The sequence below is a fragment of the Vigna radiata genome, chromosome 10 (genome assembly GCF_000741045.1).
Source record: "Vigna radiata var. radiata cultivar VC1973A chromosome 10, Vradiata_ver6, whole genome shotgun sequence".
NCBI classification, from domain to species: domain Eukaryota; kingdom Viridiplantae; phylum Streptophyta; class Magnoliopsida; order Fabales; family Fabaceae; genus Vigna; species Vigna radiata.
Genome location: NC_028360.1, coordinates 11140584 through 11212672, shown reverse-complemented (window position 1 = coordinate 11212672; position 72089 = coordinate 11140584). Strand labels below are relative to the sequence as shown.

Here is a 72089-nt window from a genome sequence, read left to right as displayed (position 1 = left end):
AGCTACAGTGGGAACAGGGGACAATAACTGATGTCTCTGTATTCTAATTTTTTCCTGTTACTCCAACAAAAGTACACATCAGAGTCCACATCTCGTTGACACGCTTCCATTCGGACCCTTCTCTATTCATTATTGTTTTGTACCGAAAACATGTTTTAATCTCAGTGTTGACAAAATATAAAGGTTGTTGTTGAACACGATCTTAATTATAATCACACACTTGTTCTAACTATTCGGAAACCGAAGCTTTTTTGTTTTGGAACAGACGTTTGAATTCATAGTTTTAGAGAAATAGCTACCAGCTGTACACAAAGGGGAAAAAGTGTTTAATTAAATGAATTATATGATGGAAAGAGAGGAAGAATCCGAATTGCAGTATACAAGTATTTGGATAGAGCCTACTAAGAAACATAGTATCCTGTCATACTAAGTTCAGTCGCTGACCATGTAAGGCCTCCTAATTAACATGTAAGACAAAAATAGGATTGGCAGCTTGACGATGTTTTCCTGGAATGGGTGAAGGAAATTCCATTAAGTGGGAATGTTTCTTGAGCCATAGGAGGAATGGAGCTACTGGGCCTTGGAGACAAGAAGGTCAATAACACGACTGACTCATGCCCCGTATAAACCTCTTAATGTTAAAAGGAAGAAGATTTCATTTGATATTATTTTTTTTTTTTTTACTTTTTGTTGTTATTAGATATATTATCTTTATATTTTTTTTTTATCTTTTATCTTTAATTAGTTTGTTATTATTTATTATTTGTATTTTGAACTTAATCTATATTTCTTTTATTATAAATAGAGGATCTATGTGTATATTCAACACATGAAAAATTAATCTCATACATAATTTTCACTATATTCAACATGATATCAAAGTCTCGTTCCAATCCAGGGACCTGTGGATTATGTTATTAACTCGATGTCAAAAATGCATTCCTAAAGGATGTTTCTAAGAAAAAAATTATATGGAGCAACTTTTAAGATTTGTTGCTCAAGAAAGTCTTCTGGGTTGATATGTCATCTTCAAAAATCCTTATATGACCTAAAACAATCTCTTAGGGTCTGGTTTGGAAAATTGAGTAATGTTGTTTAACAATTTGGTATGACTCAGTGTGAGACAGATCATTCAGTCTTTTACTATCACTCGAGTGTTGGATGTGTTTACTTGATATTATATGTTGATGACATTGTTCTTATAGGTAGTGATAATTATGACATCTCTAAGATGAAACAACATCTTTGCAACCATTTTCAGACCAAAGATCTTGACAAACTTAGATATTTCTTGGGTATTGAGGTAACACAGTCCAACAATGATATTGTTATATCTCAAATGAAATATGCATTGGATATGTTGGAGGAAACTATTTTGATGAATTCAAAACCTGTTACTCGTCGTGACATTTCCTTTGTACTTAGTGTGATAAGCCAATTCCTTAATTCTCTGTGTGAAAATCATTGGAATGCAATTATTCGTATATTAAAATACATTAAAGGATCTCCTAGAAGAGAGATGTTATATGGTTCTAATAACCATACAATATTAGTGATTTGTTATTTTAATGTTGATTGGGCAGTATCTCCTTCTGATAGGTCTAAAATTTGGGTACTGTCTCTCCATTGGTGGTAACTTGATCTCTTAGAAAAGCAAAAATCAAAGTATTAGGACAATATTTAGTGCATAAGTATAATATAAAGCTATGACCTCAATCACTTGTTTGGCTTAAACAATTACTCAGAGAGTTACAATTAAGGACCAAACACATTGAATTTCATTCAAGAGAAGATTGTTTGGAAAAGACTGAGTTTGTTAGTTCAAGTGACCAATTAATAAATATTTTTCAGTAAATCTTTAGGGAAGCTAAGAATTGATTGTATTTGTAATAAATTTGGTACATATGATTTGTATGTACCACCTTGAGAAAGAATGTTAGACATATTATTTTTATCTTTTATCTTTAGTTAATTTATTATTATTATTTTTTTATTTTGAGCTTAGCTCACATTTCTTCTATTATAAGTAGAGAACCCTATCCACATATTACATAGGAGAAATTAATCCCATAGATAGTTTTCCCTGTATTCATAAACTTTTTTCTATTTTTAAAAAGTACAAATTGTTTGATATTGTCCTTATATTTTATTTTCTTCCTTTTTAAAAAATATAAAAATTTACTTTTTTTTATGATTATTTTACTTTTATAATAATATCAAATGAATGTAAATGTACGTTACTATCCCATTACTCAATTAAAAAATTCTTAGCTAAATTTTGTTAAATGCGTTTCGATATCAATGGTTTGTTGAAATTGTTTTACGGTTGAACTTCAGTTAATAAATTTTACAATTCCTAAATTTTAAGTATAAGATAAGGATTTATGAATTATTTTATAGTAAAACTAAAAATTATTATGTTTGCCTTAGGCCTAATATTTTTTATACAAGGGGTAAAAGTAGGATTGGTATATAAGAAGTTAGTGTGCAATTATTTCCTTTAAATTAATGAGTGGCTGTGCATTTCTTTAAAACGTTAAAACATGTAGGCTTTGCATGTTCATTGTTTTAAAAAATAATATGTTTTCTAAAATTTGTTTTTTTACAGAATACATTTATAGTATTTGTTTACGATCTACAGAGTGTGGTCACGTTTCTGTTTCTAAAGAAAAAAACTACATTCGAAAATTTTAACTTATAACTTGTAAGCGATTTTTTCTTGCATCTGTTACATACATTGATGTTGTATCCTACTTTCTTTCTTTGTTACAGAAGATAATTCTTTACCTCCTGTAAAGTTCCCAAGCCAAGAATTCAATCAACACAAAACGTAAATCTGCAACTACAAAACTTCCCAAGAACTGAAGTTGTAAGCAAAGGAGTTGAAGGTGTTCTTATCGTGTTTCACCAACGAGCTTATTTTCTTGGTTTACTTGACCTTGAATGATTCTATTCTAACTACAAGTAAAGCTTAATCAACAAATTCGTTACTTCTTGAGAGACAGACACGGTACGATGAATAAGAAAAGGGAGTTAAGGAGATAGATACTACATAAAGAAACTTTGAGACGCAGTTGCAGAACAGAAGCATCAGCAGAGCAGAATCGTCCAAGAAAAAGGAACAGGTTTCACATAATTCAGCTATCGCCATAGGTAGCACAGAAAATTAAGATTTGTTTAAGTATTTTTATCAGTGGCATAGCAACAGCTTAAGTTAAGCCTCACGAACAGAAGTCTACCAAAAACAACATTCCCGAGAAGTCATTGAGATAAATGGCATAGAAATTTACGCATTTGGTAACAGAAATCTCTTTGCATTCACAAATTACATGCTAATTTTGCCAATCACAAGCAAGCAGCTGGTGTATAAAGCAATAATATCTGCCTCTGCACAGAAGAATGCCTGGGTGGTTCAGTTTACAATATACTATCATTGGCAATCTGTAATCAATAAGGCTCTCGCATGCCAAACTCCTACTTGACAATTCCAACTCCGTACGAGTTGAGTTAGCTGGATTGGATTCCTATTTGAACCGAAAATCTTTGCCAATTACTAGATCTTTCCCAGTTTGGGTGGCTGCTGAAAAAAGTTGTTGCATCAGATACCAGTATGATGCACAAACCTTCAAAATAACACAACACTACAAAACAATACAGCAGATATAGTTCAAACTTTACCTTCTTAAAATTCATTTTCGAAGAACTACTTCCTGATGCTCTATCAGCGGGTTTCAATATCTCAAAGGAACATACAAGAGAATCATCAACGCTTAACAATGCACCAGCATTGTCAAATTCTCCACCATAATTCGGAGCAGAAAATATCGTGACTAATCTTCTTTTAGCAAAGAATTCATATCCATCCTCCACAACCTATCGAAAAAAAATTAGACCTTGATCAGAAGAATCTGGAATAAGTAACACAAATAAGACAAAGATTGAAATAAAGGAGCAAGGATGAATGCCTGTAACAGCTGGACACAGCTTGATCTAGATACAATATGCATGCCAAATAAGGTAAGTGTACTTAGGCATTAGTCACTTATGAATAAAAAAGATCACTAAATTAGGTGTTTTCCAATAAATTTTCTGTCAATGAGAGAGTATGTTGAAAATGTGTTCTTAGTATACTTTTCATTAGCAGAAGGTAAGAGCCAACAATAAACCAGAATTAGGCTTATAAGAACAACAGAAATTTGTACTCACAACTTCAATTGTATAACTAGTTCAGTCTGCTGATATGAAGTAAGAGGTGGTTTACCTGATGCCCTCTGCAAACAAGATCAAGGTCATTTTTATCCAAAAACTCCATAAGTACATCAGGTCCAAAGGTACATGAAACGCCTCGGTCACTATCCGCCCAACCCTCAATGCTGGCATCAGGATCAGACCAAAGCAGATCACAAAGGAGACCACTATCTGGAATTTCAGTAGGCCTTTGAATCTCTCTTATCAGATCTAAATTTTCTAATTCTGGAGAGAGTCCCCCATGCATACAAAGTATTTTCTCATCAATGAGAGCAGCCACCGGCAAACAGTTAAAGCAGTCGGTGAATATCTTCCATAACCGTACATTGAACCTCCTTTTACATTCATCATAAAAACCATATATACGGTTAATCTTTGCTTCTTCATGGTTTCCCCTCAAGAGAAAAATTTTGTCTGGATATCTTATTTTGTAGGCCAAAAGCAAACAAATAGTCTCCAAACTTTGCTTCCCTCTGTCCACATAATCTCCCAGAAACAAGTAGTTTGCCGCAGGAGGGAAGCCACCATATTCAAAAAGCCTCAGTAAGTCCTGGTACTGACCATGTATATCACCTACATGAGCAACAGGGGATTCAGAAAATTCCACAATTGCTTACCTATTACCGGATTTCACCTCTCTTAAGAATAAAGTCCTTATTGATTAAGAAAATTTAGGTCCAGAACTGTAACAAAATTAAATAAATACGAATGTAACTGCGATAAAATTTGAAGTTAAATACAATTCCAACCATTGATTTCTTAATTAATGCTTATTGCTAGACTAATATACTCTTATCATTTTAGAAGAACCAAATCCGTTTTCCACACCAGACTGCAAAAGATGGATCTTTAAAGGATTATTTTCTCCCAAAGTATCGGAGATACAGGGAAGGAAGTATTCGGAAGAAATGCATCAAATGTTAAGACATGACATTCGAGCGAAAGTAATACAAAATACAGCTGCAGTGAACAATTCCGAGCAAATATCTCTTTCTTCCTGTCAATTTTCATTTAATAATTCGTCGAACAAACACAGAAAACATCATTGTATCATTAATTATCGTCCTTGACAGACAGACAGACAGACATGTTCAAAATCCGAAAATCCAAAGATCCATTTTTTTTTTTCAAAATTGGAGGAATTTTCCTTCACCTTCCAAACAAAATCAGACAACTCCTGCAGATTGTTAATACATGTAGTAAATAAAACCAAAAAAAAAAAATGGTGGTTTGGAAGGAAATGAAATCTCCATAAGATTTGGCAGACAGAGGAGATGCTGAAGGGAAAAAGGTTAGAAATTTGAAGAGGAATGGAAAAGGGTGGCTAACCGCCGATGCGGATGGGGGCACGGAGCTCGAGAAGAATTGGCTGAGAGAGGAAGATTTGTCGGGCATTGACGCAGAGTTGACGGATCTCGGACTCAGAGAGCTGAACCTGTTTGCCTCCTTTCCCTTCGAGAAGCCTCCGAATGACGTCATCCAAGACGGCCTTGTCCATCATCCCCTCCATTGTTGTCATCATCATCTTCCCTCTTCCCTCTTCCTATCACAACACAACACAACACAAGAACCCTCTTTTGGATGGATTGTCGAGCCAAAGACGGGAGAGGAAGATGATAAATAAAGAAAATTTAGCTGTGGGATGGGAATTTTCGATATATGGACAAGATCGCCCAACCGAAAAACACACACAAACAAACACAAACACCCTTTTCAGCTTTTATATCATCTTCTTCTTCCTTTAAATCAACGATCTCTCGTCAATTCATCACAAGATCGATGGATGGATTCCTTTTATTCCCCTAAACATTAATTAATTAATTATTATTTTGGGATATTCAACTCAACTCCCAAGGTGAGGTGGCTGGGTTCAACTATAATATTTGCAAATTTTGGGTTTTGGTCTAAAAATCTACTCTTTATTCGGTTGAAACCTTCAACGCAGGGGACCAAATGGCGCGTAAGAATATCATCCGCTGGTCAACTCTCCCTCTTCCACGTGTCTCTCTTTCGTTGGTTGTCTCCGTGTTGGTCAAATATCGGAATCGCCGTTCGCCATTCGCCAGCTCCTATGTTCCAACCTTCTCTTTGGACTTCGCCGCAATCCCCTCTACACGCCATCCGCACATTGCTCTAATCCTTTTTCTCTTTCTATTATTACATAATAATAACAATAATTTGCATCATAATAATATTAATAATACGGAATTATTAAACAATTTTTATAAAAATCCCAGTAATGGTGGTTTTATGAGTTTTCTTACATGGTTTTTTCATAAAAAAATGTATTTTGATAAATTTTAATTATTCTTGTTTTGCAAATACAAAATATTATTTCTTTCCTTCATAACTACTCTAGTACGGGACTTCTAGAGTGATTATCACTAAATATTTATTTTTAATTTTACAAGGTTTTCTTGATAATAAAAAAAAGTGCATTTTAAATATTATAATTAAGCATTCATTTCCATTTTGTAAACATTTCCTAACATGGTATCCAACCAACAAGATGTTCATGATGATTATCACCATATCTTAATTAACAAACATATGTCTTATTCGTAGGTCTTATTTTTTCTTCAAATGGATAAGTTTGTCATCGTCTTTCTCAACTTCACCAGGGAAGCTGTTAGGTTTTATTCTTTTACTAAACCTATGTTTTCTTAAAACTCGTGAGCCCCTGAACACACGAGTCAGCCATATCCATTTTCTTTGTCACAACTATCCAAAAGGCAAAAAAATAACAAATAAAAAAGGAAAATAATATTTTAACACCTTTTTTACACTATTTTGAGACTGCACATATGTCAAAATGTGGTTGAACGATTTCAAATTAAAAAAATAAACTTTAGTTTTTCTCTTTCAAATATATTCCTACCTCAACTTTTTTAATTTGAAATTGTCCAATCACATTTTGACACATGTGCAATGTCAAAATGGTATCAAAAAATGTATTAAAACATCATTTTCCAATAAAAAATATAAAAAAATACGAGTTTGATCATTTTGCCATATAATACAACTTATATCGTTCACCAAGGAACAATAATTTAAAGTAATTATTTACTTAGAAAGTAATCTTTACACAAAACTTTTATTTTAAAAAAATGTTATAATCGAAATAAGTTATTTTAAGGTACGATTCGAAATCAGTTTAAGTTCCAATTTTCAACTTCTCATGTTCCAGTTTAGGCGAAATTTATTAAAATAGAAAAAAAGAGAGATAAATATGATGTGAAAAAGTATAATTTCACAGTTTTAAATTAAAAATCGATAAATAAAGTGAAAAGTAGATTCGATATCTAGTTTTGGGCCTTTGTTTGCCTCTTAAGCCACCAAGCCCAAACCAGAATCACCAGGCCCATATCCATTAGTAAAAACCCTAGCATACATAACTTCATTGTAGACTCCCTGCTAAGTCTGAGACATTACGATTCACAGGTGTGTGCTGTTCCAACATCCAAAGCGGCAATGGTATGCTGTTTTCTTCCTCGTCTCTGTTTTGTTCCTATGAACGTGGCTGTAATCAGTGTTAAGGTTATATTCAACAACGTTTTATGCATTTATATTTGCCTATGGTACGCAGGGGATCGATCTTAAGGCTGGGGGTAAGAGCAAGAAGACCAAAAGAACAGCACCCAAGTCCAACGACATATACCTCAAACTACTTGTCAAGGTTTCTCTCTCTTCGATATTACCATCCGATGTTTTTTATGAATATGATCTCCTAGATCCGATGTTTGTTTTCGTTTTTCACGACGATGATGATAAATGTGAATCCCAGCTCATTATGAGACCCTTCTCCATTTGAAAGGTCTGGGAATATGCCTTTTCCACATTTGTCTGAGCCTCTGCACACTTTTCTCTCATTCTTTGAAGTATTTCAATTCGAATGTTGAATGGTGTCATCAATGAAAGGTCCCTTGTGCACACACCTATTTTAAATAGTTTAGCGTCTCATTGTTTGTACTGCTGTCAAAGCTTCAATTTTTTCCCTACGTGGAGGTAGTCTAATTTTTGTGTACGATATTGTCATTGCACGTCCACGCATTTTAGGTTCCCAATGATGCTTTCTATTTTACCATGCTAATGCTGATATAATTTGATTATTACTTCTATTGTACTGAGGGAACTAATTTTTTCTTATCATTGTTTGAAGTATGTTAAGATTGTTCTAGCCTTATTACTAGGATAAGAAGCAATGATTTCTTTGCTATGAATAATTTTGCATTCAAATAAGAAGCTGTTTATGTTTACTACTTATGCATGGAGAGATTCTGATTAAATGTTACTTTGGCAGCTGTATCGATTCCTTGTTCGGAGAACTGGCAGCAATTTCAATGCTGTGATACTCAAGCGCTTGTTCATGAGTAAGGTGAACAAGCCTCCAATTTCGTTGTCGAGGTTGATTAAGTATACAAAAGGGAAGGTATGTATCTGTATCTCATACTTTTGCATCTTTTTGTACTGGTGTAGTTGTTTCTCATATCGGTTAATTAATATCTGTATCTTTAATGTTTTATTTTCTTGGAATGTAGGAAGATAAAATTGCTGTTATAGTGGGGACTGTAACTGATGATATCAGAGTATATGAAGTTCCGCCATTGAAAATTACAGCACTCAGGTTTACAGAGAGGGCACGTGCAAGAATAGAGAAGGCAGGTGGTGAATGCTTGACATTTGATCAACTTGCCCTTAGGGCTCCTTTGGGACAGAATACGGTATGTTGGCTTTTGTTGTTTTTTGAGTGAATTTCTATATCTTACCACTTTAGTTGTGTTAATTAAAATACTATTTGGTTCTTGCGAACACATTGTGTTGAACAGAATTTCTATAGCTTATTGTTTATACTCTTTAGTGTTGTCTGTGGTTGCCAGTGTTGAGTTTAATTGCATGAATTATATCCAATGGAAAATCATACATGTATGTACTTGAATGCAGGTCCTTTTAAGAGGCCCAAAGAATGCTCGGGAAGCTGTGAAACATTTTGGTCCTGCTCCTGGTGTGCCACACAGCCATACCAAACCCTATGTTCGGTCTAAGGGAAGAAAGTTTGAGAAGGCAAGAGGAAGAAGGAACAGCAGAGGATTTAGAGTTTAAGAAGATAGCTTTCTATTTTTTAATAGTGTTCTGAAATTCAACTTTTTGTTATAGGCTCTGGTGACTGTTTTTCTCATATTTGTCTTATAAGAATTCANTTATGGACATCGTTCTTGGCCCCATATTTTGCATTAACGTGTATTTACCCATTTGATGAATTGAAAACCCAGTCATTTCTCGTGACCTTTTTGATCCTTCGCTAGGGTGGGCTACCCTTTTTAATGGTGCACCCCTCTGCCACAATCGTTTTCTCAAAACAATTTATTTGTAGATTTTGCAAGCTAGCTATTAATGGAAAATTGTTTTGACATAAAACGAGTGAACACCGTAAATCGTTTAAGGAAGTGTTTTATGATGCCTTTGTTTTGTCAATTGTGGTAGGTGTTTATTTTGATCCATGTGTACCGTCTTGTTGTTTTGTTTTTAGGCGTTTGAATTATATATATATATATATATATATATATATATATATATATATATCCTAATTAGAAATTTATATAGAGAAATCTATAAATAAAAGTTATATGGTAATTGGAACTTTTATAACGTATTTATTATAATATTAATTAATCTAAATATCTTTAACAAATACATTGAATTAGTTGGAGATTCAATTACCGGTAAAGGTAGGAGATACAGAGGAAAGAGAACGAGATCATTCAATAGGAGAATGGCGATAAAGGCCTTATGCCATACGATCAATATGTTGCCATTTGTTGACCAATGAGATCCCTTTACCCAATAATTAGAGGATGTCATTGTTTAACAAGTATGATAGATCTATAAAACCTAAACGAGCATATCTAGATTTTCATGAAGGAAAAACTTCTTTTAACAATACTTTTTTAACAACTTTTTGACAACGCATATGTGGCACCTTATGATTGGTCCGTTTTAAATATTTTTTAAACATAAATTCAAATAGACCAATAAAATGATGACACGTGTCCCGTTATAAAAAAAGTTGTCAAAAAGTGTTGTCAAAATATCATTGTCCTTTCATGAATTAGATGACACTATATTCTCCAAGTGATACCAGTCGGTGTCGAGTTTTCTCCACCTCTTTAAAAGGGAAAGCCTTGGTTTTGTTCTTTAAGTTGCCAACTAACTCCATAAATAGCTTTGCGACCATCTGCTCAGTTTGCAACAAACTTAACCTAGATGTTGCCATACACTATCCGATTATGACGCATCCTTTGCAGTGACATTTTTCCATAAGGAAAATTTTGGCTGAAAAGGTTTTAAAGAGGCGACCAAATTAACAAAATCAAAAGTTGTCCAAGCACTTGTATCAATCTATATTCTCGAACAATGCTTCTTGAATTGGTCGGTTAAGGACGAGTTTACTCGTTGAACCTTTGTCACATCTATTAACTAATTGACCAAGGAAGAGTTCTACCCGAATCCTTACCGATGGAGCATACACAAACAATTGAGGAAGTGTTCTACCCGAACCCCTACCGTCCAAAGAAACAATCAGTTAAGGAAGAATTCTAAAAGAATTCCCAACATGCATTAGAAGATTATAGAGGGTCATTTAGAAGTCAAATTTGTCGTCATGAATAGGGATGCAGATCGTCTTAGCTCAGAGGAGATTGTTTGGTGACGATTTGAATCAACTAATTACCTAGTTAATCTAAATAGGTCAGTAATAAAGTTTAATAGAATTAGAGTGTGATTAGGCCGACCCTAACAAAAAGTCCATAAAGAAACCTATAAATACAGATCAAAGATATAGTTTTGAAACTTCAATTATTACAATATTAATTGTTGAACCGATTGAATCCGAACTAACTTAAGCATCAAAGTATTTTTAACCAGTATACTCGATCGGTTGGAGATTGTACTATCCAAGCAAGTAGAAAAATAGCTTAAGAGTGGTAGAAAGATTGTTTTAAGAAGACACTCGACCTCATATAGTTTGCCTGCAAAATCAGTTCCATCTTGTTTAAAAGATAGTTTTCTAGTTTTTTCATTTTATAATCAATGGGACTTGACCTTGTTTATGATCAAGAATTCTTATTACAATCACTACTATTATGCACGTACGAGTAATTCACATATACCCTCTTCAAGAACTACAGTCCACATAGCACAACAAAGGGATATGCGAAGATACATTAGATGAACTGCAGAATTTTCAAAAGGCCAAGCACAACCCTTTGCTTTCAAATGTAAGAAAAGAATTAGCTTTTCTTAAGATAAACATATATATAATCAGGAAAAATTTGCGATGATTTTGTTTACGCTGAATCTCTCTGGTATGGTCACACACTACAACATTCTTTACTTCAAAATACATTTTCTTATTTATGCAATATGTCCTGCATAATTAAAAGTAACCCAAGTTCCTCAGTACTAAATTGTCATAAAATAAAAACAAAACAACTTCAACAATTTTGATGCCGTTTTGTGATCATATTAGAATTTCTTGATAAACTCGTATATGTAATTACCGATTTCTTCTGCCGATTCTTGATTGTTGAAGTGAGCTACATCTTTCTGCACAATCACTTCTTCTAAATTTGGCACATCATGTTTGAAACCTCCACCGTGGATATACTCCTTCGTGTTGCCAGAGGTGTACACCATGTCCAACTCACCTGTGATGAACTTTACCGGCACCTGGACTTTTGCTCCACTCCATGGTGCTGTCAGCTCCCAATTTCTGTAAGCAACAATACAGTTCAATAATTACTTGTGTTCTGGTAAATTTTAACCCAAAAGAAAACCATAGATTAATTACAAGTTCAAATTTCTGTAATAGTTCAAGGGTCCTGTGAAGCCTGTTTTCTCAAATTTGGATACGTAATAGGCAAGATCATCTTCCGTGAGCCAAGAGGGTAAGGAATTCGGCATATCTGGATTGAACCCAGTTCCATACTCTCCCTTGGGAAATATCGGAGGACCAGGTTTTCTAGTTGTCAGAATGTTTTTCAACACATACTCAGTTCCAACTTCAGCCATCTGAGCCTCTATTTCGCCTGGTTTCTGTCACGAGTTTTCAATACAATAATTACCATCAGATCTAACACTACTCCACTAAATTCTCCTTTCACTTCACATCGATAAAAGAAAAAGAGCTTAAAAGTAAAATGAAAAACAGTGTTGGGAAAAACATGAATGAGTATATACCTGAAATCTGCAGATGTAGTAGTCGTCTCCGTACATAGCACGCATGCCATCGACGGTTCTGAAGTTGGGGTATCTGCGAAGAAAGGGACACTGAGGCAGACATAGGCCTTCACTCTGTCGGGGCGAAACACGCAGAGGTACCAACCTATGAGGGCTCCCCAGTCATGAGCCACAAGGAAGACTTGCTGGACACCCAGAGAGTCTATAAGCGAAACCAAATCACCCACTATGTGAAAGCATGTGTAGCTGGTGATTGAAGCTGGTGCCTCTGTGTCACCGTAGCCACGGAGGTCTGGTGCTACAGCGCGGTATCCTTTGGCGCTGATAGACAGAATCTGGTGGCGCCATGAGTACCAGAGTTCAGGGAAGCCATGGAGGAACAACACCACAGGACCCTCTCCTTTCTCTGCTACATGCATTTTTATGCCATTCACTTCCACCGTTCTGTGTGCAATGCCCTCCATATCTCTGATCTTCTTGCTGCGAGAGTGAGTTTGATGCTAACTCAATCTGAAAAGGAGTTTGAGTTGTTTTAAGTGGTAAGTCATGTCATGTCTGTGGTTTCCATGTTATCATCCAATCATAATTAGCACTGTGTATGTCCTTTAATTTGGATTTTTTTTGGAAAGGACAATGATATTTTAACACTATTTTTTGACACTATTTTGATACTGCACACATGTCAAGATGTGATTGGACGATTTCAAATTAAAAAAGTTGAAGCAGGGGTATATTTGGAAGAGAAAAATCAAAGTTTGTTTTTTAATTTGAAATCGCCCAATCACATTTTGACACGTGTGCAGTGTCAAAATGGTGTCAAAAAATGGTGTTAAAATTTTATTTTCCAAGGACAATGATATTTTAACACCATTTTTTGACACTATTTTGACACTGCACACGTGTCAAGATGTGATTGGACGATTTCAAATTAAAAAAGTTGAAGCAGGGGTATATTTGGAAGAGAAAAATCAAAGTTTGTTTTTTAATTTGAAATCGCCCAATCACATTTTGACACGTGCGCAGTGTCAAAAAAGGTTATGGTCGTTTTTGTGTTCCTGCGTCTACTATATTGAGAAGGATTTGAGTTATATTTATCAAGTAATTAGTAAAATGATGTTATAATTTATTTTTTATATTATCATTAGGAGATAAGGAAAAATAAAATATTATGTGTTTTGTTTTGTCTCTATGTGGTGGTGGTTGTATATTGACTTTAAGGTGATTATAGTTTTAGAAATGAATTAACTTTTTGAGCCAATAATGCTGTTATCAATTGTTTGTAATTGTCTTAATATTACCTTAACATCTTGTTTAAAATTATTAAGCTTTTAATGTGATTTATTACAATATTTATTATTTTATATTTTTCATTTACTTCTCCAATTGTAATTAATAATACTAACTTAATTTGAATTAAATTATATATTATTGTTGACAGGTTTAATTTAAAATTCTATTTTGAATATTTAAAATAGTCAAAATAGTTGTTAAGAAAAAGATTTAATAAATTAAGTTGTATTTTATCATATTCTATTTTTTTTTATGTAAAATCATAAATAAATTAGGGATGATTAATAAACTCATTTTCACCAAGTTAAAATTAAACTCAAATTTATATTTCTGAAAAAAAATTAATTTATACTTTTATACATCTAAATCTGAATAATTTAATTTTAATATTTGTTTTTAAATTCATATCTTTAAAAATAAAATTTGAAGATATATAATTTGGTTTATTTGAATTTAAAATTAGATTATTTTTTCAAGTTCATTCTTCATGAAGAAAATTGTTGCTTTTTTTTTTTATAATTAAATTATCATAATCGTATATCTTTAATTAATAAATTTGAATATAAAAAATCAGTAAATTACGTATAATTAATATGAGATACATAAAGTGTAACGGCTATTTAGGATAACAACTTCTGCTTCAGCTATTTGACACTATGATGTGGCACCATCCGATTGGTTGATATTTTTCTTTTAAAAAAAATACAAAATTACTTCAAAACTTAGGATCAGATTTGAAAATCTGATTTCCGGTTTTGAAAATCTGAGTAAAATAGTTGGGTTTTGTACAATAAATATCGATAAATTTGTTTTTAACACAATAAAAAAGCTGCACTATCTTAATATAAAATAATTATAATTAATTTATAAACGAGAGTTTAAATTAATTTTTAATATTAATTATTAAAGTTTTAATTGTTTATTATTATATTCTAAATCATTATATGATTAATAATAAAAATTAATAATATTAAATAACTTAAATCTTGATAAATAATGTCAGAGATCAATTTACAAATTAATAATAAATTTTTATTAATAATATAGACTATTTTAGATCTAACTATTTTTAGTTTATAATACAATTTAACTAATATAATAATTAATTAGTTTTAGTTTTTAAATTAGTTGTTATATTGTAATGTATGATCATACTATTATAAAATGAAATCAACCGGATGAGATCATCAAGAAGGGACGATTGGTCGAATAGGTTGATGTCTGTCAACACTAGGGATAAAATGGTTCGGGTTGGGTATGAATAGTGTCTATCCGTAATCCGACCCGACAAAAAAAAATTCATCCGCTACCCGCACGGATACTCACTTAAAACATATCCGCGGATATTTTAAAACTCGTGGATATTCGCGGATACCCACAAATATTTAAAAAAATATATTTTTATAAATTATTAAAATAAAATTAAAATAGAATTACAAAAAATATATAAAATATAATATAAATTAAATTAAATATGAATTAAAATTTAATTTTTGTTTTGGTTGAATTGGTGCGATGGTCAGTCGTCCTTTTGTGCTTTGTTCTCTTTTGATCTTCAATCTTTCTTGAGAATGTCATCCACTTCGATGGGTTGTTGATGTGCAGAAAACACTCCGACGCTCCAGATATAAAAAGGTCTAAATTTCACTACGATAGAAGAGGAAGATTATACGTAGACATCAATTGTATATTTATAGAGCATGTGGCAGGCAAGCCCATTGATTAACCATTAGTACAATATATTTTTAGGCAAGACAATCAAATCCAATAATCAATAATTAATAATGTATATTTTATGAAGATATATTTTTATAAATTATTAAAATCTGACCTATTAATTAGTGCAATATATTTTTAGGCAATCAAAGCCAATAATCAATAATATTTTGTAAAGAGTAAGACAACTGACTTATTAATACCGGTTAATTGTCCATAAATGACAATTAATTTCGATCAGTATAAAATTTAACCTTGTAAAATATAAATTAATGTTAATTTTAATTAAAATTAACTTAATAAAAGAAAAATTAAATTTTTATTTTTATTTTTTGCGGGTAGCGGATATTCGCGAGTATGAATAGTATAATACCCGCACTCAACCTGTTTATAAACGGGTATTAAAATACCCTCTATCTGCGGGTTTTGGATAGTAAATATCCGCGGGTATCAACTATCCGTCACGGATTTTATCCGCAGATATCCGTGAGCGTGAATTTTTTTAACATCCCTAGTCACCACGTATTATACCATCCAGATAAGTAGCATACTAACCACACGATCATGAAAAATAGGAGACGAACGAAGGACTTCCAGCAATAACTATCCTTAAACATCACTTCTAATCAATATTAAACTTTACTTAATAAGTAATGAACTATGATTGAACAATAATTAAAATTTCACTAATCTAAAACCCATTTCCAAACATATTAATGAAATCAAAGATAAGAAGATAAGTTATTACATTTATTACAAATTTAAAATTTGCCATCACTCTCAATCCATCACAAACTTAAGCCTAATACTGCTTTTGACCTATATACTTAAATGGCTTGGAAGAGAAGAAAAACGTTGACTAAAAAGTTCAGAAAGACCTAAAGAGAGTGTTTTGTGAAGATCCTTAAACCATAGAGTCGAAACATATATAAATAGTTGAGATATAAAGTGGAAACCACAGTTCCTTGTAGACTATGTCAAAATTTTAGGAATATCCTAAAAATCATGCCGGCATAGAATAACAAATTGCTGATACAGGTAGCACCAACAGAGACATGATGGAACAGAATTGAAAAGTCGATTTTTCATTGCATCTTGGTGATGGGAACCTATCAGTGTAAGCTTAAGTTGGTGAGTCTGAGAATTGAAAAGAGGATATAAAGAGTTTTGCCATTATTATATTCAAACACTAAAATCATATTTAATAATTAAAAATAGCTTTTCTTATGTATGCATTATCTCCTGCATAATTAAAAATAACCTTCGCTCCTCAGTACGTAAAGTCATTAAATAAAAACACAGCACCTTCAACAATATTCTACTTTGAAGCCATTTTTGGATGAGATCAAAATTTCTTGATAAACTCGTAAATGTAATTACTGATTTCCTCTGCTGCTTCTTGATTGTTGAAGTGAGCTACATCTTTCTGCACAATCACTTCTTCTAAATTTGGCACATCTTGTTTGAAACCTCCACCGTGGATATACTCCTTCATGTTCAGTGAGGTGTATACCATGTCTAACTCACCTGTGATGAACTTCACCGGCACTTGGACTTTCACTCCAATCCACGGTGCTGTCAGCTCCCAATTTCTGTAAACAGATACAGTTAATTAATTAATTCTCTTTCTAATCATTAGATCCTAATCATGTTTTCCAAAACTTATCCCCAAAAAAATAAACATTGATTTAGAATATACTGTGGCAAACAATTATCCTACGAGTTCCCATTTCTGTAATAGTTCAAAGGTCCTGTGAAGCCCGTTTTCTCATATTTGGAAACATAATAGGCAAGATCATCTTCTGAGAGCCAAGAGGGTAAGGAGTCAGTCATATCTGGATTGAACCCAGTTCCATACTCTCCCTTGGGAAATATCGGAGGACCAGGTTTTCGAGTCGTCAGAATGTTTTTCAACACATACTCAGTCCCAACTTCAGCCATTTGAGCCTCCATTTCGCCTGGTTTCTGTCACAAGTTTTCAATAGAATTAGTTACTGCGATGCATCTGCCATTAATCTGCACAACCTCCTTCCTTAGTTTCACAGAAAAAAAAAAAAGAAAACTGATTTAATCATTTTCTTGTTTAAACAAGGAAAATGAGAGAGAATTTAGTAACCTGGAATCTGCAGACATAGTAGTCATCTCCGTATACGGCTCGCATGGCATCAACGGGCTTCACTTTTGGGTTTCTAGGCCAGAGAGGCACACTGAGGCAAACATAAGCCTTGACTCTGTGGGGCTGAAACATGCAGAGGTACCAGCCTATGAGGGCTCCCCAGTCATGAGCCACAAGGAAGACTTGGTCAACACCCAGAAGGTCTATAAGGGCAACGATGTCACCCACTATGTGCAAGCAGGTGTAGCTGCTGATTGAAGCTGGTGCCTCAGTGTCACCGTAGCCCCGTAGATCTGGGGCAACAGCGTGATACCCTCGAGAGCTAAGAGTCAGAATCTGGTGACGCCATGAGTACCAGAGTTCAGGAAAGCCATGGAGGAACAACACCACAGGACCCTCTCCTTTCTCTGCAATATGCATTTTTATGCCATTTACTTCCACTGTTCTGTGTACTACGCCTTCCATCTCTTCTCTTCTTGCTTCGAGTGCCAGTTTGATGATAACTCGATCTGAAAATGTGTTTTTGTTTCAAAGTATAAGTTCCCATTGTGTTTTCGATTTTATCACCCAAACACAAGAATTCATTGTACTGTGTCTCTTTTTATTTGGATTCTTTCATGAACAGTAGTTTAAGACAGGCTGTTTCTATTTTAGTTTATTAAATGAAGAAAATTGGGTAATATTTATAAAGTGATTAGTTTAGTGATTTTATTATCTCTTTTATGTATTACTATTATTATTATTTTTATCTTATAAATAAATATATTTTAATTGATGGTGTATAGAGTATAAGAAATAATTTTAATATAAATTAAAAAAAATGTTTTATTTGTGCATTTTTTGAAAAAATAATTAATAAATACATTAAAATCAATTAATATAGACTTGTTAGCGGAAGAGATTTTATAGAAATAGATAATAGTAAACGCGGGAGATGAAATATGAGATAAGTTAAAAATTCCTTAAACCTTTTTAGTTGTCTTAATTTTTATGGGTTTTTTTTCAGTATTCTTATTTTATTAGAATTCTCAATTTAGTCTTAAAAAATGTTAATTTGAGTCAATTGGACTTCTGTCCTTAAATTGGTTTTAAGAGATTAAGTTTTTTATGAGGTGAGATGTTGACGTGACAAGTTTTTGTCACATCATTCTTGGCACGTCAGCGTCATCTTCCCCAATCGCAGAAACCCTAACAGGGATTTCAAAATGGGATTTAGGGTGGCTGTGTGATTTGGTGATATGGAGCCCTGTGTGTGAAGGAATCTCAGATGGAAGAGGAACTCGCGTCTTAGGGTGGTGTGCGATTTAGTGATAGTGACACTGGAGCGCTTCTGCGTCGTGACGGAGGGGTGGTTGTTCGTTGCGGGTTGCGTTTCTGGATGAGGGGAGAACTCGCGGTGGAGGTTGAACGTCGTAGAGGGGATTGCGATTAGGGTTATTGGCATCTGGATTGCGAGAGGATTGATTTTTTGCAGGTTCCTGGATCGTGGTGGTGCGTGAACACTCACAGTGGCTGGTTGAACGTTTGTTGGCTTGATGGTGTTTGAACGACGGTGTGGGAGGTTGTGCGATTTTGGATTTCTTAGCTGATTGATTTTCTGACTCGCAATGGAATATGGTTTCACGGTGGTGAAATTGTTTCAAAGAAGAAACAATGGTGGAAGGAGATGGAGGCGCGGTCCGCAGATGGCATGAATCACGACCATGAATCTGGGTTCTCTCTAGTTGTTGAAGGTGGTGGCGGATGATGGGTTTCTACATTGTGCAACGGCAAAATTGAGGCACGACGAGATGATGGATGCGCGAAGAGTTGGCGGTGCAGCGAAGGCGCTACTGGCGTTCTCATGGTGGCTTCACGGTTGCAGTGCAACAAGGTGGTGACAGCAAGACTAAAGGCTTCACAACGGCTTCATGGCGGCGACATTAGGGTTTGCTCACGACGACTAGGGTTTCACTCTTGAGAGAAATTAGGGTTTCTGCAGTTGGAGAAGATGATGTTGGTGTGGCAGGAGTGATGTGGCAAAAACTGGCAACGTCAACGTTCCAGCTCATCAAAAACTTAATCTCGTTAAATCAATTTAACGGTAGAGACCCAATTGATTCAAATTAGCATTTTTTTAGGACTAAACTGGGGATTCTAATAAAATCAGAGAAAAACCCACAAAAATAAGAACAACTAAAGGGGTTTAACTTTAAAAATTCTAAATTAGTTGCAACATAATTATTTTTATTAAAAAATTAATTAACTTTTATATTTTAATATTTTATTTAATAAATTACAATGTGTTTTGTGAATTTTTATGATGGTTTTATATTGACATTAATGGTTATATGTTTTCTTTAAAAGGGCATTAATGATTGAGATAATATTATGCTATATATGTGTTTTATATACATGTTTAGTTTTCAATTGTATTAAATTGTGGATATATTAAGATTATGAATTTTATTATAATGAATAAAACACTTTTTTATTTATTATTTGACTTTCTTAATTATTCTTGGTTAAAATTAAATTTTGGATTTGTATTAATTATTCATGAAACAAATTGAAATAAAATTTTCAGTAAATTAATATTTATTGATGGATTTTGAAATTCAAAATTATTGACCTATATTTTCATCGCTAATTAATATAGTAAAATTTGTCGATAAATTATAATTTATATTATTATTGAATATTTTAATTGATAAAATTATATTAATGTTATAAATGGCAGAGAAGGAGGTAAAAAGAAAAATTAATCAAATAATAAAAAAACATAGACATACTTATCACACGTTTAGAGGGCAAATATGCAGAAATTGATTTGAAACGTGCATAAAAGGCCCAATTGAAACCTAAACTCTTGGATAATGTGTGATCTAGATAATGTGGGATTGTATGTCTTTTACAATACTAAAATATTAACAATAATTTCTCATATATTACAAAAAAATGCAAGAAAAGAAAGAAAGAAAAAGACAAAATTACAAGTCTTATACAGCAAGTTATATGAAACAATCCTAGACTTAAAAACTTAATGTATAATGGAATTAGTATATATAGCAAGTTATATAAACCGAAAACATTTAATGTGTGTTAATGGTTAATATATCATAATACACTCCCTAATTCTTCTTGTTATAGATGTGTTGGGCTTATTAGGTCATGTGCGTACCTAATATTCATGAGTACTTTAGAGTTTATGTCAAGATCATTAAGTAATTCCATTTAACACTCATATAAGTGATTTCATCAAGTATAGGTTGTAAATCATACATCATTGTAAATGATATGAGAAATCATTAAAAGCTTTGTTAGAAGTTAAAATTTTTTATACCAGAGACAATTTTAACTACAAAGTTTAACCTCTCAATGATGCAATATTACAACAATTTTTGATCTTACAACAATTATTTCCTTGATTGATCTCCATGACTAGCCTTAAGGATGAATACATAACCACTAATATAAAGTCTTGTCTCATTTGAATCATAGATCTAATTACCATTATATCCTTATAGTATAATGAGAAATCTATTATATTCAACTACATAATCACCCAAGTATTTCATGGATTTGACAAATGCACTCTAATAATCCTCACTAGGTTGAGTACTCAATCTACTTAATGCATAAGTAATGCCTTATCTAAAAGGCTTTGTTAAATGTAATAAATTTTCTTTGAAATTTATCAATATATTATTTTCATATAGTAATATATTATTTTCCTTTCTAACTCTTAAACTTACATTTGTTTCACTCATATTTTTTATTTCAAATTTATATTTCATAAATAATCTTTCTCTTGAAGTTGTTGATGTATGTAACAAAAGTAATATGTCATCAATATATAAACACATTATAGCACATTAACCATTTTCAAATTTAGAATAGTATGGTTAGTATAAAAATAATCAGAATGTAAAACATTATCAGGCTTTTCATGCATGTTTCAATCCCAATAATTGTTTTTGAAGAATTTTATATTACTTAAGTATTGTGTTAATTTATGCAATGAAAGATCATTTCTTAAGAATTTTATTTTAAATATGTTTGGATTTAAATAATTTTAAACAATATATTGTGGCTACTTTACCCCTGCCTTTGATAATTTAGGAAGTGCCTTAGTATATAAATCGTTGAGATATAAAGTGGACCTATGTATTTTTTTACAATACAAAAAAATTTCACAGCACAGTTCCTTGTAAACTATGTCAAAATTTTAGGAGTATCCTAAAAATCATGCCGGCATAGCATAACAAATTACTGATACAGGTAGCACCAACAGAGGCATGATGGAAACAGAATTGAAAAGTCGATTTTACATTGCATCTTGGTGATGGAAACCTATACATCAGTGTAATCTTAAATTGGTGAGTCTAAGAATTGAAAAGAGGATATAAAGAGTTTTGCCATTATTATATTTAAAGGTGATTGGTCCAAATGAGACAATGACATCAATCATAAGTGTCATTAAATGACACAATGACACTACCATGAACCAATTACATAATGACACGTATAATGATATTCAAATGTTGTCAAAAAATGTTGTCTAAGTATCTTTATCCTATATTTAAACACTAAAATCATATTTATTAATTAGAGATAATTTTTCTTATGTATGCATTATCTCCTGCATAATTAAAAATAACCATCGCTCCTCAGTACATAAAGTCATTAAATAAAAACACAGCAGCTTCAACAATCTATTCTGCTTTGAAGCCATTTTTGGATGAGATCAAAACTTCTTGATAAACTCGTAAACGTAATTACTGATTTCCTCTGCTGCTTCTTGATTGTTGAAGTGAGCTACATCTTTCTGCACAATCACTTCTTCCAAATTAGGCACATCTTGTTTGAAACCTCCACCGTGGATATACTCCTTTATGTTCAGTGAGGTGTATACCATGTCCAACTCACCTGTGATGAACTTCACCGGCACTTCCACTTTCACTCCAATCCACGGTGCTGTCAGCTCCCAATTTCTGTAAACAGATACATACAGTTAATTAATTAATTCTCTTTCTAATCATTGGATCCTAATCATGTTTTCCAAAACTTATCCCAAAAAAAAGTAAACATTGATTTAGAATATACTGTGGTAGACAATTATCCTACGAGTTCGCATTTCTGTAATAGTTTAAGGGTCCTGTGAAGCCCGTTTTCTCATATTTGGAAACATAATAGGCAAGATCATCTTCTGAGAGCCAAGAGGGTAAGGAGTCAGTCATATCTGGATTGAACCCAGTTCCATACTNTCCCTTNGGAANNATNGGAGGACCAGGTTTNCGAGTNGTNAGAATGTTTTTCANCACATACTCAGTCCCAACTTCAGCCATCTGAGCCTCCATTTCGTCTGGTTTCTGTCACAATATTTAAATACAATTAGTTACTGCGATGCATCTGCTCTGCACAACCTCCTTCCTTAGTTTCACAGAAAAAAAAAAAAAGAAAACTGATTTAATCATTTTCTTGTTTAAACAAGGAAAATGAGAGAGAATTTAGTAACCTGGAATCTGCAGACATAGTAGTCATCTCCGTATANGGCTCGCATGGCATCAAGGGGCTTCACTTTTGGGTTTCTACGCCGGAAAGGCACACTGAGGCAAACATAAGCCTTGACTCTGTGGGGGCGAAACATGCAAAGGTACCAACCTATGATGGCTCCCCAGTCATGAGCCACAAGGAAGACTTGGTCAACACCGAGAAGGTCTATAAGGGCAACGATGTCACCCACTATGTGCAAGCAGGTGTAGCTGCTGATTGAAGCTGGTGCCTCTGTGTCACCGTAGCCCCGTAGATCTGGGGCAATAGCGTGATATCCTCTAGAGCTAAGAGTCAGAATCTGGTGACGCCATGAGTACCAGAGTTCAGGAAACCCATGGAGGAACAACACCACAGGACCATCCCCTTTCTCTGCAATATGCATTTTTATGCCATTTACTTCCACTGTTCTGTGTGCTACGCCTTCCATCTCTTCTCTTCTTGCTTCGAGTGCGAGTTTGATGCTAAATCGATTTGAAAAGGTGTTCTTGTTTCAAGGACAAGATCCGATTGTGTTTTCGATTTTCTCACCCAAACACAAGAATTCTTTGTTATTTGGATTCTTTCATCAACAGTAGTTTAAGACAGGCTCTGTCTGTTTCTATTTTAGTTTATTACATGAAGAAAATTGGGTTATATTTATAAAGTTATTAGTAAAGTGATTTTATTATTTCTTTTATACATTACTATTATTAATATTATTATTTTTTATGTTTATCTTATAAATAATATATTTTAATTGATGGTGTATAGAGTATAAGAAAAAAATTTAATAGAAATTCAAAAAAATGGTTTTATTTGTCCTGTTTTTGAAAACTAATTAATAAATATATTAAATACAATTATACTATATATGCAAATATATAATAAAGTATATATAGCTTACACTTATCTAACTTGTGAGTGGAAGAAATTTCGTTAGATAGACAGGTAAACTGGTGAGATGAAATATGATATAGTTAAAATTTTTTAATTAGTTGCATCATAATTTTTTTTAAAATTAATTAATTTTTATATTTCAGTATTATATTTAATAAATTATAATTTGTTTTGTGTATTTTTATAATGGTTGTGTATTAACATTAATGGTTGGATTAAATATGTTTTTTTTCTTTTCTATCATATGATTTTGGTTTTAGTTTTTTTTTCTTAGACTTTTATTCATTTTCATCATTTTTCTTCTGAAAAGTTCAAGATTTCGTCTTCTATAACTAACACAGTTAATTTTTAGTTAACAGTGTGTCATATCTTCAAGATTCATGTACAATTAAGTGATAAACGTGTAATTGAACATAGAAAATGAAAGTAGTTATAACTTGTCACCGTTCAAGGTCAAAACTGAAACCTTTATCAACCAAATCTCATGTTACTTCAATGTCTACTATAGTCAAATCAAACCCAAAGCGGGTAATGATGTTCAAGAACAAGTTCATTAGTGTTGATAAATTGTATAATGTGAAGAGGGAGTTCGAGTTCCCTAACATTTTTTGGTTGATTAATTTTTCAGTATCCACAATATTTAAGGTTAACTGGGTCTCTTTGGGAGTGGAAATCATTTCTTGAATTGGTATTGAAATCCCGAATTTGCAAAATTTGTTATTGAAAGCAGGGTCGAGGAAGAGAGTGAACAATTGGAGATTAGAGTTAGACTTAATTTCAAAGTGGAGTTCAATTGTTAGAGAGTTCTTTCTTGACCTTGAATCATGCTCGGTTTCCCAATGCTAATCAAAATGTACAAGCAAACAAGATTAAACTTTTTGCTTCAATCTGTCAACAATCTCCACGATCCCTTCACTTTTTGTGTTGCAACTACCAAGTAAAGAATCATGTTAATATGCAAAACCAAGTGCTATGATCAAATTAAATATAGTTTGTTTTAAGCCTAACACATGTTTCGATGAAGGTTTAATGCTAATACGTTGGACATGTGATTAATGACAATGATCAACGTTTTAATTATGCTTAATAAAGGGACACGTAGTAATAAGAATGTATGAGAGAATTTATTAGTTAGCTATACATGTGTCTTGAAGATGATCAGAACAAAAATTGACAGTGTTAATCATGAAAAAACTAAAATTAAAATTGCATGATAGTTTAGAGTAGAGCCGTCAAAATGGGTCACAACCCGCGAGCCAACCCGGCCCGTCACGGGTTCGGGCCGGGTTGGGTTTGAAAAATACAACCCACTTATGTGCGGGTCAGATTTCAACCCAGCTCATTTAGACCCGGCTCATGCGGGTTGAACCCGTGGTGAGCCGGGTTGGCCCACCAACCCACCTACCTAATTTTATTTTATTATTTTATTATTTTATTTTTGAAACCCTAAAAAATAAAATACTATCTTCACTCATTGTGTATACCAAAAAAGTAACATCTGCTCTTACAAATCACTCTCATGGTACTTCTCTCATTTGACGGTGCTCTCACCTTCACTTCACTGAAATTCCTCAAGGAGCAGGTAAAACACCCTTCCTTTTTTCTTCTCTTTTCTCCACATTTTTGTTTTCTCACTTCTCTTTCTTTTTTTTTTGTAATGATAAAACTAGGGGTTTGCGAATTTGTTTTTTGTTTTGGGGGATTTGAAGACATGAATTGATTTTTTTCATGTTCTGACATGCTTGTATCAGATTTTGTTCATTTTATTTAAACAATTTGAGTATACATTATTTGAACAAACTCTTTTTGATATTTTTGAATTTGGAAATTTATGTTACAGATTAAACTATTAATTTTTTGTTGATGTTATTGAGTACTGATTCTTTTTTTTTACTAATATTTTTTTATTGATTGTCGGAATTGGTCTTTAACATAATTTTTTAGGAATGAAATTTGTTTAAATTTAAATTATAGAAAGTTTGTATTTTTTTTTATTTAAAAAAAAAATATAATTAAATAGGATAGTAAGCCAACCCGTTTACCCACCAACCCGTGGTGGGTCGGGCCGAGTTCAAGTTTTTCTGGCTCGCTAATAAATGAGCCGGGTTGGGTTGACTCGCTAAGTGACCAACCCGTGGTGGGCCGGGCCGAGTTGAGCCGGGTTACCCGTTTTGACAGCTCTAGTTTAGAGACTAAAAACATATCCTTAATGGTTATATGTTTCTTTAAAAATAATTAATGGTTGAGATGATAATTATGTTCTATATATGTTATATATATGTATGTTTTGTTTTCAATTGTATTAAATTACGTGGATATATTAAGATTATGATTTTTTTCTAATGAATAAAACACTTTTTTATTTATTATTTGAGAGAGACTCAACAAATTATTATATTCATGGTTAAAAATAAATTTTGTATTTGTACTAACACTACAATAATTTTATAATTATTGATGAAACAAATTGAAATTAATTTTTGAGTAAACTAATATTTACTTATGGATTTTGGGATTTAAATTATTGACCTATATTTATATTGATAATTAATGTAAGAAAAATTTATTGATAAATTATAATTTGTATTATCATTAAATATTTTTATCGATAATGCATGTTGATCTCTTTCATTGATAATTTGTGATTTTATTATTGAAGATATTTTTGTTGATAAATTCATTTGTAAAATGAATAACTAATTTCTTGCCGAGTTTAATGATTTTTTTTATTAAGAGAAGGTGGATGAGAAGAGAAATAAGAGGAGGAAAAAGAAAAAAAAAAAAAAAAAGAAGGAAAGAAGGAAGAGATCGATGTAGTGAGAAAGGTTGTGGCAATTACATGATAGTATGACAGCATATGGTAATCAAAATTGGAAAAGGGGAGAAAAAAAAATAAAAAGATAGGAAAAAAGGAGGACATGATGAGAAAGAGAAAGAAAAAAAAGAAAAAAAGAAGAGTAAAAAGAAGAGTAAAAAGAAGAGGAAACAGACTCAATTAAGATATTAATTGACAAATTTTATCCATGATCAAAATTTATTAATAATATTTACTTATGAATACGACATAATTTGTAATCACTGATTGATTTCACATGAATATAATTTATTGATAACTATTTTATCAATAAAATTTTACTATTATAAATGAAAAAAATAAAAAAATCAAATTACTTGAAATTTCTGAAACTGACACCCGCAATTAATTCTACGTTATATTCATTAATCAAGTTAGGGATTTGTATTTTCTTGTCATCAAACTCATTATTTTGTTAACTATTATTTTGACATGACACATGACATTGTTTGTTTTGTCTAAGCAAATGAAGTTATTTAGAAAAATTTAGAATATTGTGATAGAAAAATAATTCATGAACATCTATGTTTTATTACAGAACCGAGATTTGTAAAAGAAATAAATATACAAAATATAATAAGTAGAAATAACTATATATAAGTATGAGATTCATAATACATTTCTCATCTACAACATTAACTAAACAAATTAATACATTTTTCACGAATATTGTAATTAAAAATTAAAATTGACACCTTATCACTTAAAACTTTTATTTATGCGTTAATATTATATTAACGTTTAGAGCTAATTAATTAAACAGTTGAGCGAACAACCCACCACACATCTTATTCTTCACTACAAATTATATGAGCTGACTTAAATAAACCCACAACCTGAAATTTCTCACACACATTTGAAGGCAGTAAATAAGAAAAAAAAAAACTAAAGAATAGAAAAGTCAACTTAAAATATCCTTTAAACTAACAAACATATCAATAGTTTATAGAAACTCAAAATAGTAAACAAAATTACTTTTTTCTCATTCGAATTTTTACAACATTACCGCTCTGTTCGTTTTAAGGGAATTTCCTGTTCACAGTGATAATCGTGGATAGATTTATGAAAATTTTGTGTTCGTTTAAGCTGATTTGCGAGGAAACAAATCCGCTGATTTATGAGATATTTGTATTTTATCCATCTCGCTATTTTGAACAGATTTGCGCTGATTTATATTGAAATGTCGTATCTGCCCTCTCATCTAAGATAATTTTTGTTTTATGATTTTTATGTGATTATTGCATGTTGGAGCCATGTGGATGAGATAAAGACGAAAAAGAGGGTTCATGGCTGATGAAGAAGGCGTTTGCTATTGAGGAGGTTGATGAATGAAAATGAAGAAAGCTTGAAGCATGGGTTGAAGAAGAGTTCAGTTGTTCTTCGTGACCGTGTATTTGATTCCAAAAATGGGCGTATCCGGTTACAGTGGTTAGAAGAAATTTCAAATCACGTTATATTCGATTGCACAAATCGTGTATCCGGTTTCACAAATCACGATTCCAGTTTTTAGAAAGAATTCCACCCAACGTTGAGAAGCCGAAACTCTTTTGCCATTGAAACCGAAACATTCCTTCCTCGGCTTCCTTCACTCAGTGCATCATTAGCTGCTCCGACGGCGGCTGCAACACTGGCCGCAGCCATCTGAATGTCACGAGCAACAGATGAAGCAGGAAGGGGAAGAGAAGAGGCAGAGTCAGGGAAGTTGAGTTCGGCATCCTTCCCCTTAAGAGCAAGCCTGCCACATCATAGGCAAGAACCTCCATTTCAGGGGTGGCAAATGTCCCTAACCAAATCCTGTTAGGTTTTTTAGGCTCACGGATTTCAAAAACCCATTTTCCACTGCTCCTACGCCTCTGCAGTACACAGGGTGGCGCCCTCCGTTACCGTTAGAGGCTCCGGTGCTTGATGCAGCATATGTGTGGTACCATTACTGGAACGCATGGTGGTGATATGAAGTAAAATGGTTGGAGAAATTGGTGTGCTGTAAGGGATATCTCATGTGAAAGTGGAAGAACTTGGATGGTGGCAATTAAAGGGAGCCATTTATTGGGATTAGAATTGCAATATTATAATTAAAAATAAATGTTACAATATTACAATTAAAAATATTATAAAATTCATTTTATTATAATATATTTTCTTTTACAATATTAAAATTAATTTTAATAATAATTTTTAATTTTTACTCTTTATAAATATTTTTATAATTAAATATATCATTAACAATTATTATTTTATATTACTTTAATAACTAGGAGTATTTTGATAATCTTTAATTTTTACCAATTAAACTAATTTTTTAAATCTATCACATCAATCAAATTCTACACTAATTCTCACAAACTTTACCTTCGAATTCACTCTCAATTACTCACAAACCCATTCAAAAAACAACAAAAAAAATTACCCTCAAATCCATTCAAATTTATTCAAATAATCTCCTTCAAATCATCTCCTCCAAATTTTCACAAACGAACGCACCCTACGTGAACATAAAAATGTATTCCAAAACTATTTTTCAGATAAATTTATTGATGGAAATAAATTACAAATTGTATCATCAGGGAAGATGATATAAACGTAAGGGACTCGATTGAAAACTTATGTAATCAGATGACGAGTTTGAAAATATATTATTATTAGACGAAAAGATTGAAAATTTTCCAGGAGTTTGAAAGCACACGTTTGATAAAATGACGATCTTGCACATAAAAAGATAAGACAAATCCATCGGTAACAATTCAGAGTCTTCGCCACCTACCACCTTGCGACTGTGTTCCATATTCAATTCGTCTTTATTTTTATCAGTGTTCTATTCGTTCTGTGATCAAAACTTCTTGATAAAATCATAAATGTGATTATTGATTTCCTCAGCTGCTTCCTGATTATTGAAGTGAGCTACATCTTTCTGCACAATCACTTCTTCTAAATTTGGAACATCTTGTTTGAAACCTCCACCGTGGATATACTCCTTCATGTTCAGAGAGGTGTACACCATGTCCAACTCACCTGTGATGAACTTTACCGGCACCTGGATTTTTCCTCCACTCCATGGTGCTGTCAGCTCCCAATTTCTGTAAGCAACAATACAGTTAAATAATTACTTGTGTTCTGGTAAATTTTAACCCAAAAGAAAACCATAGATTAATTACAAGTTCAAATTTCTGTAATAGTTCAAGGGTCCTGTGAAGCCCGTTTTCTCATATTTGGATACGTAATAGGCAAGATCATCTTCCGTGAGCCAAGAGGGTAAGGAATTCGGCATATCTGGATTGAACCCAGTTCCATACTCTCCCTTGGGAAATATCGGAGGACCAGGTTTTCGAGTTGTCAGAATGTTTTTCAACACATACTCAGTCCCAACTTCAGCCATCTGAGCCTCCATTTCGCCTGGTTTCTGTCACGAGTTTTCAATACAACAATTACCATCAGATCTAGCACTACTCCACTAAATTCTCCTTTTAGTTTATGTAAAAGAAAAAAAAAAAGCTTAAAAGTAAAATGAATATATACCTGAAATCTGCAGACGTAGTAGTCGTCTCCGTACATAGCACGCATGCCATCGACGGTTCTGATGTTGGGATCTCTGTGAAGCAAAGGAACACTGAGGCAGACATAGGCCTTCACTCTGTCGGGGCGAAACATGCAGAGATACCAACCTATGAGGGCACCCCAATCATGAGCCACAAGGAAGACTTGGTCGACACCCAGAAGGTCTATAAGCGCAATCAGATCACCCACTATATGAAAGCCTGTGTAGCTGCTGATTGAAACCGGTGCCTCTGTATCACCGTAACCACGTAAATCCGGTGCAACAGCGCGGTAGCCTCGGGAGCTGAGAGCGAGAATCTGGTGGCGCCAGGAATACCAGAGCTCGGGGAAGCCATGGAGGAACAACACGACAGGACCCTCTCCTTTCTCTGCTACATGCATTTTTATGCCATTCACTTCCACCGTTCTGTGTTCCACGCCTTCCATCTTAGTACGAAATCTAATCACACGCTCTTTGGTTTTAAGTGTTATTGGATCCGATACACCACATTATCTAGAGATAGCGATTCACTTTATATCCTGCTTTCGTCTACGTTTTTTTCTTTTTTCTTTTCTTAATACCCGCGTTCACACGTCATGGAAACTATATTTTCATGTACACGTAATTCAGAATCTTTATAGTAATACAATAACATAATAAGGAATATATAAATGATATAAAAAAAATGAACATCTGACAAATAATTTTTTTTTTTTATTATGTGGGGATATATTTCTTAAAATGTTTATACTAATTTGTGACATCCAAACTGAGCCTTAGAGTTATATTTTATTTATGGAAAATAAAATTTTAACACCATTTTTTTGACACTATTTTGACACTGCACACGTGTCAAAATGTGGTTGGACGATTTCAAATTAAAAAACAAACTTTGGTTTTTCTTTTCCAAATATACCCCTGCCTTAACTTTTTTAATTTGAAATCGTTCAATCATGACAAATGTGCAGTGTCAAAATAGTGTCAAAAAATGGTGTTAAAATATCATTGTCCTTTATTTATGATCATTATAAGCAAACAAACCAAAATTATTAATATCTCGGTAATGTACTTAAATGGTAAATAATGAATGGCTGCCACTGCTAAATAGCTACTATTTCCTTCCTTGTTTTACACGATTTTAGAAACCACTTGCTATCAATTCATTTATTTTGGTGGAGACATGTTATCGATTCATTTATTTTGATTGAGACTTTCTCGATTTCCTAAAAACAAATTTCTTTAACACATTTCAAATTTTTATATTTATTTAAATTTTTTATATTCATTTAATATTTTTTTTTATTATTTTGTTTTTAAAAAATATAAAAAGATTTATAATTTTTTAATTATTTTATTTTTATATTTTGTGTTAAGTAAATGTAAAAATATATTATAATCCTATTTTTTTATCTACTGTAATGTACGACGTGGTGGTTGCCCTCAAACGATATTTATATAAATTCAATAAAATAAATTTCACTTTTAAATCCATATCTACTTTAAGATATGTAAATCAAGGGAAAAATATGTTCAGTTAAAATGAACAATTTTTTTCTAAAGCAAACAACTTTTTGAAATGAACATTGATTTTAACTTTTTTTTAAATCTAAAAACACGTTAAATTCATGGTAACTTTTTTAAGTTGTCGGTCTTAAATTTGTTAGGTAGCGGGATTGGACGCAAACTGAATCTTTGTTTCAGTCCAAAATCACGTCCCCGGTCCAAGTGTTGGTGAAGAGCGTGATGAATTATTTATTGAGTAACTAATTTACAGTTCTCTGTTTGTAAGGAGTGCATTCTGTCACGTAACTATTATTATCAATTATATTTAGATGGTTGTTCAAAGTTTAGGTAAATTAAATATAACATCAGCTTAGATTAAATTAGCATATGAACATTTGCATGGCTCATAATGAAATTTTATTGTATACTTGTGGACATTTACTTTCTTTCATCAAATCCATTTAAATTGCAATTTATTGACGAAACTGTTTTTGACCCATTAGACAAAAGCAAACAAAATTTGTAAAAATACATTATAGCGTGCTTCTCGTGGCTTCATCAATGAGAAAAGTTGGTCAAACCGTTGAATTTAGCTTATAATTAAGATGGGATACATTTGAAGTTCATCAAATGCCTATAATTTTGATTATAATAGGCTTTCTCGTTAAATTCCTTCGGTCATTTATTTTGAAGTTCATCAAATGCCTATTATTATTATTATTTTAGTAGATAGGGTTCAGAACCACACCTTCCCAGTTTGGTCCAATCACTTTTCTTAACTTTGTTTTTCTTTTCCTTGTGTCTTATCGACTCTATTTTGGTATGGTTCAAATTTGAGTATTTAGTTTTTAATTATTGATCGATTATTACAATTAAGTCTTAAATGTTCAATAAATATAACCACCTATCTAAGAATGGTAATAAAACTCGTAATCGTGAATATTTGCGGGAAAAATTCGTTGTGGATATTTAGTATCCGCGGGTAACTTAATACCCGCTCGTTAACAGGTCGGGTATGGATATCACACTATCTGTACCCGCGGGTATCCACTACCTGTTTAAAGAACAAAATTCCAATTTTACCCATTACTTTTTTATGAAATTAGAAAATAAGTTAAAATATTTGTTTTTAATTTTGTCTTTGTTACAGTGTAGAGGAAGTAAAGGGTCCCTTCTTCTTCTTTCCCTTCTTCTTTCCGCCACCTACCAACAACAAGAATCAATGTCCCCAATGATGCCACAAGGACTTCATATTGTTGTTGTTGCAACATTTGCAGCTTCTTCTTCCACCATTCATGGCTCCACCCGCAACCAGCGGTGGAGCCAGCCAGCAGTAGGTGATCCCGTTTGCAGAGCTTGAGAAGTTGAACTGCATCGGGAGCGGCGACGAGAGGCATATCTGAGATGCTTTGGTGTAGATCTAAGATCCTTTAATGCAAATATGAGATCCTTAAGTGCAGATCTAAGATATTTTGGTGCAGACCTGAAATATTTTTGTGTAGATCTGAGATTTGAAATGAAGATCTAGGGTTTATAAGTTTTGAAAAAGAAAGGAAAATGGAGTTTGGATCAGAACTTAGGCTTGGATAATAATACATACACTGTTAACGTGTATCCAACGAATATCCGTGGGTTGAAAAAATCTGCGAATTTTTTATACGGATATTCGGCAGGTAGCGGGTAACGAGACGAGTAACGAATACACTTTTTACACACAGGTCGGGTTCGAGTATCACACTATTCGTACTCGACCAAATCCATTGGCATCCCTACACCTACCTCTTTTTCTCACTTGTGTATTTATAAGTTTCGAAGTTAATTTTTTATTAAGATTGTCCATCAATATCATATAAGTATATTTTTACCTTGTTAATGAAAAAAATAGATCCTTAAACCGTTCCGTCACATAATGGAGTGTTCGACAGTTTGATTTACCAGGTTGTGATTTTTTCTAAAGTTGATTTTTTATATAGTTGACAGGTCAGTAAGCAGACACTAGTCGGTCCATATATTAGAGAGGGCTTCCAAGTCTGAGACAAACAGTTTTAGCGTAGGGACTTTATGAATTTTGGGTAGCGCGTGTGGTTCGGAGTGTTACTTAATTTAGAAATTATTATCGTTGGTTGATGATTCGATGACAAATGGTTGCAGGTTACTTGTTTTAAATCGTTGGATGCAGTTTTTCGTTTCTCGCGTTATTGGATCTTGCTTCATCCAACTGTTGAAATAATTTCTGGTCCATTTGGAGTAATTTCTAGGTCCTATAAATAGTAAGTTATTATATATTTTATTTTTGTCTCTAATTAACTAAAACCTCCTTTTTAAATTTAAATTTCTAATGATTCTATATAAAAATTTGGTTCTTGTTTTAAAAATATTTTAAGACAACGTTTACTATTCAAAATATAAAAGAATAAAAAATAAAAATAATATAATTCGATGACAAATTTTAAATGAAATTTTTTATACTTTTAAAATTTGAATAGTTTTTTAATTAATTATAGACTGAATTAAAATATGCCATAATCTTTTAGTAAAGAACATCACAATAAGGATGACTTTTAATGAAAGTTAACAAAAATCTTATAACCACAATTTTAAAATTTATTTAATTCTATAATTATTCAAAATTAAAACAATATGAAGATTGTTGTCGCCATCTTTGTTTCATTGATGTATGATTATAGTTGTGAAAGGAGACGTAGTCCTTTGGTTGATATAACAAAAAGCAATAACTTTAAGCCAAAATAGTCCAATGGTGGAGCATAACAATGATGTACAGTATTTATTGGTTAATTATATATTTATTAGTAATTAACAAGACTTTCAATTTAATCACACGACACGACTTTTAGATTTGCAGTTTTTGAATTATTAATTTTTATTAACTTACAAGTTTTCAGTCAGCATTACATCTTGTAAAACGTTCTTGATTTTCTGAGATATATTACCTAAAAGGCCTTGAAACACCGCATACCAACTGCAACTTCACCACCCCTGCAACCGTGTTCCAGGTTGAATGTGTTCATCTCTGGATAAGATCAGAACTTGGTGATGAAATCAACAATGTGATGGTTGAGATTCCTCAGCTGCTTCTACATTATTGAAGTGAGCTACTCCTTTTTCTGATATATATCATGGTTATACAGTGACAAACGGTTATACAAGTTCATATTTCATTAATAGTTCAAGGGTCCTCTAAAAATATTAACGAGTTACCGATTTGTTTTGGACACCACTTCAAAATATCTCTCTCTTTATTAGAAGTATTTATGTATATATAAATTCGTGATCAACTCTTTTATTTGATGTTGGACTTTATTTATACTTCAACACACTTCCTCGAGTAAAGGACTATGATCTCGTTCCTCCATCACGGAAACTTATGGTCTTGTCATTCGCAGTACATAGACCTTCACTTTTTCAGGGCGAAACATGCAGAGATACCAAACCATGATGGCACCCCAGTCATGAGCCACAAGGAAGACATGGTCGACACCCAGAAGGTCTATAAGGGCAACGATGTCAGCCACTATGTGAAAACATGTGTAGCTGGTCACTGAAGAGGGGACATCTGAGTCACCGAAACCACGTAGATCTGGTGCAACAGCGTGATATCCGACCGAATCAAGAGCCAGAATCTGGTTGTGCCAAGAGTGCCAGAGTTGGGGGAAGCCGTGGAGAAACAACACCACAGGGCCTTCTCCTTCTCTTCTACGTGCATTTTGATGCCGTTTACTTCCACTTCTTTCTGCTCTATTCCCTCCATCTCTATCTTTTCGAGAGAAATAACTTCCACAATTGCGACTGTTCATTTATAAAGTTATCTTTTTCTGCTTTACAAACACCTTCGATGATAATCTACATGCTGTTATCACTATTTCTTTTATTTTTTTTTTATCAGAATCATGCTCTAAAATGTGATGTAGCAACGCGGTCAATATGAAAAAAAAAAAAAACTTAATTAAAAAAAGATTTTTTTTTTATTTTTCAGTAAATAAACATAAGTGAACTTTTACAACGTCTTAATAATACTTTTTTAATATGATGCAATAACTAGAGCAAAAAGGATTTTAAACGTCCATTATTTTGAACTTTTAACGTTATAATCAGAACCGACGTCTATACGGGTGACGTTAATGGGACGTCAGTTTTTATAAGTGCGACGTCGGTTAAGTTCAAAAGACCGACGTATACAAAGACATCAGTCAATGTTCTAACTGACGTCTAAAGACGTCAGTCTATAAAACTTCGGACGTCTATAAACCGTCAAGCATTGCATTAACCGACGTCTTTGGGGCATTATAGATGTCAGTTTGTACATTAACCGACATCTTTGGGACATTATAGACGTCGGTTTGTACAATAACCGACGTCTTTGAGGTGATCGTTGTGCTTTGGTGCGGTTTTTGTCGTGTCTTGGGTAGCGTAGTAGCACCTCCTTCCTTTGCTAGTTTCGTCTTAAGAAAAAGTTGCGTCTTTTGGACTTCTCATGGCATTTCAACCCTAAGATGAACTAGGGTCATTGCCTAGGTCCATTCTGACTACCAATGAAAAAGAATACGGTGAGAATATGGTGTATTCTCACCGTATACTTTCTCGTTGGCGGTCGGAATGGACATAAGCAATAACCCAAATTCATCCTTGGATTGAAATTCCGTGAGAAATCCAAAAAACGCAAGTTTTTCTTACAAGAAAACTAGCAAAGGGAGAAGGTGCACTACGCTACACAAAGATACAACAAAAACACCGCACGAAAACACAACGAAAACTCATTTTAATCGGTTCAAATGAGAGATAATATATCAAATATTACTTTAATCGAAGTAAAAACAACTTTAAATAGTTAAAAGGAGAGAAAACATACTTGAAAACGCAGAGCAATAAAGAGAAAAAGACAAATTTACTACTTTTTAAAAATAAGTTTTCTCATCATGATAAATGAATATTTTCAATTGTTGAGAATTTACTACTGTTTCTTCCATTTCTTTTTATCTACCTTTTAACTTGTATATACAAAAAGATATAATAAATTTACTACAAAATATTTGCGTGGATACATTTTAATCAATATTGGATTTCTATTTTGGAACTAGATAATATCTAATAAGTACTAATGTAATTAATGTATTCAATCATTTCAAAATTACGTAAATACTTTTCAATGTACAAATTTAAACACAAATAACTAATTAAATTTTAGCCACGCATAGCATAAAAGCTCTTGTATAGAACTTATTAAATTAGATCGTAGTATTATAATGTTTGTCAAAGGGATTCTTAATATATTTTTAAAATATATGTAATAGGGCCTTTATCTAAAAAAATTATAATTAACATAAATATAATTTTTTAGGCGGGTGAAACTAATAAATGATACTTGTAATTTAAATATTATTTTTTTCATCTCATTAGTAAATGCGTTTTTACTAATTAAATATTGTGATAAATTACTAATATAATTCATATTTTTAAATATATAGTTAATGATATTTGCTACATTATTTTTATTTGATGAACGTGAATGATTTATCATTGTTTTCTATTCATTGTTTGTATCAATACCAAAAATAGGATGACAAACAAACTTTTATTTATTTATTTATTTATTTATATATATATATATATATATATATAATTTGAATCTGTTATGATTTTGGGCGATAATATTCAAATTGATCTGATAGAGATATAAGTTATGTATATATCAACACTTAACTATTTTAAATTGACTATATATTTTATTCTTTTATTTAAAAAAAAAAAAAAGAAACACACACAGAGATATATATTATACGTATATTATATTTTAGAAAATAAAAAACATTAAATTCATTGAATGAAATAGTTTGAGTTCCTAATATTTTTTGGTTGATTAATTTTTCGATATCCACAATATTTAAGGTTAATTGGGTTTATTAGAGAGTGGAAATCATTTCTTGAATTAGTTGATTGGAATACCGAATTTTCAAAATTTGTTATTGAGAATAAGATCGAGAAAGAACTAAAACAATTGGAGATTAGGGTTAGACTTAATTTCAACCTGGAGTTCAATTGTTGTGGAGTTCTTTCTTGATCTTGAATCATGTTCGATTCTCCAATGCTAATTAAAATGTACAAGCAAACAAAATAAACTTTTTGCTTCAATCTGTCGACAATCTCCATCATCCTTTCACTTTCTGTGTTGTAATTGCCAAGTAAAGAATCATGTTAATACGCAAAATCAAGTGCTCTGATCAAATTAAATATAGCTTGTTTTAAGCCTAACACATGATAAAGGTTTAATGCTAATCCGTCACATATTAGATATGCGATTAATGACAATAATCAACATTTCAATTATGTTTAATAGAAGGACACTGATAAGAATGTAGGAGAGAATTTATTAATTAACTATATTTATTAGTTAACTATACATGTGTCTTGAAAACATTGCATACCATTAGCCACATAGAAGAAAAAAAATTACAGTGTTAATTATGAAAAAACTAAAACTAAAATTATATGATAGTTTAGAGACTTAAAAACATATCCTTAATGGATATATGTTTATTTAAAAATGAATTAATGGTTGAGATAATAATTATGTTCTATATATGTTATATATTTATGTTTCGTTTCCAATTGTATTAAATTAGGTGGATACGTTAAGATTATGATTTTTTCTAATGAATAACACTTTCTTTTATTTATTATTTAAGAGAGGTTCAATAAATTATTATATTCATGGTTAAAAATAAATTTTGGATTTGTATTATCACTACATTAATTTTATAATTATTTATGAAACAAATTTAAATCAGTTTTTTAGTAAACTAATATTTACTGATGGACTTTGGGATTTAAATTATTGACCTATATTTTTATCAATAATTAATGTAAGAAAAAATTATTGATAAATTATAATTTGTATTATAATTTTATATTTTCATTGATAATGTATATGATTGTTTGTTCCATGATAACTTGTGATTTTATTATTGAAGATATTGTTGTTGATAAATTCATTTGTGAAATGAGCAACAAATTTCTTGTCGAGTTTAATGAGTTATTTTATTAAGAAAAGGTGGGTGAGAAGAGGAATAAGAGGAAGATAAAGAAAAGAAGAAAGACGAAATACAGTGACGACAGTGGTGGCAATCACATGATGGTGTGACAATAGCTCGTTGACAATGGTGATAAAAATTGAAGAAGGAAGAGAAAAAAAATATGAAAAGAAGAAGAAAAAAGAGGATGGAGATGAGAGAGGAAGAAAAAGAAGAAAAAAAAGAAGAGAGAAAAAAGAGAAAGCAAACTCAATTAAGATATTAATTGACAAATTCCATTGATCAAAATTTATTAAAATAATTATTAATAAATATTTTCTGATAAATATGAGATTAATTGTAATTGATTTCACAGTCCATGAATATAATTTATTGACAACTATTTTATCACTAAATTTTTAATTATTAATTTTTATAATTTTATCGATAAATTTTTACTATTATAAATGAAGAAAATAAAAAATCAAACTACTTAAAATTTCTGAAAATGACACCCGCAATTAATTCTACATTATATTCATTAATCAAGTTAGGGATTTGTTATTTTCTTGTAACCAAACTCATTATTTTGTTAACTATTATTTTGACATGACACATGACATTGTTTGTTTTGTCTAAGCAAATGAAGTTATTTTGAAAATTTTAGAATATTGTGATAGAGAAATAATTAATGAACATCTATGTTTTATTACAGAACCGAGTTGTAAAAGAAATAAATATACAAATATAATAAGTCGAAATAACAATATATAATTATGAGATTCATAATACATTTCTCCTCTACAACATTAACTAAACAAATAATACATTTTTCACGAATATTATATTAACGTGTAGAGTTAATTAATTAAACAGGTTGAGCGAACAGCCCACCACATCTTATTCTTCATTACAGATTATATGAGCTCACTTAAATAAACCCACCACCTGAAATTTCACAAACACATTTTAAGGCAGTAAACAAGAAAAATAAAACTAGTAAAAAAGTCAACTTAGAATATCCTTTAAACTAAGATACATATCTGAGAATAAAATACGATACTTTCGTTCATTTTTTTTTAAATAATGAGGTATAATTATATACGCACTATTAACTGCTTATACGTAAAAATAGGAAACAACTTTAGAAACAGAATCCTATCTTCAACATTCCCCTTAGTGCATGAATATCAGTCATGTTCAATTTGTTAATGAATTCTTGAAACACCTTTCCTGAAATCTTTGTTAATATATCAACAAGTTAATCTTCAGATCGAACATATAGAGTTTGAAATACTTGATTATCTAGCTTTTCCTTAATAAAATGTTTATCCACTTCAACATGTTTGGTTCTATCATGTTGAACCGGGTTATGTGCGATTTCTACTGCAACCTTGTTGTCACAAAAAAGGTTCATCGGTTGTTCATATTTGATTCCCAAATCAGCTAGGATGCTTCTAATCCATAGTAATTCACAAATGACATATGCCATACTTCTAAATTCAGCTTCAGCACTAGACCTTGCAACTACCTTTTGCTTCTTGCTTCTCCATGTGACTAAGTTGCCTTCTACAAAGGTAAAATACCCTGAAGTTGATTGCCCTGTAGTTTTATCTCTAGCCCAGTCTGAATCTGTGTACCCTTCTATGCAAGCTTTATCGTTTTTTGAAAATAATAAACCTTTCCTTGGTGAACCTTTGAGGTATCTGAGGATAAGGTATAGTGCTGTCATATGTTCTTCACTAGGAGAATGCATGAACCTACTTATAATGCTCATAGAATAGGCAATGTCAGGTATAGTGTGAGATAAATAAATTAACTTTCCTACTAACCTCTGGTATCTATGCTTGTCCGTCTCAATCTGGTCTAGATATACAGTAAGAGAATGATTCGTTTCAATAGGAGTATCGGCTAGCTTGCAAGCCAACATTCCAATCTCAGATAGAATATCTAGAATATATTTTCTTTGAGATAGAAAAATACCTTGTTCAGATCTTGAAATTTCTATGCCAAGAAAGTATTTTAGTTGTCCTAGATCCTTCATTTCAAATTCAACAGCTAGTTTCTTCTCAAGTAATTTCATTTTTTCCACATAATCAACTGTTAACACCATATCATCTACATAGATAATAAGTATGGCCACTATTTCTTTGTTCTGCTTTATAAACAAGGTATGGTCTGAATTACTTTGTTTATCTAGAAATTTAAATTTCTACCTAGATAATTAAGAAATGAAAAGGAGGAAAATTATCGTAGTAGAGTTTTAAATTTTCAACCGAATATTTCCATTTTTACAAAGTGCGAAAAACGATGTATGATATTCATAATTTATAAACTAAAATAATTAAGAAACTTTTTGATTAAATAATGAAGATATATTTAAAGTGATTACAACTTAGAACGAAAACGATAGAATGTGACTGTGGTTGTTGTTTTCAGTAGATATTATAAGGTAGGACCACCGATATGATTAAGTAAATATAAACCTTGGATTATTGGATTTCTTTTCAAATGACACGTAAGTTCTTCCCATGCAAGCGTGTTTCACGTGTCAATAAAATATCAATAGACAAGATCTGAACATTTCAATTTTCTATCTCATCCACATGAAAATCGAAAGCACTTACTTATTATAAAGAGAAAATAAAGAAGAGGTTAATTTATGCAATACAAAATTTTAATTGTTTCAATTTTGTACGGGACCTTCATTAACATTTTTGTGTTTATTTCTTTATTCTTTTAATTCAAATTCTTTTTAGACATTAATTAATCAACCAGCTTGACTTGTTCTATAAATGTAAACCTTAACCTTAAAGTTTTGAATATAAATTAAATCTGAGCTTTTGCTCAACTACCCTCCATTATAAAAGTACCATGATAGTTTGGTATTATCATTTTTCTTATACATTTCACAATCGTGAATGCTATTATTTTATTGGCTTAATACCGCTTTCGGTCCCTAGTTTGGGAGGATTTGTTCAATATGGTCCTACTTTTATTTTTCCATAACAATTGATCCCACCTTTTGAAAAAACTGTTCAATTGAGTCCTTTTTGTTCATAGTGGTCCCATATTCAAGTTTAAATTGTTTATTATCATCCCATATTCAAGTTTAAATTGTTTATTATAGTCCTTATTGTATACGATGATGACATGATTTTTAACATAACATTATGTCAGGACTTAACATAACATTATGTCAGGACTGTTAAAATAACATTTGGATAGGTGAATGCATGAAAGAACTTATTGACGTCGTAACCAGCATCATTGGAAAATTGACGTCGTAACCAAAAAGGAGTCAATTGAACAGTTTTTTCAAAAAGTGGGATTAATTGTTACTAAAAAAAGCTAGGACCATATTGAACAAAACCTCCCAAACTAGGGATCAAAAGCGGTATTAAACCTATTTTATTTTAATTTTTTTTTGTTAAATGTAATATTTTATTATTAAAAAGAGTTATAAAGTGCAAGTAAGAGGAAAAAAATAGGCTTCAAAGTATACTTTTTTCTTAATTTTTTTTTTAAATGGTCTCAACTTACTCACTTTCGACAAAATATTGTACTTGAGTTTTAAATTCTCAAAACGAATTGAACATCTGGATCTTGTTAGCTGGTTTGGGCTTAGCTCCCATAAGTCCAATTTTAATCTGAGTCCTTTGGGTTGACTGATTATAGACGTAATCAATTACACATTATTATCTGCGTATTACAAAGTAATCTTTTTTTTTTTACCTAGATATTAAAATTTTCTTCCAATCCAATGAACTTTAAATTGTTCATAATGTGCCATTTTTCTTCTAATCTAATTAAACTTTTTTGTCTCATCATCTTCACTTTCTGTTCTGTAACTACTAAGTAAAGAATTATGTTAATATCCAAAACCAAGTACTATAATTAAATTAAATATAGTTTGTTTTAAGCCTAACACATGTTTAAGATTTAATGTTAATTCATAATACATTGGATATATATGAGAGAATTTATTAGTTAATTATATATATTTTGAAGACGTTGCATACCATTTAGTTACATAAAAAAAATTTACAGTGTTAATCATTAAATAATTAAAACTAAAATTGTATAATAATTTAGAGGCTAAAAACATATCCTTAAGTTTTTTTAAAAATAAATTAATGATTGAGATAATAATTATGTTCTATATATATTTATATATTATATATTTATGTTTCGTTTTCAATTGTGTTAAATTATGTGGATATGTTAAAATTATGATTTTTCTAATGAATAAAACAATTTTTTATTTATTATTTGAGAGAGGTTTCACAAATTATTATATTTATGGTTAAGAATAAATTTTGGATTTGTATTAACACTAAAATAATTTTTTAATTATTGATGATACAAATTAAAATTAAATTTTCAGTATGTTTACTAATGAATTTTGGGATTTAAATTATTGACCTATATTTTTATCGATAATTAATGTAAAAAAAATTTATTAATAAATCATAATTTGTATTATTAATGAATATTTTTATTAATAATGCACATGATGGTCTGTTCCATCAATAATTTGTGATTTTATTACTGAAGATATTTTTGTTGATAAATTTATCTATAAAATGAACAATAAATTTATTATCGAATTTAATGATTTTTTTTATTAAGAGAATATGGGTGAGAAGAGGAATAAAAGGAAAAGAAAAGAAAAAAAGAGAAAGACAAGATGTAGTGACAACAGTGGTGACAATGATATGATAGTTGATAAAAGGATAAGATAAACCCATCGGTAACCATTCAGAGTCTTCGTCACCTACAACCTTTCGACTGTGTGTTCCATATTCAATTCGTTGTTTTTTTTATCAGTATTCTATTCGTTCTGTGATTAAAACTTCTTGATAAAATCGTAAATATGATTATTGATTTCCTCAGCTGCTTCTTGATTATTGAAGTGAGCTACATTTTTCTGCACAATCACTTCTTCTAAATTTGGAACATCTTGTTTGAAACCTCCACCGTGGATATACTCCTTCATGTTCAGTGAGGTGTACACCATGTCCAACTCACCTGTGATGAACTTTACCGGCACTTGAATTTTTCCTCCACTCCATGGTGCTGTCAGCTCCCAATTTCTGTAAGCAGCAATACAGTTAATCAATTACATGTCTTTCTGATAAATTTTAACCGAAAAGGAAATCATAGATTAATTACAAGTTCATATTTCTGTAATAGTTCAAGGGTCCTGTGAAGCCCGTTTTCTCATATTTGGATACGTAATAGGCAAGATCATCTTGCGTGAGCCAAGAGGGTAAGGAATTCGGCATATCTGGATTGAACCCGGTTCCATACTCTCCCTTGGGAAATATCGGAGGACCAGGTTTTCGAGTTGTCAGAATGTTTTTCAACACATACTCAGTTCCAACTTCAGCCATCTGAGCCTCCATTTCGCCTGGTTTCTGTAACGAGTTTTCAATACAATAATTACCATCAGATCTAACACTACTACACTAATTAATTCTCCTTTCACTTCACATAAAAGAAAAAGAGCTTAAAAGTAAATGAAAAACAGTGTTGGGAAAAATAAGAATGAGTATATACCTGAAATCTGCAGATGTAGTAGTCATCTCCGTACATAGCACGCATGGCATCGACGGTTCTGATGTTGGGGTCTCTGTGAAGCAAAGGAACACTGAGGCAGACATAGGCCTTCACTCTGTCGGGGCGAAACGTGCAGAGATACCAACCAATGATGGCACCCCAGTCATGAGCCACAAGGAAGACTTGGTCGACACCCAGAAGGTCTATAAGCGCAATCAGATCACCCACTATATGAAAGCCTGTGTAGCTGCTGATTGAAACCGGTGCCTCTGTATCACCGTAGCCACGTAAATCCGGTGCAACAGCGCGGTAGCCTCGGGAGCTGAGAGCGAGAATCTGGTGGCGCCAGGAGTACCAGAGCTCGGGGAAGCCATGGAGGAACAACACGACAGGACCCTCTCCTTTCTCTGCTACATGCATTTTTATGCCATTCACTTCCACCGTTCTGTGTTCCACGCCTTCCATCTTAGTACGAAATCTAATCACACGCTCTTTGGTTTTAAGTGTTATTGGATNCGATACACCACATTATCTAGAGATAGCGGTTCACTTTATAGTCTACTTTTTGGCTTATTGGTCCGTATATTTAAATAAGATTTATTCATTTATTTGTATGGAGACTTCCTCGGGTTTCTTTAACTGCTGTACGTGGTAATTGCCCTGAAACGATATTTACATAAGGGACAATGATAGTTCCGACAACACTTTTTGAAAACTTTTTTTATAACGGGATACTTGTCATCATTTTATTGGTCTATTTGAATTTATGTTTAAAAAATATTTAAAACAGACCAATCACAAATTGTCACGTATGCGTTGTCAAAAAGTTATTAAAAAAATGTTGTTAAAAGAAATTTTTCCTTACACAAGATTGTGGTATTTCACTCAGAAATACGGATAAAAACATTCATATATATATATATATATATATATATATATATATAATACATGTAAATAATAATATTTTAATTATAATTGAATTAATTTTTTAATTTAAAATTATAATTACATTATTATATTATTAACATCGTGTCAAATGAATCTGATGGCCTGTCAAATTAACTTTTTTCTTTACATAAACCAAACAACTTTTTGAAATGAACACTGATTTTAGGTTTATTTAAAATCTAAAAAAACGTTAAATTGATGGTAACTTTTTTAAGTTGTCGGTCTTAAATTGTTAGGTAGCGGTATTCGACGCAAACCCAATCTTTATTTCGGTCCAAAATCACGGTCCCCCGGTCCACGTGTTGATGAAGAGCGTGATGAATTATTGAGTAACTAATTTTGTAAGAAGTGCGTTATGTGACGTAACTATTACTAATCAATTATATTTATATGGTTGTCGGAAGTACATATAACATTAATTTAAAATATATAATTGGATATAAGTTAGCTTTAAGAAATTAAATTATATTAAAATTCTCCTTTTTTTAATATGGTATAAAAATTATAAATTATAATTTATTTTAATAAGATTTATGTTGATTCAACATATTATTTCGATTTATTAAATTATTTATTAATATATAATCTTAATTTATATATACACACCACGACATTGTGATGACAGAAACTTACAATATGAAGATTTGCGTGCTCATAATGAAATCTTATTGTATACTTGTGGACATTTACTTTCTTTCATCAAATCCATTTAAATTGCAATGTATTGATGATACTGTTTTTGACATTAGACAAAAGCAAACAAAATTTGTAAAAAGTTGGTCAAGCCTATAATTCAGATTGGGAATACGTGTGAAGTTCATCAAATGCCTATAATTTAGATTATAACAGGCTTTCTCATTAAATTCCTGAACAGTTCTTTTATGTTGAATAGGATTGATTATTTTATAAAATATAATAATAATAATAATAATAATTATTGTTCCACTAAAAGAATAGGCAATAAAAATTAACATTTTTTAAGTAAATCAATTACAAAGTATTTATTCTAAAATATTATTCAATTATAAGGAGTAACAATAAAATATAAAAATTACAACGTTGTAATAACTATACAACGTTGTGAAATCTTAAACTTATTTTCTAACCTGACAGGAAGAAAATAATCGTACTAGAGTTTTAAATTTTGAACCGAATTTTTCCATTTTTACAAAGTTCGAAAAACGATGTGTGATATTCATAATTTATAAACTAAAATAATTAATAAAACTTTTTACTAAATAATGAAAATATACTTAAAGTGATTAGAACATAGAAGAAAAACGATAGAATGTGACTGGTTGTTGTTTTCAGTAGATATATAAGGTGTGGGACCACCGATATGATTGAGTTAATATAAACCTTGGATTCTTGGATTTCTTTTCAAATGACACGTATTCTTCCCATGCAACCGTATAAAGACAAGATCTGGAACATTTCAATCTTCTGTCTCATCCACTTGAAAATTGAAAGCACTTACTTAATATAAAGAGAAAATAAAAAAGAGGTTAATTTATGCAATACAAAATTTTAATTGTTCTATAAGTATTTTAATTCCAATTTGTTAGATTATAAATTGTTTAATTTTGTACGGGATTTTGTGTTTATTTCTGTATTCTTTTAATTCAAATTCTTTTTAGACATTAATTAATTAACCAGCTTGACTTGTTCTGTAAATGTAAAACTTAACCTTAAAGTTTTGAACATAAATTAAATCTGAACTTTTGCTCAACTACCCTCCATTATAAAAGTACCATGATACTATCATTTTTCTTATACATTTGACAATCGTGAATGCTACTATTATATTTTAAAATTTTATTTATTTTTATTTTTATTTGTTAAATATGATATTCTATTATTAAAAATAGTTATAAAGTAAAAGTAAGAAAAAAAAATAGGCTTCAAAGTATACTTTTTCTTTTCAATTTTTTTTTTTGAAAATTGTTCTCAACTTTCGATAAAATATTGTAGGGCGTTGATCTGCACCTCCACGTTTTTGGCCCTATATCTCCACATCTCACTTTTATCTCTTCTTTTTTATTTATATTTTTATTTTTTATTTATATTCCTATTATACCCTGAACTAAAATTTATGTCTGACGGATATGCACATCCGTTTCAGGTCCAAACGGATGTGCGACATCCCTTTATGTCTGGTGTCTTCTTCCTCCTACTCACTCATAAATCCTCACACAGAAAAACATAAAAACAGCACTAGCACAAAGCAACACCGAAACGCTCTATTACATACATTTAAAAAAACCAAGCAAAAATCAAGACAAATTATATCATGCTCAAGAAAGGAAACGAAAAAACTAAGCTCTCGTGCAGAGCCCTTGGCAGAAACCAACAGCAACATGCATGCGCGGAAGAAGAAATCAAAATGAACAAACTAAGCTTCTCTATCAAGCAGAAGAAGAGACGAAAAACTAACCCCTCGAAGACAAACAGGCAGAAACGAAGCACCACCACCGAACACACCGCCGCACAAACCCGTCGCACCGCCGCACACGGAGGCCGCACCGCCGCACCCAACAAAAGCTGCACCACCACAAAATGCACAAACAAACAGAGGACTGAAGTTGGGAATTATAGGTTAAAAAAAATGAAAACGAAAGTGAAGGGAAACGGATCTGGAAGGTGGGGGTGTTGTGTGTTACCGTGAGTGAGAGAGTGAAATTGAAAATGGGAAAGTAAGAAATGTAGGGTTACTTAAATAAAAGAGGGTTTAAAAAGTAAATTACAAAGTAAAAAAAAGTTATTTTAGTAATATAAAAAAAAATGGAGAGGTAGAGGGCCAAAAACGTAGAGGTGCAGGGATCAGGGCATTGATCCCTCCACTCCCCATTTCAAACCTACACCTCCCCATTTTTTTTTCTTTAATTACAAAAATCACTTTTTCTTATTTTTTTTTTTACTTTTTTAACCCTATTTACTAAATAACCCTAACATTTAACTTTCCACTTCATTCAGACTTTACTTTCACTTTCAACGCAGCCCCACCTCCCCTTCTCTGATTCTTCTCACCCCCACGCTCCAAGTTCCATTTTCCAAAATTCCAACACTCCCACTCATCTTCCTGTGCTTTTAACTTTTGGTGTGCGGCGATGCGACATTACGGCGGTGCAGTGTTGTGGCGGTTCGATGGTGCGGTGGGTGTGTGCGGCGGTGCGGCAGTGTGGCGCGGTGGTTGTTGCTTCGTAGTTTCGTTTCTATCTCTTGGTCTACGAGAGGTTAGTTTCTTTCGTTCAGCATGATATAATTTGTGTTGATTTCTGCTTCCTTTTGTAATATAGGGTTTAAGATTGTGTTGATTTCTACTGTGCGCGAATTTATGTTTCGTTGTTGTTGATGTTTCTGGGTGGATAGGAGGAAGAAGACGTCCAGGCTTAAACCGGATGTCGCACATCCGTCGACGGATTTCGACATCCATTTCAGGGATTACGTGTCGCGCACGTTTCTCTTTCAACCACGGAGACAAAATATGCACAGTTGCACCTTTCCTTTACACGATTCCTTACAGTGAGGGAGTACAAAGAATTAAAAAAAAACAATAGCAAGAGAGAGCCTGAGCACAAAGAATTAAAAAAAAAAACAATAACAACAGAGAGAGCATATACGTGGGTGAGGGATCAAGCTAAGAAAAAATAAGTTTTGTAAAATAGGAGATTGAAATTAAAATTAACTTATAAAATAAATTTTTAATTAAGGATATAATAGGAATATAAAAAAATAGAAATATAAGAAGGAAAAAGATTGGAATGGGGAGGTAGAAGACCAAATATGTGGAAGTGGAGGGATTAACGCCCACGGATCAACACCCAATATTGTACTTGAGTTTTAAATTCTGAAAACGAATTGGACATCTGGACCTTGTTAGCTGGTTTGGGCTTAGCCCTCATAAGTCCAATTTTAATCTGAGCCTTTTGGGTTGCCTGATTATAGACGTAATCAATAACAACACTATTTGCATAATACAACGTGATTTTTTTTAATTAGACATTAAATTTTTCTTCTAATCCAATGAACTTTAAATCGTTCATAATTTGCCATTTGTATATGTGAAGAGTTGGGGCTAGCAAGAAATTTTTTGTTAAATTTATTTTATAATATGCATGCAGCATACATGAATTTTCCATCGTAATAACAAAGTAAAAACTGAAATTGGAAGCCGAAATGACTTAAATTAAAATTATATTTACAATCGGTTAGATTTTAGTGATATTATAATCTCAAAGTATCAATCAAATACGAAATCCAGTACGTAATTGAATTTATAAAAGATGGAATTAATTTTCAGACGATATGAAAGACAAGAGAATAATACAACTTACCTAACATACCAATAATTAAGTGGGGTTTTTAGGTTAGTTTTCGAACTATCTTTATGTTTGATTGTCATTAAATAAATGTTTAAAGTAGTTATTAATTTGATCCTCAAATTTATTTACAAACATGTTACCTATTCTAAAAGTAGATTCTAATTTAGTCTTTTAATATTTTAAAAGTAGCTATTTTAATATTTATATCTATTTTTTATTTTTTTCTAAGAATTCGAGTCGTAACTTTGACTGTTTCAATTATCCACACCTTTAATTTATTAAATGACCTAAAAAGTTATTTACTTTTTAATATTTGGTTTTTAGTGGAGTTGTTAAAACGAGTCATCCGGGCCAATCCGACCCGGCCATCACGGATTGGTTACTTAGTGAGCTAATCCAATTCGACTTATTTGTTAGTGAGCTAGAATCGACACGACACACCACATATTGTTGGATAAACGAATTGGCTTACCAGCCTGCTGACTTAATTAATTACAATTTAAAAAAATATATAAATTTTCTATAATTTAAATATAAACAAATCTTATTTCTAAATTTCAGTCATGACAGTTTAATTAATTTTGAAAATAGAAAACTTAAATAATTTTTTCAAGCAAAAAAAATAATATATATTTTTTTATAAAATTAAAATTAAATTTTAATAAATAAAATTATGTGGGTGGGTTGGTGGGTCAACTTGGCCCACCACGGGTGCAATCCGCATGAGCCGGGTTTAAATGAGCTGGGTTGAAATCTGACCCGCATAAAAAAATACAATTTTTTCAAACCCAATCTGATCCGAACCTGTGGTGGGCCGAATTGACTTACAGTTGTGACCCATTTTGATAGCTCTAGTTTTTAGTTTCATTTTATTTGAGCATTTTTTTTATACATTTTTTTATTCATTCTTTTAACTGTCCGACTATTTCTATATTCATAATTTATTCAAATTTTAAATATTTTTTTCCTTCCAACATTGTGCAAAAATATGGTGTATTGTTAATTAGTTATTTGTGTTTAATTTTAGCCCACTGAATCCTTCATTTTCATTGATGGAATTGTTATTTTTCTATAAAAAAATATTTAATTAATCAATACTAATAAAAGTACATGGATACATATGTGTAGGAGTGTATCAGGAAAATGAAAATGTTATAAACTTTTAATTAAAAAATAAAAAGATTACGGTCAAATTCCCATCCATATGAAAAAAAAAAAGTTATTTGACACAGTTATTACATTCAACAACTCTAAGATAAAATGGTTGTAACAAAATAATCTTTTTATTTTTAAAGAAAAAGAGACATAGAAATAACTTTGGTGTAAAATAGACGTACCCTGTCAAATGAGAATTAAAAGAATGGTGTAAAAATTAATGAAAATGATATTTTAACACCAATTTTTGATACTGCACATGTGTCAAAATGTGATTAGACGATTTCAAATTAAAAAAAGCTGAGACAAGGACATATTTGGAAGAGAAAAACCAAAATTCTTTTATTAATTTGAAATCATCCAACCACATTTTGACACGTGTGTAATGTCAAAATGGTGTCAAAAAAATTAGTGTTAAAATATCATTTTCCAAAAATTACTTCCCATTTGACATTTAGTATTACAAAGGGGAAAATAAAATTTTAACACCATTTTTTGACACCATTTTGACACGGCACACGTGTCAAAATGTGGTTGGACGATTTCAAATTAAAAAACAAACTTTGGTTTTTTTCTTCCAAACATACCCCTGTCTCAACTTTTTTAATTTGAAATGTCCAATCACATTTTGACACGTGTGCAGTGTCAAAATAGTGTCAAAAAATAGTGTTAAAATATCATTTTCCTTACAAAGGGACATAAACAAATATGGAAAATGATATTTTAACACCATTTTTTGACACTATTTTGGCACTGCACACGTGTCAAAATGTGATTGGACAATTTTAAATTAAAAAAGTTGAGGTAGGGGTATATTTGGAAAAGAAAAATCAAAGTTTATTTTTTTAATTTTAAATCGTCCAACCACATTTTGACATGTGTGCAGTGTCAAAATGATGTCAAAAAATGGTGTTAAAATATCATTTTCCAACAAATATAAAGTACCCTGTTCCTTTTGAAGAGACGAACTTGAAAATTTTATTTAGTATTACAAAGGGACATAAACGGTTACTGGATGTGGGTTTATATCGAAATGAAGTGCATGAACCTTAACTACGAGGAAAATAAAATTTTAACACCATTTTTTGACACCATTTTGACACTGTACACGTGTCAAAATGTGGTTGGACGATTTCAAATTAAAAAACAAACTTTGGTTTTTTTCTTCCAAACATACTCCTGTCTCAACATTTTTTAATTTGAAATCGTCTAATCATATTTTGACACGTGTACAGTGTCAAAATAGTATCAAAAAAATGGTGTTAAAATATCATTTTCCTCACTACGAAGACCTTTTGGCTCTATGAATCTTCCACAGTGTTCAAGGTTGTTTTTGCATGTGCATGCTTGTTGATAAAATGGTATATGTGATCATTGACTTCCTCGGCAGCTTCTTGATTATTGAAATGAGATACTCCTATCAACACAATCACTTCTTCTAAATTTGGCACATCTTGTTTGAAACCACCACCGTGGATATACTCCTTCAAGTTCAGCGACGTGTACACCGAGTCCAAATCTCCGGTGATGAATTTTACCGGAACCTTTATTTGCGCTCCACTCCATGGTGACGTCAGCTCCCAGTTTCTGCAAAAATATACCCACAACTTTTAACCGAGTTTCCCGAAAAATAAGCATAATTTATAGCAGTGGAAAACAGTATCCTTGGCAACCCGGAAAATCAAGAATTTACGTGTCAAAATTTCTGTAGTAGTTCAAGCTTCCAGTGAAACCCGTTTTGTTGAATTTGGAGACAAAGTAATCAAGATCATCTTGCGTGAGCCAGGAGGGCAAGGTGTCAGGCATATCTGGATTGAATCCAGTTCCAAACTCTCCCTTGGGAAAGATTGGAGGACCAGGTGTACGATTTGTAAGGTTGTTTTTGAGAACATACTCAGTGCCAACTTCAGCCATCTGAGCCTCCATTTCGCCTGGTTTCTGTCATAAGGTTTCAAACAATGGTCACCATCGAACAAAATCATTCCTTTATTTCACATAAACATATATTTTTCATGAACCTTTCCAAAATTTTAGGAAAATCTGACAAATTCTAAGCAAATTATAAATAACCTGAAATCTGCAGATGTAGTAGTCGTCTCCGTACATAGCACGCATGGCATCGACGGTTCTGACGTTGGGGTCTCTGTGGAGTAAAGGAACACTGAGGCAGACATAGGCCTTCACTCTGTCAGGGCGAAACATGCAGAGATACCAACCTATGAGGGCTCCCCAGTCATGAGCCACAAGGAAGACTTGCTGGACACCCAGAGAGTCTATAAGCGAAACCAAATCACCCACTATGTGAAAGCATGTGTAGCTGGTGATTGAAGCTGGTGCCTCTGTGTCACCGTAGCCACGGAGGTCTGGTGCTACAGCGCGGTATCCTTTGGCGCTGATAGACAGAATCTGGTGGCGCCATGAGTACCAGAGTTCAGGGAAGCCATGGAGGAACAACACCACAGGACCCTCTCCTTTCTCTGCTACATGCATTTTTATGCCATTCACTTCCACCGTTCTGTGTTCTATCTCTTCCATCTCACAAGTCACTCCCTTCCTAATTTCAAAATGTTTTTTGTCTTCAACCAATATGATCCATATGTATGTATATATGGTAATACTGGTTACTGTTTGCTTCTTTATTTTATTAGAAAGAAGTTTTCAATTTAAGTTTGAATTCAGTACAATTGGTGGATCAGTCTTTCTTTAGCTGCAATGGTTTGGTTTCTAAAAATATTTGATGAGTTTATAATAATATTTCATTACTGATAAACTATTCGATTAGTTGAGGCGAGTCTTGATATCATAATACACTTTTACTTTTATTTAATATATAAAAATAATTATAGAAATATAAATTTCTATATTTTTTTAAGAATAAAAAGTTAAAAAGGATAATATAAAAAGAATGTAAAAATTTTGTACGTCTGTGAAAGAATATATTTCTTAGATTGATGTGGCTGCTGTGAATATACTTTTGCTTTTTCTTTGTTTGATTGAGCTTTCACCTGCCACATTATTCGTTTTATCTTTTCTTTCTACGCCTTGACTTCGTTTATTTTTTATTTTTAATTTGGCGTGAATCTAGATCATTTAGACCGATTCAATATTGTGGGATTTTAGTTAGTATCTGTGGTATGAAACTGCAATTATTTCATTCTCGAATCTTATTTTATTTTATGTAACAAGTTATTCTGTATTAAAATAACGAGACTAGTATTTTTACTTTTAAAATAATTTTATAATATATATAAATAGAAATTTATAAAGTTCGGTTTATTATCTAAATACATTTTATTTTTTTAAAATATTATTTCTTTTTCTTTCTCTCACATTTTTTTAACTTTTCTCACAATTGGTTTATCTGTTCGACGATCAGGAAGTGTCTAGACAAGTTTGGCGTCAAGGACTACAATCTATACCGATCAATTTCTTGTTTTGAGTCGGTAAGTTGTTCTCCTCTTTCTCTGTATGTTTTTGGACTATGATCATGCAACGATTTCTGGTTACATGTATTTTGTTGTTTTTCTCTTCAATTTCGAACTCAAACTAGGTTCTAAGGTTGATTTTTCACCACCAATTGGTGATTTTTAGAGTTGCCTTGTGGTGCAAGCATCTGTCGGGGATTTTGAGTTGGGCAGAATTTGATTCAGGTAAGGGAAGCTAAATTATTGCTTTAATTAGTTATTTGACATGAAATTATGATGAACTCTGTGTTTCTTGAAATGTTTGAACTAAATTTAGGTTTTGCGAGTTAATTGTATTATTGCTATATGACTGTTGATTTTAAATTGATGAACTCTGATGATGGACTGGTTTTAGATGATAATTAATGTGTTGTGAGATGTATGGAAGGTTAAAAATAGGTTATAGGGTTGATAGGTTATGAAGAAAGTCTCAAATGTCAAGTTTAAGGTTAATTTAAGGAAGTGGGGTAGTGAAAATGAGAATTAGAGGTTATATGCTCAAGTGGATTGTTAAAGCAGCTTTGGTAAGTCAAATGTGACTTGCTTGAGCTCTTAAGTTGGTCAAAAATGTGTCAAAAGTGGTAGATTAGACTTTGGGTCTATAAGTTGTGATTTAAGAGGTTTTGAAGTAGGAAATTGTCCATAAACGTTTAGTCAAGTCTAATTAGGTATACAAAACAAATTATGATGGTTAGAAGTTGGGAAAAATAGTTAGAATTAGTAAACTTGGTTTGAGTTGCATAATTCTCCAGAATTCATGCTGCAGAATTATGCAGACTCGTTGAACGAATGGATTTGCACAACGAGTGGTCAAGACAAGTGCTCTCTGTCTGAGCAATTTGCATAGTGAGAGGGTGTGCTATGCGAATGGTCAAAGGGGTCTGCTCTCTATCTGATTAGGGTCTGGGATCACTGCCAGATTTATTTGAATAGCAAAGGAGTGCGCATAACGGGTGTTTGGGGAGTTTTGGTCTCTGTATGGGGCTTTCACATAGCGAATTGGGGCGCTATGTGAGGGATTGAGGTCTGGTACCACTGGGAGTTTATTCGCACAACGAGCTTGTGTCGCTATGCGAGAAACCTCTGGGTTCGCTATGCGAAAGTGTGTGCTAAGTGAATGGTTCAAGTTCTAGTTACTCTTTTCTTGATTTTCCTTGTTTGATTTTAATGATGAGATTAATGATTTAAATGAAGTATGATTGTGTGAAAAGTTATATGAGTATCAAGTAATTTGAGTTATGATTTAAAGGGAGATTAAGTATGTTTTCAAAGTAAAGTAGTAAGTTTCAATGTGAAATCTCTTGGTGAGATTCAAGTTTCTTTAGAATGAATGCAGAAGTTATGTCTTGGAGATTATCATGTCCAATGGTTTATCATTCTCAAGTAGAGAGGATTGAACCATGTCGTGAAGAATAGTAGGAGGTCTCACTCTTAGGAGCTTCCAGTGTGTCTCAAGGCTCGAACATACTAACCTCGTGAGTGTAGTAGGATGAAACCCATTGGTAATGACTTTGCAAAGCAGTAGAGGCCACCACGAGTGCATGACCCGTCATAGCTCGCCAACCGTTCTAAGTCTGGACGATCAAGTTTAGGTCGTAACATGTTAGGATGTCTTAACTATATTATCTTGCTTGAGTTATCATGTATATGTTCTATGTTATATGAATTCTTTTATATCTAGCTTACCCTTTTTCTTGTATCTGTGTTTTTATATGTGTGGTGTTTTTCCTTTGTAATGATCATCCTGTGGGTGTGAGCAGAGGGAGATGAGATCTCCGTGGAGCAGGCGCTTGATGGAGAGGATCCAACTGTTTAGTAGTTTTAGAAGTAGTATTGTAGATAGTTTTGTAATAGTTATATATAAAGTTTAAATTCTATGATTATTTTGGATAACTGTAAGGATAATACTTTATATTATAGTCAGATAATTGTACTATCTTATCATGCATGTAATGACTCTATTATATAATTTATACTATATATTTTGGGATGTTACAATACATAGGATGATTTTGTGAAAGAGTAACAGTACTTTCATACAAACAAATTTTTCACATTCATTTAATATTATTCTTTGTTATTTTTTATTTTTTCTTTTCTTTTACAAATTCAAAATTTTAGTTTAAGACTATTTTATTCTTACTATATTGTCAATGTAATATACATGTGAAAATATCATTATTATTTTTTTGTTATACATTCAATGATAGACACCGGAAAATGATACTATAAAATGTAAGTTGTCACACTTTGAAATGGCTTTATAATATGCGATTTCAACCGTTTAAATTCAAATATCATATATTTATAATTATTCACCATTCACCGCATTTATAATTTCACAATCTGTTACATGTTCAACTATAAGAAATAAAGTTTGTATCAGAAATGCAAGTAAATTAAAACACCATAGAAAAATTAATATTCCATAGTGTACAACAAAATATTAATTTTTAATTTCCAATAGCAATAAATTGTTTCTTTATTTTAAAAAAGAAACAGAATTCCAAACCTTAAAAGTTTATATGCACAACTTCCTCATCCAGATTGAATTGTACCAAAACTGAGGAATCCAAGAGTTAATATGCAACGTATCACGGTTAACGTTGACAAACCTTTGCAAAAGCTAAAGGGACTATGATTAAAAGGAGGTTAAACAAAGATGAAAACTTAGCCTACTATTATTCACTTATCATGAGATCATCTCCTTCAACTCGCTTTCTAGTGGTACTATATGTTTTTGTCTTTTCATTATTCTAAGAATCACTTAGTAATTTTCTAAGCTAAAAAAACATTGAAAATCTCATTCATATTATTGTAATTCTAACTTAAAACAAAAAACTCATCTAAACAAAACCTTAAACGCTGAAGACTTTATCACGGGGCATTTTTTTAATAGGTTTGTGGCATACATTGAACACTAATTTTAAATATTTAGGTAGCTTGGCTGGACTTTCCTCTGTAAAACAATGTGTAAAGATGAGTTTGTTTTGAACTATGTCCATTTGAAAGTTTTCTCCAAATGTTTGGTGGAAGGAATGTTGGAAGAATTTTCCAAGAACTTAGGGAAATAAGATGAACAATAATGTAGACTTGATATATTCTTCTAGGCGTGAATACACACTTTCCTAAAAGCAATATCACGAAATTCGCTTTTGAGATACAAAGAAGAAATACAACGATGATACTCACTCTTAGTATTACCGTTAAACAAGAATATGATTCTCAAGAATTGATTTGTGTGTTAAGAGAATGACAGAATGAATTTCTGTAGAACACAGAATCCCTTTATATAGTGATCAGGCATCAATCCAAGAGATATCATATTCTGATTAGTTACATTTCTTCATGAATGATTCTGATTAGTTACATTTCTTCATGAATGATTGTAAGTTTTCATGAATAACAACTCTTCATGAATAATTGTAGCTCTTCATGAATGATTGTAACTTTTCATGAATGGTAACTTTTCATGAATAATTGTAACTCTTCATGAATCTGAAAATTTTCTCTAATACTCTTAAATTTCATCAATCCTCCACCATTTGAGAGTATTGTATAATTACGTAACACAAAAATCAATTTAATAATTGCAATCTTACACATAAATGAAAGTGTACATAGAATTAAACTTTCACTTAGTAGAATACTCAGTTCAGGAATTCGTATTTTATTGGTGTCGCAACGATTGAACCAACATAATACATAATGAATTCTTGAAATACTCTACATATAAGATAAATTACATATTCTTGTTATACTTGACACAATAGGGCCATGCGTCCATATCTATTCATAAGTGCAACAAAGTCATGCCCCCTTGACTTTTTGAAGCGGCCAAACTTCGCACTTACATAGGTTGATTTCTTAGGTAAACATGTTTTTGTGATAAAACATAAGTTCAAGAAATCAATTAAGAATTATTCAAACTCCTAAGCATCACGGATCTAAAGCACTCTTGAAATAATTATTTGTGTTTTCAATCATCAAACAAGAGATTTAATCTTATTGAACTTAAGACTTAATGTCATATTAAGCGTTAAGTTAAGATTCTCTTACTTGTGATTAATCGTGGGCTCCATTCCTATTCCAATTGTCATTTTGGAAATGGAATCTTTAGCCAATGCCTTAGTAAATCCATCAGCCAAATTAAACTTTGTTCGTACGAAATCTACTATAATAATTCCATCTTTGATGAGTCCTTGGACATAACTATGTCTCACACCAATATGTCTTGATTTGCCATTGTATACTTGACTATAAGCCTATGCCAATGTTGCAACATTGTCACAATGTATTGCTATTACTGATATTGGTTTTGGTAACAATGGTATTTTGAACATGAGATTCCTTAACCATTGGCTTCCTTTCCTGCTGAGGCTAGAGCTATAAACTCTGAAGCCATAGTGGAATCTGTAATGCAAGTTTGTTTCTTGGACGACCAAGAAATCGTACCTCCCCCAAGGAGGAAAATCCAACCACTAGTTGAAGAATGATCTTCTGCATTTGTAATCTAACTTGCATCAGAATATCCTTCCAAAACTGAAGGATAACTAACCACTATATGTTAATCCATAAGTAATAGTTTTCTTTAAATACTTAAGTACTCGATGTACTGCTTGCCAATGTGATAGACTAGGGTACTAGTGTATCTACTCAATTTGCTTACCGCAAAAGCAACATCTGGCCTTGTACTTGTCATTGCATACATTAAACATCCTATTACCCTTGCATATTCCAGTTGTAAAATTGTTTTACCACCATTAGGTAATATCTTTAAACTAGAGTTCATAGGGGTTGAAATAAGAGAACATTCATAATTGTTGAATTTCATGAGTACTTTCTCAATGTAATGAGATTGAGACAAAATTAATTTCTCATTTTCTCTCTTAATCTTTATACCTAGTATAACATCTTCTTCTCCCATATCCTTCATAGAGAAATAAAATGATAGAAATGTTTAAATAAAGGATCAGACATACCGTTCAGAATGTGACCACGACAAACATAATCATTATTCTCCCATTTTTTTCCTTTTATGTTGTCCCTCTAATGTCTCGGTTTCGCTTTCTTTGGGTTGGGGAGAACTTAGAACATATGTCACGTTTAGAGTCGAGAGAAGGAAATGCATCTTCTTTTGCCATCGCCTTCAAACTTGTCTAATTTTTGAAATTTTGCAGACATCTCACGAATTGTTGTCATCTTTGAGAAGATATTGCTTTTAGACTGTTGGAACAATTTTCCAAGAACTTAGGGAAACAAGATGAACAACAATGTAGACTTGATATATTCTTCTAGACGTGAATACAGACTTTCCTAAAAGCAATATTTTGTCCCTTATAAGAGTGAAGGGGATCACGAAATCCGCTTTTGAGATACAAAGATGAAATACAACGATGATACTCACTCTTAATATTACCGTTAAACAAGAATATGATTCTCAAAAATTGATTTGTGTGTTAAGAGAATGACAAAATGAATTTCTGTAGAGCACAGAATCCCTTTATATAGATGTTGATCAGGCATCAATCCAAGAGATACCAGATTCTGATTAGTTACATTTCTTCATGAATGATTGTAAGTTTTCATGAATAGCAACTCTTCATGAATAATTGTAACTCTTCATGAATGATTGTAACTTTTCATGAATGGTAACTTTTCATGAATAATTGTAACTCTTCATGAATGGTAACTTTTCATAAATAATTGTAACTCTTCATGAATCTGAAAATTGTCTCTAATACTCTTAAATTCCAACAAGGCATACAAACCCTGTTTGGATTTGGATTGGCATGTGCGTGCTATCACATCCAAGCTAGAATATTTTGAAAATTTTTCGATTCAGAATGACGAAAATTTTAATAGTACAGTTCTTAAAATCTCAAATATTTTATAATTGTATATTTAAGCATACTCTTATGTATTTATAGAGTAAAAGGTATCTTGGAAAAAGTCTTGTTCTATTTTACAAACCTCTTCTCTTTTGTATTAGTCCTTCAAACCTCTTTTATCTTTTTGGTATTCGTCTTCTATAAAATGAATGGGTAAGATGCTTACAAAAGATTCACTCAAGTTAGTATTTTAAGTCGGAGATTCTAATTAAAGTATGATTAATGCAAAAAGTAAAATCAAAACTGTATTAAAATAATACTTATAGGAGTATTTTACTAATCATGGGTCCTTACCTAGATGGGTCTCGATTGTGGACTCATTAGCCTAATGATCATTTTACTCGTAGCGATGTATTACCAATTTCAGTTAAATTATGTGGTATATTAATATTTTTGACAATAATGATAGGTTTAGGTAGGCGACACCCGACTCTAGTGAGGAGCGCATCCATCAGTGAATGACACCTAGTCTTTGGCTAAGGGACATGGTACTCAATTCCGACCAACAATATTCAGTATATAATGTATTGGTCTTACTTATTTGAAGTACAAATCTCAGTTTTCAATAAAAAAAATTAATCTTTACAAAGTATTCAATAATCGACCTATGACCTCGCCATATCTTGTTTATTTAATCAATTACCTCTAAATTATAGTTAATAAAACTGAATAATCTTCAACCATAGTATATCTTACATATAAATCATCTATTTGACCTTTCTTTGTGTTTTTTTACTCATTAAAAGTTTTTTTTATGTTGTTTATAATAGTTTTGTGGGACTTGAGATTCATATTTTTTTTTAGCTATTCTAAGTTTTTTTATTTATTTTGGTATCCTTGTTCTGCTTACCTTTCTACTAGTAATGATAACAAGACTTTTATAAACAAACATTAATATTTTTTAAAATTAATGATACATGACCCTTGTTTTTCCCCCAACATTTTGTCATTGGATTCATTGCGGTAATCACAATCTTCAACTTTTATTTTAAGTGGGTTTTTATAAACTCGCGGTTGCAAGAGTAATATTTAAACATAAGACATAACGCTAATAAAATATGATATAATAGGATATAAATATAATAATAATATAATGATTCATGTAAATTAGCAAACTTATAGTATAAATCATGTTTAAAGGCTATCTCTGTATTAAATAATGTTAGTTATTTAAAATTAACTTTTAATTTAATTATTTTATAAACTACGAAAATTAGAAAAAAAAAATCATTTATATAACTATTTTTGACTTTACAAATATAATATTTTAAAATCAAAATTAATATCTAGAAAACTGTTTAAATAATTACTATTTAATTTTAATATTCTATTAAATAATATAATTTAAATTATGTGTTTCAATAATTATAAATACAAATAAATTAATTTTTAAATAAAAATTATTATATGTATTATCTTATAAATTAATATTAATAAAATTATTCAAAATTTTATTTTATCTATAGCTATTGTTAAAATTATTAATTCTAAATTAATAGTATGATTTAAATATTTTTCCTTAAATAATATAAAAATCATTTTCATATTGTAACTATTATTATAATTTGAATTTTCATGTATAAGGTATTAACCTTCGTATTCTAATTGTTAATATAATTTGAATTTACACGGCAACATCATACACGGCAACATCACTATAATTCTAAATTTGAATTTTCACCTTATCTCTTGGAATCAAAAAATTACTTTATTATAATGATAAAATAATAAACTATAGGAAATCCAACTCAACAGACAATATATTTTATCAGGATGCAATAGCTATAATGGATGGTAATATAGAAAAAATATAAGTTGAACGGTATAAGTTCTTATTTTAGAAGAAAGAACTCATATTAAGTATGATATTTGTATCTTATTTTGTTTATATATATATATATATATATATATATATATATATATATATAATTATTTTAATTTAATTATAAATATTTCAAATATTAGATATTAATCATAAACTATTAATTGAAATATCACTAATGCAAAAACGTTGTTTAACGTCATCCCTTAGACGTCGGTTAAGGGTAAGCACAACGTATATTGAGGACCAGTGGCAGTTTAAGCGTCGGGGAATTCTCCTCGGACGTCCTGACAGTTAGGTGAAAAGTCATTTCTTTCAGACATATAGACGTCTGTTCAGAGTGGGCACCGACGTCTATATGGCGGTAATTAATGTTATTCACCTACCTGTCAGACATATAGACGTCAGATTGGAGATCCCCAACGTCTATATGGCGGAAATTAGTGGTTACTCACCTACCTGTCAGACTATTGACGTCGGGGCACCTTCTAACTGATGTCTATATGTCTGTCAGGTAGGTGAATAGTCACTTTTTTCCGCGTTATAAACGTCGGATCCTGCCACATAGATGTCAATATACAATTCTAGACATCAGTTGTCTTTGTAATCGACGTCTATAATCTGACCAGGTATGTGAAAAGTCATTCGTTTTCACCAACTAGACGTCTCATCCCGCCAAGCCGACGTTTATATATAACATAAATATTAATTTTTAAATCGAATGGACGTCATATTAGTGAAGCAACCGACATATATGGGATTATAGACGTCGGTTTTGTGTCCAACTGACGTCTAATTTCTTGTTAAATAATCCTTGCGAAACAGTAGTTTGTGAACCAACAGTTTCATCGTCTTCGCCTTTTCTCTCCATTGCACTGCATTTGCAGGTAAGTTTGCTCACCTTTTAACCATTTAAAGTTGTTTTTACTTCGATTAAAGTAATCTTTGATGTATTATCTATCATTTGAACCGATCAAAATTAGTTTTCGTTGTGTTCTTGTGCGATTTTTTGTCGTGTCTTTGTGTAGCGTAATGCACATTCTCTCTTTGCTAGTTTTCTCGTAAGGAAAACTTGCGTCTTTTTTATTTCTTATGGCATTTCAATCCAAAGACGAACTTGGGTTGTTGCCTATGTCCATTCCGACCACCAATGAAAAAATACATTGTATTCTCACCGTATTCTTTTTCATTGGCGGTCGGAATAAACCTAGGCAACGACCCAGGTTTGTCTTTGGGTTGAAATGCCATAAGAAATTCAAAAGATGCAATTTTTTCTTACGAAGAAACTAGCAAAGGAAGGAGGTGCTACTACGCTACCCCAAGACACGACAAAAACTGCACCAAAACATAATGATCACTTCATAGATGTCGGTTAATATACTAACCGACGTCATAGTGCCCATAGACGTCGGTTAATGCAATGTTTGACGGTTTTATAAACGTCGAAAGTGTTACGGACCGACATATAAGGTGACCTTAGACGTCGGTTAGTACAATGTCTGATGTCTTTATAGACGTCGGTCTTTGAACTGAACCGACGTCTATAAGGACATCACACCAGTAAAAAACTGACGTCCCATTAATGTCATCCATATAAACATCAATTTTAAAAATGATATTAAAAATCCAAAATAAGTTACTTCTAAAACTTTTTGTGTAGTAATGTATATCCGGTTAACGTTACGTCAAATTCTCATCATACATCCATATCAATGTATAGAAGTTTATTTGTGATATTACCACAAAAACAAAATGATGTTATTTTATTAAGAAAGTCTTCTGTAATGTAAGAGTCAAAGGTAGATTATCCCATCAATGTGTACTATTTAGGTTGGAGTTCATTTATGTTGCTCTGACATACATTAATTATGTTAGTTATTATTTATGTTATTTGACCATTACCAATTATTAAATACTCTGTGCACAATAAAGGTACTAAGAAAAGATAAATAAAGCAACAAATAAATTTTTCTTTTGAGTTTAAATTTTTTGAAATATTCTCGTCTTTCTTGACCATTCTGTCTTCACTAAAATTGTTTAATATTTTATTTTTAATTTTTTTTTCTACTCAATGTGATGTTAATATTTATTAAAGAGAGTTATTATGATTTATTTTGTTAGGTGAACATTAATGTTATTAGGTGGTGACAACTTGATATAAACATTTTCTTTTTCTCGAAAAAAAAGGTTATTTTCTTAAATCATTATTCTCTAACGAGATTAATACTAATGAAAGGGAAAAAATGACATTGACTCTTAAGTTTATAGATTAGAACCACTGAGTAAAAAAGCAATGATATTGACTCTTTTGTTTATACATTTTAATAAATAAAAATAAATAAATAAATTTATTTATTATATATGATTGAAGATAAAATTTATAGTGGGGAAAATTTGTGGTCATTCATTGTCGATAAAACAGTGCTCAAGAATTGTCAACACGATAACTAAAAGCAGTCGCTACAACAATAATTCATGCAAAAGAACAAAGCCAACCTTCCACTAACTTAGGGAATAGAAGGATTACACTTTATGTAGCAGCAAACTACATATATTATTCTAAGGGAAAACATGCTTTTGTAATGGCAGAATCATATGATTATTCAAATAAACCAGCCAGTAACACAGATCAACGGTGACCAAATTATTTAACTGAACTAACTCAAAGTTCATTAAAAAAGCTGAAAACATCAGAACTTGTTGATAAAATCATAAATGTGATTGCTGATATCCTCTGCAGCTTCTTGGTTGTTGAAGTGAGCAACCCCTTCCTGCACAACCACTTCCTCCAAATATGGCACATCTCGCTTGAAAGCACCACTGTCTATGTAGTCTTTTATCCCTAGTGAAGTGTATACTACATCCAAATCACCAGTAATGAACTTTACTGGAACTTTCACTTTTGCTCCAGTCCATGCTGCTGTGAGCTCCCAATTGCTGTAAACATGACACAAAAGGATACAATAAGGTTTGAACCAAAAAAAAAAAAAAAACCACAAATTTCATTGTTATCAATGGACAATGTAGAACATTCATCCACATATGTTAGAAATAGCAACCTGCAACCTCAGGAACTTACAGGTTGAGATTTCTGTAGTAGTTGAGGCCCCCAGTTAGGCCTGTTTTTGAAAATTTAGAAGCATAATAAGTGACATCTTCCTCCGAGAGCCAAGATGGAAGGGGTCTTGAGGGAAGGGACCCTGAAGGAAGGGCAACCCCTTCTTTGGGTAGGATTGGTGGTCCAGGTCTCCGATTTGTAAGGATGCTCTTTATTACTTCTCCAATGTTATTATTACTGCCATACAGAGCTTCCGCTTTGCCTGGCTCCTGCCACAACAATTAGGTACAACAAAAGTATCATAACAACCACCATAATATCAGATCACTGTTCTTTCAATGTCATAGTCTACAGAACTGCTTCATATGGTAAAGATTGCCTATTTTTAAACTCTATCCAACTTCAAACATTTTGATTAAACCCATCCCATTTTTTTCTTTTTTGCTCTGTGTACGTTTTCTACTTGTTTTCTATTGTCTGAATTAAATGGGAGGAGAGGCTATCTGCATTTTGGAACCCTGGAAAACAAATACAGACAAACAACAAATCGGATGTTGAAGCTAAAACTAAGCAAATTGTTTAAGTAAAATCACCTAAAGATTGCATAAAATTCAAATCTAATCGAGGGTGATAATGAAGTATCACTGACTTAGATATTATTTATAATAATTGGAATTTCACGGAAGGAAGAAAATTGGTTGAATTTGAATCTCAAATTGAGATGGGCAGAAGTAGAATAGCGCAGCAGAACAGTGGATTTAAAAAGAGAAAAAGGCATAAATAGGAAAAAGAAATTATCAGGGGCCATAGGAAAAATGATGAAGAAGGCAGAGGAAGCACCTGGAATCTGCAGATGTAGTAGTCATCCCCGTAGAGGGCCCGCATGGCATCCACGGGCCTGACTTTTGGGTTTCTGGGCATGAAAGGGACGCTGAGGCAAACGTAGGCCTTGATTTTCTCTGGTCGAAACAAACATAGGTACCATCCTACGATGGCGCCCCAATCATGCGCAACGAGGAAGACTTGACCCACACCAAGTGAGTCTATGAGTGCCACGATGTCACCCACGAGATGCATGATGGTGTAGCTGCTGATTGACTCTGGTGCCTCTGTATCACCGTAGCCACGTAGATCAGGGGCGACGGCGCGGTAGCCTCGGGAGCTGAGAGCGAGAATCTGGTGGCGCCAGGAGTACCAGAGCTCGGGGAAGCCATGGAGGAACAACACGACAGGACCCTCTCCTTTCTCTGCTACATGCATTTTTATGCCATTCACTTCCACCGTTCTGTGTTCTACGCCTTCCATGTCTTCTCTTCTTGCTGTGATACTGTAAGAGTCTGATGCGTACTTCTGACTCTAATTTGGCCTTCTTAAATAGATAAGGTTGACGAATTTTACTCAAATCCAAAAGGCTTCACCTTCTTAACTGTAGCTGAATTCCTACTTCTTCAATTCAACCATTCTCACATTTTAATCCTGCATTTAATAATTATTTACTTTAATTAATTCTTATATTTATATATACATGTAAAGATTAAAAAAATTAAATGATATTTATGATAATTCATTTAATACATATTAACTAGATTTTGACTTTAGTTTGTGTTCGAATTAAAGTGAGGATATTTTTATGTATGTAAAGAGATTGAGAAATGAAAAAAAATAAACAAAAAAAGTTTTAATAGTTCTTTTGTTGATGTGATAGAATAATGTTTTATATTAAATTATTAAAAAGTAATTTATAAAATTAAATTATAACAGTATTTGGAATACAAATAATCTTTAGAAATATAATTAGTAATAAAAAATTTAAATTAGAATAAAAAATTATTGAAAATTTTAATAGATAAAAAATTTATATTTCAAGATAAAACTATATTCAAATAATTAATTTACATAATATTGTAAAATATAACATGTATTAATATAACATTAAATTAAATTATTTTATTTTATTACAACATAAGCATTTATTAGTAAAAATTAGTGAAATATTATAATACAATCATCAAAATTTATAAATATTTATAATTTATTTTTGTAATGGTGTGTATTAATATATTATAATTTTTTTAAAATTGATTATGATTGAAATATTTTATTAACATTTAGAGTTTTTTAATTTCTAAAAAGAAAAACATAATAATATATATTAAAAAATTTGAAATTTTAGGGCACTTTTCCATGTCGTGGTTACTTTTGGTGCAGGGTTGTTAGGTGACTTTTGGTGCATGGTTGTTAAATGACTTTTGATTGTGTTAAGTGGTTTTCCTTTTGACTAAATATTTTGTCCAAAACTCATAAAAACTCAATATAAAAATTCAATATTAGGTTCGCGTTCATGACCCTTATTTAGAGTATAGCATTCAAAAGTAATTTTTTTAATAACACTTGAAATTGTTACACCTTTATCTTTAGATAATTATACCAAAAAAAAATGTCAGGTTTCTTTAAACGTGTCTGGGTCGATTTTGATTTTTCATTCAATTTACCTAATTAAATTTTGGTGAAAAGATGATGATTTAAGTTTATTGATTATGTAGATTATGAGAAATTATTTCTATTTTGTTTAAATTGTAAAACGATTGATCATGACCCATCTAATTGTAAATCGTTACAGTATGATGTTACCATTATTTCTGATGAGGAGAAATCAATTAATACAAAAACAACAACATTATTATCCAAGGTGGTTATTGCACAAGATGAGGCTAATGACTCTTTAGCTCAATTAGTAGAGTTTATGGTAAAGCTTGTGGTAAAGTCTATAATAAAACTAACCTACTATGATACAACATGTTGTCTAGTCACAACCTAAGTCAGTGGTGGTTAATCATGATAATATTTTTATTGTGAATGAGTATTCTTTTATTAAGAATCCTGATGGTGGTGTGTAGTGAAATATGATTCATTGGTTGATATGTCACCTTTAGATGATTTCACTTTCATTGTCAATAATTTGTAGCGTTTACAACAATTAGATTTAATTCATAGAAGTCCAACGATAATTCATAATCCTTTAACGTTTAAGGACGATCGTTTTAAAAGATAATTGAAAAATAGTTTCTAAGTGAACAAATATTTTTAATGAGAGAAAATATTCTAATATTAAAAATGATGTTCAACTTATTCAAATTATATAAACGTGATTAAAATACTTAATACTAAATTTTTCAAAACAAAATTTTTTAAAAGTTAAAAGCTTTTTTAGAATGTTAGAACATTAACTAATATAAACTTTTTAATAAACTGAGGAATTTTTTTTCTGAAGTTTAAAATATGAAATAATTTTCATGAAAAAAATCATAATGTTTTTTATAAAAAGTTCTTGTTTTATGTTTGAGATATAATTCATGAGTTTTGGTGTAGTTCCATATATTTTATTTCCTTTTTCTTTTTATTATTTTTTAATAAAAAAATTATTCAATGACAGCAGTGCTTAACCTAAACTAAGTTGAATCTATTGTGAAATTTTTTTTGAAGAAAAATTAAACTTATTTTTTGAGTTTTTTTTTTTTTTTTTTGTGAATTTAATATAAGATTAGTGATTAGATCTGGAACTCCACGTGCAGTTTCCGTCCAAAATTCTATAGATCTGAGTCCAATACAAAATATTTCTTAAGTTAGTATCTTAATAAAATATATTCTTAATTTATTTTAAAATTTACATTAGTTTATTTTGAATGAGTAGTGATATATTCACGCTCAAATAATTTTATAACTTACTTTTTCAATTGAAAAAATATTCGTTACATTCTCTTTACTCATCACATTGTCAAATTTTTTATTATTTAAAAATTATCTTTCATTTATAATCACATATACGTATCTATTTTCAATATTAAATTTGTTTAAGTTTTCATGTGATGAGAGGTTACATGCGAAAGCTCTCATATTTAAGTTAGTAGATGATTATTCAGTAAATAGAGGAGTTAATTATTAATGATACAACAAATATAATCATTTATCTTATTAATTTAAACTTGTATTTATAAGTTTCACACAGTACAAATGTTTTTTGGGTGTGGTCAAGATCAATGGTTTACTGTCATATAGGTTGCAAAGGAGTCCATGTGTTTGTCCTTACATTGTTGTTCATTCTTTCCATTATAATAATAGGTTACATACAAAAGGTATTTCGATGTAAAAAATCATTAAAGGTGTTTTTTGGGTGTGGTCAAGGTCAATGATTTACTGTCATATAGGTTGCAAAGGAGTCCATGTGTTTGTCCTTACATTGTTGTTCATTCTTTCCATTATGCTAATAGGTTACATACATAAGGTATTTCGATGTCAAAATCAGTAAAGGTTCGACTACTCAAGCAATTAATGTGTATTAAATGTCATCACTTATTTCTTTAACTCCAACCTGTATTTGTAGAATTTGGAATGAATTTTTTATTAACGGCGACCTAATGACTGTAACACCCCGGTTGACTGCCCCCAGAGATCAACACGAGGCTTTCCAATGTGTTTTGTCCTCACTCGCACATTTTCCGGGAAAACTTCCCAGAAGGTCACCCATCCCTAAATTACTTCGGGCTAAACACGCTTAACCATGGAGTTCTTATGGGATAGGCTACCATGGAGTCCCATACCTATACAGTCTCTAGATCCCTCTCATTCTGGTGTATGTTCGATTCGTCCATGTGCCCCTTCCACTGGAAGCCTACCAGGAGCCGCTCCTTGTCTGTGTCTCTTGCACCGGCGATCACTCCCCGCCCTCGTCAGTGCCCGGGTGTAATAATGACAACCCAATTGATAATAATCATATTTTTGTCTTGAATTTATCAGTATCAGAGGTAATGTCTTCGTAGGAAAACTGTTTGTTGGTCTTAGTCGTACAATCGCAGAGTAGTTTATAGTCATTTGTGAGGTATGTATTGGAGGAGGCTAACACCTCCTACAACGTGTTCATCGAATAACCTTGTTTGAACACGTTCAATGTTATATTCTCCACACCTTGGTGATGAAGTTCCCTTCTAATTGGAGAAGGTTCTACACGACACATATGCACCAAAAGAATGCTCGAGAGTGATATGTAGTCAGGTGAAGGTAGTGCCATACGTACCTCCTTGCGAGGCCAAACGATCAGAGGCGACCATGGCTAACCTATACCCAAGAACAAAAAAAAGACCGCATGGAGTCGTAAGACAATGCCTAATAGTTTGACTTGGGGAAGCAGGATGACTAGGTGATAAATGTTTGTAGCAGCCTGAACGAGGATAATGAACAAGCCTTGATGAAGGTGTTGAAAGCAAACAATGATTGTTTGCCTAGATCGCGACGGATATGTCGGGCTTTCATGTTGTCGTGATATCCCACAAGCTAACTCTGTTCAAGGAAATACGTCCAGTGGTGTAAAAGGACAGACAACTGGGTGAGGAGAAGAGAAAGGTCATAGAGGCCGAGGTGAGGAAGCTATAAGAATAAGACTTCATTCGAGAGGTCACCTACACCATTTGGTTGACGAACATGGTGATGGTTAAAAAGGTGAATGGCCAGTAGAGGATGTATACAAACTTCACATATTTGTACAAGGCCTTCCCTAAGGACGCTGTCGCAACCGGGATCGCGACGGGACGACGAATCGAAAAAACACACGGGTTTAAAAAATATTTTGGGAGTCGCCACCATAGTTTATTATGGAAAAACTATGGAAAAACCCTAAAAAAAACATGGTCTACGAAAAAAAGATTTTTAAGTTCGGGAATCGGTTACGCGTAAGGAAGGTGTTAGCACCCTACCGCGCCTGCCCAAAGGCAGTACCTTTAATTAAAAGTATAAATTTAATGTGGTTTTCTTTTAAAATATTTAATTTTCCCCAAAAACAAAAATAAAATAGAATAAAATATTAGGAAACAAAAAATATTTTTTGTTTTACGAACCCGACAAGATTGACCTTGGTCCTACGTATATCCATTAATGGACAATCAGGGATCACGTAGTTCTTTATCTAGAAAAGGGTTTGTGAGTTTGTTTACCAATTATTAAAGATTGTTTGACATTTTTCAAAAAAAGTGAAAAGGTTTAGTTTAAGAAAATTGAGCTTTTGGTTTTAAATATTTTGTGTATTTTTCGTGTTAAAAATATGGTGGAAAAAGAAGAAAAGAAATTGGCCATAGGTCGACGCGCACTTATATTTAAAAAATCATGATTTTAAGAAAACATTGTCTGTGTGTAAAAAAAAATATTTGGAAGAAAACTTTAAAGTATAATAAAAGGAGAAGAATAGGAGTGTAGACATACCTTTTTAGCTTCTGGAATTCCCTTAGTGTTTTCTCAGTGATTGTTGTTCACAAAACCTTTATGTGTGAGAACATATTTTTTTCTCTATACTCTCTCCTTCAATCTCTAATATCTCTAAATGTTTTCCTCTATTTTTTCCGTCCCCTTTTTTCCTTCCACAGAGTGTGTATTTATANGCACATATTGTAATATTAATGTGATCTTGCCTTAATGGCGAATTAATTGACAATGGACAAAATAGGGAAAGAAATGACCTTGATTGCAAAATAAAAAATAAACCAAACAAATATTCAAGACATTAATTGTAATTATTTTCAGACAATATAATTCAAATTATTACCATATTAAACTAATATTTCAAAAACATTCTAAAGTGACGTGTCCTGCATTAAGGAAGATTATTTTATTATTTTCTTTTTCCTTTTTTTTCTTTACCCACCATTAATTATTATTCTCTTATTATTTAATTTTGATTATTTACTTTCCCGGACGAAATTGGGTGTTGGCAGACGCTTACCATCTCCCAAACATTGATAGACTAGTGGACGGTGTCTCAGGTCATCTAAGTCCTTAGCTTCTTGGATGTGTATTCGGGTTACAACCAGATATCAATTAATGCATATTAAATGCCATCACCTACCTCTTTAACTTAAACCTGTATTTATAAATTTTGGAATGAGTTTTTAAT

At 31.8% G+C, this 72089-nt stretch overlaps 8 protein-coding genes and 3 pseudogenes across 9 annotated transcripts; 1 reads left to right on the top strand and 10 right to left on the bottom strand.

Annotated features, from left to right (window-relative positions):
* Positions 1-3106: 3106 nt before the first annotated feature.
* On the bottom strand, positions 3107-6301 carry LOC106775729 (serine/threonine-protein phosphatase PP1). 2 transcript variants are annotated; one of them, XM_014662885.2, is made up of 4 exons: positions 5578-6301; positions 4262-4821; positions 3679-3873; positions 3107-3580 (listed from the first exon to the last, which is right to left on the bottom strand). In XM_014662885.2, exons 1-4 carry the CDS (start codon positions 5771-5773, stop codon positions 3554-3556), a joined length of 978 nt encoding a protein of 325 aa, XP_014518371.1. In that variant the 5' UTR covers positions 5774-6301; the 3' UTR covers positions 3107-3553. The 2 variants fall into 2 exon arrangements, with proteins under 2 accessions (XP_014518371.1, XP_014518372.1); XM_014662886.2 differs by having other exon boundaries at positions 3107-3577; positions 5578-6298.
* A 1287-nt stretch (positions 6302-7588) lies between these two features.
* Positions 7589-9531, top strand: LOC106775122 (60S ribosomal protein L18-3). The gene is made up of 5 exons (XM_014662183.2): positions 7589-7722; positions 7835-7924; positions 8549-8677; positions 8787-8969; positions 9190-9531. Exons 1-5 carry the CDS (start codon positions 7720-7722, stop codon positions 9346-9348), a joined length of 564 nt encoding a protein of 187 aa, XP_014517669.1. The 5' UTR covers positions 7589-7719; the 3' UTR covers positions 9349-9531.
* A 1944-nt stretch (positions 9532-11475) lies between these two features.
* Positions 11476-13014, bottom strand: LOC106775416 (annotated as a pseudogene).
* Positions 13015-16689: 3675 nt separating this feature from the next.
* On the bottom strand, positions 16690-18164 carry LOC106775415 (epoxide hydrolase A-like). Its single transcript, XM_014662539.2, has 3 exons — positions 17606-18164; positions 17210-17454; positions 16690-17081 (listed from the first exon to the last, which is right to left on the bottom strand). The coding sequence occupies exons 1-3, from the start codon at positions 18068-18070 to the stop codon at positions 16835-16837; spliced, it is 957 nt and encodes a 318-aa protein (XP_014518025.1). The 5' UTR covers positions 18071-18164; the 3' UTR covers positions 16690-16834.
* A 3768-nt stretch (positions 18165-21932) lies between these two features.
* Positions 21933-23739, bottom strand: LOC106775414 (epoxide hydrolase A). Its single transcript, XM_014662538.2, has 3 exons — positions 23103-23739; positions 22712-22956; positions 21933-22578 (listed from the first exon to the last, which is right to left on the bottom strand). The coding sequence occupies exons 1-3, from the start codon at positions 23565-23567 to the stop codon at positions 22332-22334; spliced, it is 957 nt and encodes a 318-aa protein (XP_014518024.1). The 5' UTR covers positions 23568-23739; the 3' UTR covers positions 21933-22331.
* Positions 23740-29491: 5752 nt separating this feature from the next.
* LOC106775413 (epoxide hydrolase A-like) lies at positions 29492-30952 on the bottom strand. The gene is made up of 3 exons (XM_014662537.2): positions 30384-30952; positions 30023-30267; positions 29492-29944 (listed from the first exon to the last, which is right to left on the bottom strand). Exons 1-3 carry the CDS (start codon positions 30846-30848, stop codon positions 29698-29700), a joined length of 957 nt encoding a protein of 318 aa, XP_014518023.1. The 5' UTR covers positions 30849-30952; the 3' UTR covers positions 29492-29697.
* Positions 30953-33124: 2172 nt separating this feature from the next.
* On the bottom strand, positions 33125-35674 carry LOC106774819 (annotated as a pseudogene).
* A 4517-nt stretch (positions 35675-40191) lies between these two features.
* On the bottom strand, positions 40192-41043 carry LOC106774818 (uncharacterized mitochondrial protein AtMg00810-like). Its single transcript, XM_014661851.1, has one exon. The coding sequence runs from the start codon at positions 41041-41043 to the stop codon at positions 40192-40194; it is 852 nt and encodes a 283-aa protein (XP_014517337.1).
* Positions 41044-43779: 2736 nt separating this feature from the next.
* LOC106775412 (bifunctional epoxide hydrolase 2-like) lies at positions 43780-44957 on the bottom strand. The gene is given in 3 exon segments (NM_001317291.1): positions 43780-44026; positions 44106-44350; positions 44493-44957. Coding segments are annotated over 3 exon segments (957 nt in total).
* Positions 44958-52632: 7675 nt separating this feature from the next.
* On the bottom strand, positions 52633-53452 carry LOC106775411 (annotated as a pseudogene).
* An 11332-nt stretch (positions 53453-64784) lies between these two features.
* LOC106775410 (bifunctional epoxide hydrolase 2-like) lies at positions 64785-66457 on the bottom strand. Its single transcript, NM_001317290.1, is given in 3 exon segments — positions 64785-65031; positions 65174-65421; positions 65993-66457. Coding segments are annotated over 3 exon segments (960 nt in total).
* Positions 66458-72089: the final 5632 nt, after the last annotated feature.

Excerpts from the sequence above, each read along its gene's own strand:
- LOC106775729 (XM_014662885.2), bottom strand. The coding sequence starts at position 5,773 with ATGATGATGACAACAATGGAGGGGATGATGGACAAGGCCGTCTTGGAT. Across the intron at positions 3,874-4,261 it reads TTGTTTGCAGAGGGCATCAG|GTTGTGGAGGATGGATATGA; the intron begins GTAAACCACCTC and ends TTTTTTCGATAG. Across the intron at positions 3,581-3,678 it reads CGAAAATGAATTTTAAGAAG|CAGCCACCCAAACTGGGAAA; the intron begins GTAAAGTTTGAA and ends AACTTTTTTCAG.
- LOC106775122 (XM_014662183.2), top strand. Across the intron at positions 7,925-8,548 it reads ACCTCAAACTACTTGTCAAG|CTGTATCGATTCCTTGTTCG; the intron begins GTTTCTCTCTCT and ends TTACTTTGGCAG. Across the intron at positions 8,970-9,189 it reads CTCCTTTGGGACAGAATACG|GTCCTTTTAAGAGGCCCAAA; the intron begins GTATGTTGGCTT and ends ACTTGAATGCAG.
- LOC106775415 (XM_014662539.2), bottom strand. The coding sequence starts at position 18,070 with ATGGAAGGCGTAGTACACAGAACAGTGGAAGTAAATGGCATAAAAATG. Across the intron at positions 17,455-17,605 it reads ACTATGTCTGCAGATTCCAG|AAACCAGGCGAAATGGAGGC; the intron begins GTTACTAAATTC and ends AACTTGTGACAG. Across the intron at positions 17,082-17,209 it reads TATTACAGAAATGGGAACTC|AAATTGGGAGCTGACAGCAC; the intron begins GTAGGATAATTG and ends ATCTGTTTACAG.
- LOC106775413 (XM_014662537.2), bottom strand. The coding sequence starts at position 30,848 with ATGGAAGGCGTGGAACACAGAACGGTGGAAGTGAATGGCATAAAAATG. Across the intron at positions 30,268-30,383 it reads ACTACGTCTGCAGATTTCAG|AAACCAGGCGAAATGGAGGC; the intron begins GTATATATTCAT and ends AACTCGTGACAG. Across the intron at positions 29,945-30,022 it reads TATTACAGAAATTTGAACTT|AAATTGGGAGCTGACAGCAC; the intron begins GTAATTAATCTA and ends TGTTGCTTACAG.
- LOC106774818 (XM_014661851.1), bottom strand. The coding sequence starts at position 41,043 with ATGGTGTTAACAGTTGATTATGTGGAAAAAATGAAATTACTTGAGAAG.